This window comes from Lampris incognitus, chromosome 1, assembly GCF_029633865.1.
Source record: "Lampris incognitus isolate fLamInc1 chromosome 1, fLamInc1.hap2, whole genome shotgun sequence".
NCBI classification, from domain to species: Eukaryota; Metazoa; Chordata; class Actinopteri; order Lampriformes; family Lampridae; genus Lampris; species Lampris incognitus.
The window spans coordinates 31,596,886-31,657,833 of NC_079211.1; the positions used below are offsets into that span (position 1 = coordinate 31,596,886).

The 60,948-nt window shown below is 43.4% G+C and overlaps 1 protein-coding gene across 1 annotated transcript; it reads left to right on the plus strand.

The window, feature by feature from the left end:
• Nucleotides 1-37,343: 37,343 nt before the first annotated feature.
• apln (apelin) lies at nt 37,344-60,065 on the plus strand. The gene is made up of 3 exons (XM_056287348.1): nt 37,344-37,829; nt 51,542-51,714; nt 55,583-60,065. The coding sequence occupies exons 1-2, from the start codon at nt 37,763-37,765 to the stop codon at nt 51,706-51,708; spliced, it is 234 nt and encodes a 77-aa protein (XP_056143323.1). The 5' UTR covers nt 37,344-37,762; the 3' UTR covers nt 51,709-51,714; nt 55,583-60,065.
• Nucleotides 60,066-60,948: the final 883 nt, after the last annotated feature.

Below are 60,948 nucleotides of genomic sequence, written 5' to 3' on the forward strand. Positions count from 1 at the left end.
TTTCACTGTCTGCTGTCTCAAGTCATTGAACAAATGGTCAAACCAGATGAGCGGTCGAGAGAGGCTCACTGTGGATATGTGACCTCAGTGCTGCCTGTTGATTCATTATCTCAAATTGTAAGTCTCTAAAATTGAAACAAAAATAAGTCAGACGCCATGGCTAAACAAAAGCATTGCGCTCGTAAATCTACAAGGAGCACCTCTGGGACCCTCAAGGTCATCACTGCAGAGCAGCACTGCTGAGGACTTTGTTGGTTTGTGGCCACAAAGGAAAGGGAAAGGCAGGACACAGTGTATCAGTGGGACACCCAAACCCATGCTGGGCTGCTGCAAACATCGCGGCAAATTTCCTGATTGTACATCTAACCTTTCAGCAACTTCAGCAACGCCTGCGGCGTCTGACACGGGTTTTTTTTTTTTCATCCAGGGAGGTCACGTTTTACATGCTACAAAGTCAGACAGTGCTTTGACTGTTAATTCAAGTGGGGGGAACAAAAGAAAAGTGTTCAAATAGAGCACTATTACATTTGGGTGGAGGCCAAATGATTAAGCCTCGGGAGATAATATGGATGACTGATTAGCTTTACTGAGGTTTATTTTCCGGATGACCTGTGACCTAAGAAACCCAACTAACTTCCACTCAAATGCCTGACAAATGGACAGATTTCTGTGCACGGATTAGGATGAGCCTGCTGGAGAGTAACATTCGCAGGCATTAGGGTAGTCCTGATCTTTACAGAACTGTCAGACCTTTATAAGAGGGGCTTATGAGCATGTTCCTACCAATAATTTAAACCTCTCACAGATACACAGAAAACCAGGTGTCTCAGAGGCATCAGAGACACCCGTTAAAAAACTCTATAGCCATATTTTGGATGAATAGACACCGGGGGCAGCAGCTAAACAGCCAATGTGACCACGTGTTGGCGCCATTGAATAACTGTTATGACAGATTTATGGTGATGGTGCCACTCTTTTATTGGCCCAGTATATTTTGCACCGCTACAGTACAGCGTATTCATTTTTTTTAATCTGGTCCACCGGGCCAGAGCAGATCAGAGAAAATGATGATCTGATGTATTAGCTGTAATACATATGATGTGAGATAAAATAGGCTGCAGTAGCAAGGCTGTAGAGCTTAGAGACAGGACCACTGAGCATCAAAGATGCACATGCCTTGCATACATACAGATGCCTGTAGTATGCATCTCAAAGTACCAAAAGGTGATAAGTGATGTAATACCTTGTTGAAGGCAGAGGTAAGGCCCCTGATGAACTCAGTATGTTTGGCTGTTTATCGGAAGCCATTCAAGCTTCCAAGGTCAGGGTGTCTGGGTAGCATAGTGGTCTATTCCATTGCCTAGCAACATGGGGATCGGCGGTTCGAATCCCCGTGTTACCTCCGGCTTGGTCGGGCATCCCTACAGACACAATTGATCATGTCTGTGGGTGGGAAACCGGATGTGGGTATATGTCCTGGTCGCTGCACCAGCGCCTCCTCTGGTCAGTTGGGGCACCTGTTTGGGGGGGAGGGGGAACTGGGGGGAATAGCATGATCCTCCCACATGCTACATCCCCCTGGTGAAACGCCTCACTGTCAGGTGAAAAGAAGTGGGTGGCGACTCCACATGTATCGGAGGAGGCACGTGGTAGTCTGCAGCCCTCCCTGGATGGGCAGACGGGGTGGAGCAGTGACTGGGATGGCTCATAAGAGTGGGGTAATTGGCCGGATACAATTGGAGAGAAAAAAGGGGGAAAAAAGCCACAAAAAAAAGCTTCCAAGGTCAGATACTTGTCCTCTCTATCGCTAACACGTCTGTCCATCTGTCTTGGTTTTTACAGATTGGAACATTCAAATGATGGCGCTTCTGCAAATGGCGACACACTCAGTGACATTATGTACTACAATGCCACTTTTCGCAAAGTCCGCACATCAAAATGTTTCGCAGGGCAAACTTAACCCAGGCATTTCTTTACAGCACTAGGTGGACAAACAACTGCAATGAATCCCACTCATGTTGTGACCTTTGACCCTGAATCCCAGTCTAAAGAAAAGAGGAAACTGATGACAGAGTGGAGCACTGGAGTATATTAAGTCTACAGGTGCTTCATATCAGTGATGGAGAGCTTGTTGTCATTTAACAATGGCTGAATTCTTGGCTGTAGAGGTGGATGCGGCTCAGCGTCCTGGCTGACATTCCTTGCCATTTCCTCGACGCACACTGCGCGCCCACGAAGGTCTTGTACAGCCCGCATATTTTCCAGGCACCACATCCTAAACAGCCATCAAGAAGGGATCCCAACAGCCTATAGGTAGCAGGTGTGAGGCCAAGGCGGACTTTCCAAGGATGTCAAGTGAATGGAAGACCCATGAATGTCCTTCCCCTTGCTTCTCAAACAAAGGGACAGGAATGTAGGAGGATGCCTGTCGACATGCCACAGATGTGGGAGATAGGGTCCGCTGAATAGGATCCTGATCACTGGTCTAAGATAGCGTATACACTTGGGGTTCACTGGGGCTTTTTCAACCACCCAGGCCAGATTGTTTTTTTTAAAAGACAAAACTTCAGCAATAACAGTCCTTTATATGGTCTGAAAGAGAACACTTTATGTCTGCTGAAAGCCCAAAGACATTAAAACCATTCAGATGAAATTATAACGGTGTCGGCTTGATGATGTGGTAAATGAGGTCTTTTAAATCAGTAACAAAGGTCAGGGGAAATGATTTGTTTGTTTATGAGTCGGCTCACACTCAGGAGAACAAAGACTTGTCCGTACAAAAAGGAACATATTGCTTCTTCCTGTGTCTGCCATCTGATTTTAACCACATTTTAAATATTGCCATGGTGATTTCTGGAGATGGGCTTGAGAGCTGAAATTGCACATAATTGCTCTATCTCAGCTTGGGCGAGTTCTCTGAGGGCTCGGAGTACAGGGAGCAAATAATACAGCTCTGCAATGGCGATGACGGCAGCAGAAAAAGCCATTTCTGCAAGCAACAATTTCGATTCCTTCCTGCACAATCATTGAGCTTCTGCTTTCTCAATAACCACGGCCACTATATTTTCCTTTCCTCTTCTACCACACGTTTTTAATCCTATTTTGACTACCTGATGAATTCATAAAGATATTGATGCATGAGCGATATCATTACAGTACAGTATTTTTGTGTTGTGATGTGACGTGATACATATTGACTCACTGTGTTTTAATGTAAAATAGCATCTCGACTACCACAACCAAACAGGTACCACCATGGATACAACAAACTAGCCTTACCATATGTTAAGGTAGAAATATGTCAATGTGCCTTTTTATCAGAGGAAGTGTGATATTTAACCCTTTAATAACCTTCGTTTCAGTGTCAAGAGATAGCAGATCAATTGTTTTCTCCGACTTCCTTCTCTTTACTTTTGTAAAGCTACTTTATTGTACTCAGGACCTCATTCTGCTAGCTAATGTGAATGAACTGATAATGTGAATACTATTATTTTCCCTTTCTGTAAAGTCAAACTTAAATTGGCATTAAGATAACAATAGGCAATGTGAAAAAACAAAGTTCAGCATTATAGTTGTTGTCTTTCCTCTTTCGTTACCATCCATTTTTATATTTGACTCATTCTTGCTGTAATGTTATTAGTATTTATCTCGTTACATATGAATGTGAACTGCATTGCACAGGGTTTGCCAATAATTTTCTGAACATTACCCTTTAGCAGAGCATTTTAACCTTTCATCATACTTAATTTTTCCTTTAAGTTTACTTACGTAAGTAAGTAAATACCATACTTAAGTTTTCCTGTGATTGACTGGTGGCCAGTCCAGGGTGTCTCCCCACCTGACGTCCAGTTACTGCTGGGATAGGCTCCAATGTCCCGTGACCCTAATTAAGATAAGTGGCTTGGCTAATGGATAGATGGATAAAATGTAATATGAATTTATGATCGGTCAAGAGACAAAAATTGCTTTCGAAGTGTTGTGTGAAATAAGATCAGTTTTGAGGCCTGCTCTGCTTGTCATGTCAGGCCTTTTTCTAACCCCCAATGCATCGCTTCTTTTCGTTCCCTAATTCCTATGTTGCAAAAATCAGTTTCCAGGGGCATCTGGGTAGCGTAGCAGTCTATTGCGTTGCCTATCAACATGGGAATCAGTGGGTTGAATCCCCGTGTTACCTCCGGCTTGGTCTGGTGTCCCTATAGACACAATTGGCCATGTCTGCGGGTGGAAAGCCAGATGTGGGTATGTGTCCTGGTCGCTGCACTAGCTCCTCCTCTAGTCAGTTGGGGCCCCTGTTCAGCGGGGAGGGGGAACTGGGGAGAACAGCGTGATCTTCCCATGCGTTATGTCCCCCTAGCAAAACTCCTCACTGTCAGGTGAAAAGAAGCGGCTGGTGACTCCATATGTATTGGAGGAGGCATGTGGTAGTCTGCAGCTCTCCCCGGATCGGCAGAGGGGGTGGAGCAACAACTGGGACGGCTTGGAAGAGTGGGGTAATTGGCCAAGTAAAATTGGGGAGGGCGTCCAGGTGGTGTGGCAGTCTATTCTGTTGCCTACCAACATGAAGCTCGGCAGTCCGAATCTCCATGTTACCTCCGGCTTGGTTGGGCATCCCTACAGACAAAATTAGCCATGTTTGCGGGTGGGAAGCCGGATGTGGGTATGTTTCCTGGCGCTGCACTAGCGCCCCCTCTGGTTAGTCGGGGCACCTGTTTGGGGGGGGGGACTGGGGAGAATAGCGTGATCCTCCCCCGCGCTACGTCCCCCTGGCGAAACCCCTCACTGTCAGGTGAAAAGAAGCAGCTGGCGGCTCCACATGTATCGGAGGAGAAATGTTGTAGTCTGCAGCCCTCCCTGGATTGGTAGAGGGTGTGGAGCAGTGACTGGGACGGCTCAGAAGAGTGGGGTAATTGGCCAAGTACAATTGGGGAGAAAAAGGGTGAAAATTCCACAAAAAAAGCGGGGGGGATCAATTTCCACAATCAATGATTAACGACAAACATGTCATTGAAATGCATTCAGTGTGTGAAATTAAATGGCAGTTTGGGATGTTTGACAGAAGAAAAAAGGGGAGGAAGGCCTTACAGTGGTGCTTGAAAGTTTGTGAACCCTTTAGAATTTTCTATATTTCTGTATAAATATGACCTAAAACATAATCAGATTTTCACACAAGTCTTAAAAGTAAAAAAGTAATAAAGAGAACCCAATTAAACAAATAAGACAAAAATATTATACTTGGTCATTTATTTATTGAGGAACATTTTCCAATATTACATATCTGTGAGTGGCAAAAATATGTAAACCTCTAATTAATTTGAAGGTGAAATTAAAGTAAAGTGTTTTCAATCAATGGGATGACAATCAGGTGTGAGTGGGCGCCCTGTTTTATTTAAAGAACAGGGATCTATCAAAGTCTGATTTTCACAAATCAAATCAAAATCAAATCAATTTTATTTGTATAGCCCAATATCACAAATAACAAATTTGCCTCAGTGGGCTTAACAGCAACACAAAATCAGTGGGCTTAACAGCCTCACAACACATGTTTATGGAAGAGTATCATGGCAAGAACAAAGGAGATTTCTGAGGACCTCAGAAAATGCATTGTTGATGCTCATCAGGGTGGAAAAGGCTACAAAACCATCTCTAAAGAGTTTGGACTCCACCAATCCACAGTCAGACAGATAGTGTGCAAATGCAGGAAATTCAAGACCGTTGTTACCCTCCCTAGGAGTGGTCGACCATCAAAGATCACTCCAAGAGCAAGGCGTGTGATAGTCGGCCAGGTCACAAAGGAATCCAGGTTAACTTCTGAGCAGAGGTGTAAAAACCAGGTCCAAAAAGTAAATGTCCAAACTGTGTATTTGCTCCAACCATGTTACTAAACCAGCTGATTTCATTAACTAGTTTTCCCTACCTAGTTGAGGAGTGGTGTTGACTAGAATCTGCTGGTGTAGTGCATGACTAGAGCAAATACATGGTTTGGACTTTTACTTTCTGGACCTGGTTTTTACACCTATGCTTCTAAGCAACTAAAGGCCTCTCTCACATTGGTTAATGTTAATGTTCATGAGTCCACCATCAGGATAACACTGAACAACAATGATGTGCATGGCAGGATTGCAAGGAGAAAGCCACTGCTCTCCAAAAAGAACATTGCTGCCCATCTGCAGTTTGCTAAAGATCATGTGGACAAGCCAGAAGGCTATTGGAAAAATGTTTTGTGGACGGATGAGACCAAAATAGAACTTTCTGGTTTAGAGAAGTGTTATGTTTGGAGAAAGGAAACACTGCATTTCAGCATAAGAACCTTATCCCATCTGTGAAACATAGTGGTGGTAGTATCATGGTTTGGGCCTGTTTTGCTGCATCTGGGCCAGGACGGCTTGCCATCATTGATGGAACAATGAATTCTGAATTATACCAGTGAATCCTTAAGGAAAATGTCAGGACATCTGTCCATGAACTGAATCTTAAGAGAATGTGGATCATGTAGCAAGACAAAGACCCTAAGCACACAAGTCGTTCTACCAAAGAATGATTAAAGAAGAATAAAGTTAATGTTTTGGAATTGCCAAGTCAAAGTCCTGCTGACCTTAATCCAATCGAAATGTTGTGGAAGGACCTGAAGCGAGCGATTCATGTGAGAAAACCCACCAACATCCCTGAGTGGAAGCTGTACTGTATGGAAGAATGGGCTAAAATTCCTCCAAGCCAATGTGCAGGACTGATAACAGTTACCAGAAACGTTTAGTTGCAGTTATTGCTGCACGGGGGGAGGGGGGGGGGTCACACCAGATACAGAAAGCAAAGGCTCACATACTTTTGCCACTCACAGATATGTAATATTGGATCATTTCCCTCAATAAATAAATGACCAAGTATAATATTTTTGTCTCATTTGTTTAATTGGGTTCTCTTTATCTACTTTTAGGATTTGTGTGAAAATCTGATGATGTTTTTGATCATATTTATGCAGAAATATAGAACATTCTAGAGGGTTGATAAACTTTCAAGCACCACTGTATGTAGTTCTTGAGAGAGAATAAAGGTTAAGGATGTACTATGTACAATCATATGAGGACACTGGAGCCCACTGGATCTAGTAAGCTGTGGTACAGGCGTGCTGCCTCTCACCAACAGAGAAATAATAATAAAAAAAATCATTAAACATCAAGTTAATCTTCAAACTTTTAGAAGTGTATTAAGGTCATACATGGGAAAAAAACTCACACTCTCACCCATAATATTCTGTGTGCGTTCATTGCATTCATTATTGTTTTTTTTTCTTCTTCTTCTGTGTGGGTGATGTTTGCAAGTGCTAGAAGCTGCTGTGTACTGGAACCAAATTCCTCATGTGCATGCACATTTGGCCAATAAAGTTGATTCTGATTCTGATTCTGATTCCTTGATGACATTAGTTGACCATTCAGAGACCAAATCAAAAAAAGATTATTCTCTTATTCATCAAGCTTAATTTTTTCCCGCCTTCATAAATAATGTTTAATGTTTGACTCTGTGTATAGCACAACATTTGTTCGGTGAAGAACTCCACACTCACAGCTAAGAGGGTGGATAAAAATACCAAACTTGCAGGTAATTTCTTGGAAAATTGATCATTTGCCTGTGTTTGCAATCAATGATGCTCAAAATAACATTTGAGCTGGCTGTTCAAGTGGAGGACCGAAAATTCCCCCCACAGATTGACATCTGCACTGAGAGGCCAATCATTCAAAGCTGTGGCACGAGAGCCCCCATAAACTAGTGAATTGGACTACAGTGGTACAGCACTGCACAGTTGTAGAATGAAACATCAACCTTGAGAGCGGTCACCATGGCCACTGGACTGGCCTCAGCTGGCTTGTCAAGGTGTTTTAATGGGGCTTGTTGATTGATGACTCCATTACTGTACCACAGCATGCTGTGTCACCTCCAGCTGCATGGAGCCAGCAACATCCCCACCCCACCCCACCTGGGGATACTCTCTAATTGTTTGTATTGGAGGAAATAAAAACATTTACACAAGCAAAAAAACAACAACTATCTTCTACATGTGCACTTCCTGATGAGGAAGAGGCGCTCCTGATTAGACGATATGGCCGTGAGATGAGGCAAGCGTCATAGCTGAGCCCCGGTCACGTGGAAGCTTACATCCTGTTAGAGATGATTGCTCCTGCGTGACGCTCTGTCCTAAAGGCGAGAGGCCATGGCACACCATGAAACTGCACCCTGCCCTAAGAGCAGCAACCACACTAAAACGGGGTCAGACAGCTGTTCTTTCGTTTGACGGAGCCACTGAAGCAAAGCACCGAAACAGGGGGGGACTCAGGGGTAGGGTGGAATCGGCGGAGGTAAAGCCGCCACAACAAACAAGGTATGGCCCAGATCAAGGTGCTCCCCCCCCATCATCTTCCTGCACGCTATCTGAGCCACATTAGTCAGGCATGAAAAGACCTCTCCCCCTTTCCCATATCACCACTGAAGATGGATGAGCAGCAGGGGCAGGAATGAAATGCAACCCCCCCTCCTAAAAAGAAAAATAACAAAGATTGTGACTTTTGCCTAATTTGTCCTTTTCTATCTGTGAAGATCAAGACTAAGGCTAGGACTTTTTTTGCTTCCATGCAGCCACGTGTGCACATTGACTAATAAATCCCAGGTGCTCACATGTCTGTGAGGTGTTAAATCAGTAAAGGCCCTGTTCTTTCTGCCCTCGGGGTAGCACGACCTGGGCTGGGTGTGGGACCCAGGGGACGTGACCATACTGTCACACAAGATCACATGTGACGTTCATTCTGTTACATGGAGTTCAAAGTGTAGGGCTAATTTGTTCTACTAGACTGCGGAACCCGTTTTTTTCACTGAGGTGGTCTGCGTCTTGAAAGATCATCCATCCATAAGACGCCTATCTCTGTAACTCTTTGAATCCTTTGAGGGAACGGCGTGGTAGACAAGGACACCCTGGCGGTACAGTGTGTAAGTGTAAGTTTGTGTTTGTGCGTGCATGAGTCTACCTGCGTGTGTGTGTGTGTGTGTGTGTGTGTGTGTGTGTGTGTGTGTGCGCACACATGAAAGTGCAAGGGGACATTCGCTTTCAGATTGATACGGCCCCACAGCATGCCATCAGGGGTCCACTGAAATGGGGTGATAAAAAATTTATCACCCTACAATGAATTTTTCACCGACACAAAAACTTGGAGTGTTCCAGTTAGTAAGGTCTTGCAAAGAATAAGCGGTCTGGTACACTGCAGGATTTATAAAATCTTGAAAAAACATTGCTGTCCAAATTGTTTACCAAAATGATTTATGTAAAAAGGCCACTCAAGTTGTGTATCAATGTGACTGATTAAAGACCTGAAAGGTATTCCTTGTTCGTACGTGTTGCCATTTATTAGTGGAAGAATAAAGTGGAACATGACTGGAGGGTGTAAATATCATTCAAGTGCCTGATTAGAAGTGCAGTAAACTAGAGTAGGAGCGAGAACGAGTGCGGCCAGAAGACTCCTAAATTACCTTTCTGCTCAGCTCACAGTAATTTGCTTCTAATTCATTCCTCGAGGCTAACACAGCAATGCAAATGTGAATTAGGATTGGAAGTGAATTTCCTCTTCCAATTACGCCTTTCATTTAGTTTTATTTCAACATAATATGCTTGACAATAACTTTGCTTAACAATTCAAATAGAAGTTAAACGGAAATAAATCAACATTCTGGCAACTGTGCAACCATAAATGTCAATTTGCTCTGTAGACGTCCTGCCCCAATTAGCAAATTGTTTTAAATATTGAAGTTAAAGAATGAGTCACTTACATTAACTGTTTATTACAAGCTGATGAGTCAAGTCAATTTTATTTGTAGCCCGATATCAAAAATTACAATTTTGCCTCAAGGGGCTTTACAGCAACACAACATCCTGTCCTTAGACCCTCGCATTGGATAAGTAACAACTCCCTAAAAAAAAAACCTTTAACAGGGATGAAAAATAGGAAGAAACCTTGGGGAGAGCAACAGAGGAGGGATCTCTCTCCCAAGACAGACAACGTGCAATGAATGTTGTGTGTACACAATTTACAGAATACAACATTGAAAGAGGATAACTGAATCATAATGGAATTATAAAATATATGAAGACTATGATGAGGAGGATGCCAAGCATTGTCCAGATGCCATCAAAACAGCCCAGGACCCGAGCCACGCAACCAGCATCACCATGTAAATAAAAAAAAATAAAAAAAGAAGAGAAACAAAGAAATGGAAGCACTGTGGTCTTAATTGGGTAAGAGGCATTTGCCACAGGCCAAAACGTGAGAAACCAATCTGTGCTAAACGTGGCTGAACCCCACAGAGCTCCCTGGGCTCCTGTTTTCTGTAAACACCAGCAAGGTTTTGTGCCTCTAAATAACCAGCTTCCTCCACCCTGAATTATGTCCAGTGTCCAATCCACCCCATCCCCGTACCTGGGATCTCATCCTCGGGGGATTCAGACACCGCTTATCACAATTCCACAGATTCCCTCCCCTGGATTATTCCCATCTTGAAAATTGACTGGTGGGTGCCAGCAGGCCACGACTACCGACACAGACGGGAGTCCAGGCCTGTGATGGCTTCCATATGTCACATTGCTCCGGTGAGTCGGCGCTTTTTAATGTTTTCCTTTCCATCTTTCACCTTTCTTTCTGTTTTTCTCTTTAAATGGACTGACCAGGGAGGGAGAGGTGAATGCTCTCAAGGTTGGAGAGTGTCAACTCTGATGCCCATTAATGCATTTCAGCATAAATAGGAATTGTGTCTTAGCTTGAAATCCATCTTTTGACTGGACAAATATAATAAGGTTAAAGACTGTGAGGTTAAAAGTGACACATTTTATTGCCCAAAATGCTGATATGAGATAATTTGTACTTTTGGTTTGCCCCCAGTGTCCATTGGGGTTTTGGAAATGGGCCCATGGTGAGACTTTTCCCACCATAACTCCTTCATCTATTAACTGTCACTGGCCTGATAGGTCTTTAAACCACCCTGGGGGTGCTGTGACATGGGTCTGTGTTGTTATATGGCAAATATGAACCAACCGGAAGCTGAAAAGCTCATTTTAACACTGCAGCACTGGGAGGTTTCCCTGTCTGGACTGACACATGAGAGCACTAATATTCCCCGTCTGATTTTAATCCCTGTAGCCGACCTCATTAACCAGGCATCCAAACTGAACCCTGGCTGAGTAGGTTCCAGGAGCTCAGCTGTCAATCAACACCAGCTCCCTCAAACAAAGGGCATCAGGGGAAATAATCCAGCTCCTTCTCTTAAAAACAGGTTGTTTTGGGATTTATGCAGCATTGTGCTTGCAGCATATACATGCACATACACATTGCTATGAAGGTCTCGCATGTTGCATGTTAAAGGAATAAAAGGATATATCGTTTGAATCTCTGGAGGGCTCCTTATTCAAATCTGTGTGATAATTTTCTTTCTTTTTTCTTTTTTGCTATTACACTCACATTTGAACACGGTGCTGGTTTTGATTAGAATGGTCAATGGCCAAACCTCGGCTACTCTCTAAAGCTCTGCCCTAAGGCCTCACACACAGGCATTCATTGTGTACAGAAGCACACGTTAATGCAAGTTAGAGCTTAAACGTTCAGGTTCACATCCCTGTTGTATGTAAGAAAGCCTCTTCTTTCCATGCTAAAGGAATTAGCTGAATTCCATTAGGTTCAGACTCTGGACAAAGGTCGAATCAAGGTTCCCCGGCGCACTTTTGGCAGTATTTTTGGTGGTTCTTTGAAGATGTCTCTTCATTCACCCCTGCTTTCCTTCACCACTTCAAGGCAAACGTATCAGCATCGACGGAGCATGATTTGAGAGCCTTTCTCTCTGCAACACGGGGCGAAACAACAACCTAGAAAATGACACTGACTATGGGGCACTCTGCTGCTTCAAAACACAGAGCTGCCAAGGTGATTTACGGCACGCTCACTTTTCCTGAGGGTGACAGCAGAGATGGGGAGGGAGAGTGATTCAGGCCTTTGTGAGGTCCTCTCATAAAAAGTCTGGGCGATGAGACCCCATTGCTCTCATAACATTCCTCTGCTGTTTGGGTAACACACTCAAACAGAAAACGATATGCCATTTACGGCATGTGCCATGTCACCAAACACTGACTGCTGACTTACCTTCCTGCTCATCTTGATAAAAGGGAGAGCGGCTGCGAGTGGAGCCTGAAATGGCTTTTCATGGGAAACGCTTGCAGACCAATTGACTACAGCTGGAGGGGCTACAAAAAAATAAACTGTTATACTCACTCTAACTCAATAATATCCCCATTGTGCATTTTCTCCCTGCATTCTGTAATGCTATATTTTAACATGGCAAACTGGTTTAGCCAATTTGCCAAGCCCTTTTCCCCCTCTGTTGAGTTGAGACGACACCACAGACTTCAAAGATCGATGGACAAAGACATAAACAGATGGATGGGAGGCAGTCTAAATCTGAGTTGGAGGGAGTTTTACTACATGTGAGACTATACAGCCTGTGGCAAATCCATTTCACCCATACGATAATGTATGAGAGCAAGGTACACACTGCTACGTCGGCGTGAGACTTATGCCGCAATGCTTATTGTGCAGCGCAGTGGCCCGCTACCTTCACCCTCATGTCTGTGGCTTCAATATAGCTCTGTTGGACCGCCGCCTGAGAAACAGATGGCAAGGAATAACACTGTCACCCACTCTGAGCACTGATATCCTGAACCAGGCCTGAACCATGCACTTTGCTATCTGTCTGTGTTGTCTCTGAAATCCCCCCTTATCCCCACAGAGCCATCATCAGATTAGGCGATATACATGAATGAAACTGACTGGAAAGCTGATTCTCATTAGCCAAACATACGCTTCCATTTTACAAAGACTTGGTGTACGAATTTGGGATAGTCACCATTGTCAGTTAAGGACAACAGGACAGATAGATCCACTGAGCCAGTTCCTGTGTAAACCCTTCTAGGGATGAAATGGGGAGCCCAGAGTCTTGTTATTAACTGACCAGATTTAAACAATGAGACAATTAATCAGCTAAGAGGGATCAATGGATACTGGAATTAAGACCAATCAGAAATGCAGGAATAGCTTAGATTAGAAAAAGATTACAAATTGAGCAAGCATAGTGTGCTAATACAGATTTAAAACACATTAAGACCACTCACACACATTGCCAGGGTTTTGGAAAATTCAGAGTAACTGTGTAGTGCACCCAGAGTACTGCAAAAAAAAAAAATACTAATGAGAAGGCTCTCTTGCCCCGCAACAGCATACATTTATTGATAAATGTGCCAACACAACCATAACTTATTTCCCATTGGTAGTCTCCATCAGCGTCTGTGTCTGCAGAGACCCCGCGTGCACTTCTTGTTTTCTGAATGTGTGGGACATTTCTGGGCATCAACCCTTTGGCAACGGGTCTGTCAGTCAACACCTGCATCCACTAGCAGTGTTTACGAGGGCATGAATCTTTCAAACTGCAGCGTTCAGCGAGTGTGCCAGATCATTACAGCTGAAATGACACACAATGGTGGACCTGGCACAAAAAACAAAAAATACAGCGAGGAGCAATGCCAAGCAGACAGGGCTTGCTCAGAAACCATAGTGCAACAGGGGTTGGCTTTCCACCGAGGATGGGACTGAAAAGCAAAGCGGGCTTGTGTCTCGTTGAACTAGGAAGGAAGGTCCAACTTTTCAAGCTGTATTTATAAGCCACAAGTGGCAGAATGCTACTCAGTATGACCTTAAACCAACAATGAAGGCCTGGCCTGTAGCCTACATCGTAACTAGGAATTACTCAGGAGGTAGTGTACCCCATAGATAGCACATAAAACAAAATTTTAGGCGAAATTGATGTTACCTTAAAATGGAAGCAACATAAGTCATATACTTTAGTTACTGCTAAAGCTGGCTCTTTGCTACATTGTTTGTAATTTACAACTATTTAGACTTATGTAGTTGCAGGTGTAAAATGCCTTAGAGCAACATAATTTGTGCTTCATGCACTAAAAAAAAATTAATATCAAGGGCGTCCTGGTAGCATAGTGGTCTATTCCGTTGCTTACCAACACAGGGATCACTGGTTCGAATTCCTATGTTACCTCCGGCTTGGTTGGGCATCCCTACAGCCACAATTGGCTGTGTCTGTGGGTGGGAAGCCGGATGTAGGTATGTGTCCTGGTTGCTGCACTAGTGCCTCCTCTGGTCGGTCGGGGCTCCTGTTCAGGTGGGAGGAGGAACTGGGGGAAATAGCGTGATCCTCCCACGCGCTACGTCCCCCTGGTGAAACTCCTCACTGTCAGGTGAAAAGAAGTGGATGGCAATGTATTGGAGGAGGCATGTGGTAGTCTGCAGCCCTTCCTGGATCAGCAGAGGGGGTAGAGCAGAGACTGGGATGGTTCGGAAGAGTGGGGCAATTGGTCAAGTACAATTGGGGAGAAAAGGGGGGGGGAATCCAAAAAAACAAAAACAAACTAATGTCAGTCCAAACATTCCAACTCCTCACATTTTTGAATAGATAACACATCATCTCAATAGAGAATCCTGATAGAATAAACTGAAAATGTTTTCATAAAATAAAGCTTAAGCTCATTTTAACATGAATGTGGGTAGGGGGGTTGAACCTTGGAAAGTGCAGGTCCCACTCCTGGTAGCTACTGATAGTGTTATCAAGATGAGCACTTCTTACTGTGTGGAGTTTGTCATCCATCCATCCATCCATTATCCAAGCCGCTTATCCCAATCAGGGTCACAGGGATGCTGGAGCCTTTCCCAGCAGTCATTGGGCAGCAAGCGGGGGGACACCCTGGACATATAAGTCTAAAAAATTTGAAACTAGCCATACAGTGTTATAACATTCAATTGCTTTAGACAGGCTCTGACTGCACACTGTATTGTATGTCAATCAAATGATTAGCATCAAGAACTCAGGTTTTACATTTAAAGGAGCGAGGATGATTTCTGTCATGTTTCTGTTTCAGAGAGGTCTTTGGGAACGGGCACATCTCTTAGGCTCTCTCCCATTCAAAGACTTGTCAGCAGCATGATACCATTTTAATATAAGCCTGCTAGCCCTCTCCACACATCCCCACCAGCACTTCTAATCTGGTTGACAGAAAATGATTTGATCTCAGTGAAAAGCAGGGCATCTCGAAAATCTAATAGATAGGGACATGAAATGAAGCCCTGGGTGTTTGACCCTGTGCCATCATGCTGCGGTTGAGAGGGACAGTTTTGAGAGGTGGGGATACAGTGACAGCAGGTAGCTTGCTCCCTGGCCCTCTTGATGCCCTGTTGCAGCTCTCTCATCTGCCTTCTCTGCATGATGCCATCAGAGGCCACATAACATGAAGGCAACTGGACTCCAAGGAAGAGGCAGAGGAAACACAAAAATGATTGGAAGACGACAAGAAAAAGAAGAAAAGAAAGTAACCATAGCATGCCCTGGGCATTATACTTATGTTTACATTTACATTTTCTCATTTTGCAGGCGCTTTGATGCAAAGTAATTTACAAGTGTCAGCAAATAAGCATATAAATCTGTGTCAGCATACAAGCATCTCACAGCACTAAACAGTAAATCATATCATAGCCAAGAGTGCAAGTCGAGTCGGATGCAATTAGTGTTAGTGCATGATGGGTAGAACACCACTAGTGACAGGAATAAAGGGGGATTCAATATAAAAATCAGCAGGACAGTGCCACAACATTAGCATCCAAGTCAAACTTAGGGCCATCTGTGGATTAAGGTAGGCCTGAAAAAGGAAAACCGTTTGCCCTTCTCGATGAAGTGAGCATTTCTTGCAGACTACAACCAGTACCCAGTGTAAAAATATAAAAGGTGGTTTGAAGCATGCGCATCTTGGCACACTGAAAAACAAATGTGCAGCATTGTCTTGGATTCATTGCAATGGTTGGATTGCACATACTGAGAGAAGAAATATATTGCAATAGTCTAAAGGAACAATGACAAGGGCCTGGACCAGGATCTGTGCAGCATGCTCTGAAAAGTGTGGTCAGAGCATTTAGATTTTTTATTTTTTATTTTTTAATTTTTTCTCCCCAATTGTATCTGGCCAATTACCCCACTCTTCCGAGCCGTCCCGGTCACTGCTCCACCCCCTCTGCCGATCCGGGGAGGGCTGCAGAATACCACATGACTCCTCCAATACATGTGGAGTTGCCAGCTGCTTATTTTCGCCTGACAGTGAGGGGTTTCACCAGGGGGATGTAGCACGTGGGAGGATCATGCTATCCCTCCCAGTCCCCCCCCCCCGGACAGGTGCCCCGACCAACCAGAGGAGGCGCTAGTGCAACGAGCAGGATACATACCCACATCTGGCTTCCCACCCGCAGACACGGCCAATTATGTCTGTAGGGACGCCCAACCAAGCCCGAGGTAACACGGGGATTTGAACTGGCGAGCCCCCTGTTGGTAGGCAATGGAATAGACTGCTACGCTACACGGACGCCCAGAGCGTTTAGATTTTGTGCAGAACAAAGTGGAAGGAACAGGAGGCAGCTGCACTGTGGTCAAAAAATGAGAGCAGGTTATCAATCATCACCATGGGGTTCCTTGCAAATCAGGAGGACATGATTGTTGATGTACTGAGCCTGATCAATAAGTCCTTGGGGATGGAGGATTTGGCAGGGATGACCAGCAACTCTGTTTTGGACCAGCTGAGCTTGAGGCGCTGTTCCCTCTTAAAGGCAGATGTGTCAGCAAGGCAACCAGTCTGTGCAGGCAGCACAGTGTCTTCTGGTGTTGCTGGCATTGCAGTGGTAGGAAAAACCGTGGGGGTGGGCTGAGCATTGAACCTTGTCATGGGCTATTTTAGTTTTGCAGTGTGCAGGCTATTCTGTTTCATTTTCTTATTATTTTAAAATGCAACCAAACATTAGATATTTTCTGGTGTTTATTGCTGGGCTCCGCATCCACATCTTCTGCCTGCTCAAAAAACCTGCTCCTACTAAATTTCCATAATGTGTAGAATACTCAAAGAGGAACATTCTCTTGAAGGAATTCTTTTAATCACATCTCTGAACTATGAAGGGATAAAAAGCACAACTAGTGTGTCATTCTTCCCATGTGGGTGACTAATACGCATACCTGCCTCATTCACTCCTTGGTTAGCTTTTGAACCCTTTCAAGGCTTGCACATACTGCAAGATGTCAAAACACTTCACTGACATCCTCCACGTCTCAATTTTCCTTGGCCTCGACTTAAGGTCCCTGAAGTATTTTATACCCCTCACCTTCCTTATTTCCATGTCAAAAGTCATGCGGCTGACAAAGCCTGCCTTGCCCGAAAACAATCACCGCCAATACCACCAAGGGTGCCCTTGACAGCTATAACCAGCTCTTTGGAGAGGCCATTGGGGAGTTTTGACTCGGATGCTTTTCCTTGGAGGAACTTCACTTCTCTGGCAGGAAACCAGTGCCCCTCTCTTCCACAGGTGGCTCCACATCTGGAAGCTGAGCTACAGCTGAAGCACACCCGTAAGGGCAGATGGATGGAGGCTTTGTAGCCTGTGGAAGTCCTCATTACCCTTTCACATCCTTTTTGAGACTTGGCTATTGGAGACCATTAATCCTTGGCTATCTCAAGGGTCATATGTCACTTCTAGTCCATCATTCCCTTGTCTACCCACCGCCATCACCACACACACACACACACACACACACACACACACACACACACAACACATGCTTGGCAGGTCGATAGAGAGAGTTGTAATGATGGTACTGGGTTGGCCATGCGTGAAAGGCCCATTGGATGTTTTCATAACTGGGAGAGCTGCACTGAAAACAGAGAGAGAGCGGTAACCTCAACAAGTCAGTCAAACTCCCTTACTACACTGCCTGTGTCTCTTCGAATCAGTGTCTTGAGTTTGTCAGATATATGGATGGCTCTGAAAGGGGTAAATATATGCCCATAATTTTTAATGCACGCTGTAAACGTGTATGCTGCAGAAATTCCACTGCTGGAGATAAACAGCACAGATAGTTCAATTTACAATTCCTTTCACCTATAAAAGTAAAAAAAAAATGCCAAAAGGCTGCTCTTCCGAGGTTATCATCTTCATGAAAATACGATAACTGCAGAGCTACCCGCAAAAGGAGAGGGGGGAAAAAATCTGTCTGGACCTTTTAAGGATAGGGTAACATATACAACAAAATGACAAAGGATTAATCAAAATGCCACCAAATCATGTGGGAGTGTAAAATCCCTAGCTCTGGCACTATAGAAAGTGCAGATGTGAACCAAGTAAAGATAAGCTATCAACAGTCCATTCTGAAAAAGAGAGACTTTGTCATGTTTAGTATAGATAGTCCAGACTCACTGTTTTTGTTAAGACAGCATTGGTCTCTCAATGCCGTACCTAAGTTATCTAGTCAGCTTCATGCACATATAACAAAGTGGACACTAAAATTGGAATTTACTGGAGCGTCTGAAACATTTTGCTAGCGGCTTACCACAAACTATGATGTTGTCACAATATTTAATTGTTTTTTTTTCTTTTGCAAAAACCTTGTAACAATACTTGTGCCAGCATTTTCATCATGGTGTTTGCAACATGAAAAGAGTGTTTTCTCAAACAATACGACAATAGGAGCCACATTATTTTGATGTCTTTACCAGTTGTCAGGAAAAATAACCCCAACATTCACTGAACATGATTAATTCCAATTACCAAACTTAATGAGCTCTCACCCTACAAGTGCACAACCGTTAAGTACAATAGGCACTGAGATAGAGCCATGTTAGAATATGCTACTCTGCATTATTTAACCAATAAGTTTGTTCAGTTTTTAGCAGTTTACTGGGAGATTCAATCCGTCCCCAGGGATCTTAAAAGCCCAGGATGCAACAAAGTAGTGATGAGTGAACCAGCTGTCCTTTCTGCTTCTTAAAGCCCCATGTGGAAGTGTACACACATGCACGGCGAGCTCTCCTCTACCCTTCCTGCTTCCCTGATCTCCCACTTGTTTAATGTATGTCTGCTTGGAAAGAACAGTGTAATCTAGCTTCAGTGTCAAATGTGGCCAATCTACAGTTCCTGCCCCCCCCCCCAGCCTTCCTTGGAATACCAGCTCTTGTCTTGGGAAACATGATATCAAGTCAAAACAGAAGAAGAACCGAAATAACTTATGGGTTGAGAGTGCCTGGGATCTCTTGAAAGTGCTGCATGATGCAGAAATAAAAATGATGGCTCCCTCTCCTCCTCTTTTAAAGCGAGCAGCTGCTCTTTGGCCCATGAACCCTGAGATAATTGGTTTTGTTTGCAGGGGCTGAATCATGACTTGATTCCATATTTCATCACAGCTGTTTTTAAATGCTTCATCGCCTCAATGCCTCCTACATTTTGGCACAGGCGCTGAGTGCTTCAAAGATGTGACGGCATATCTTAACAGTTTCTCACTACTGTTGGCTCTGCACCACACCACGCACCGAGCTGCACGTAATGTGCTGCACATAATGTGCGACTACAACATTCTGAAGATCAGCTGTCATTATTATTTCTAGTCTTCTGCAGGTAGCGTTGAACTCTAGACAGACTTCCACAGCCACAGGTGTGGTGCTTTGCAAGGAAATGTAATATGGGCATGTGCCATCCACAAAATGCCATCCATTTTTGTCAGATGTTATTGTTTTCCCCTCTCTGTGTGGTTTAGTTATTGTGAAGGATTCTGTTCAGGAAGTTGAGTCAACACTTTAATGCCAGCCATAAATCAGCTGCTTGGTGGATTATCGAAGAAAATCCTATGGAGCAGGCGGTTGGAGTGTATCCAATTTATGAACAAAGAGGTGCCTCTCTTCCCCCTGTGCTAAAGCGCTGCACTTGTTATACTCTGCTTGAGGTTTGTCTTCTTTGGCTTCCTGTAGGCCTATTGCACTCCAATCCAACTTTCAGCTTGCCATTTTAAAAGGCTTCTCTCTCTCTCTCCCTCTCTCTGTCTCCCTCTCTTTTTCTAATTTGCTGGTCACAGTTAGAAGCCAGTCAAGTGGGACTTGGTCAGTAATTGGAGTCTTTGCAGTGGCTGCCTACAGCACAGCTCCAAATGATGCACAGGGGAGGCTTCCTCGGAAAAAAAAATCCCAATAAGCTTTTCACACTTAAGTATAGTCATCATTACGGTTTTTCCACTGTGGTGAACAGTACACTACTTGCTGGCAATGTGATGAAACCAGCAATGATAAACAACCCGCAAATCGGGAAGAATGAAACAGTTCGGGGGAGGTTCTAGCATGATTAATTTTAACTTTATCCAACCTTTTGCATTTAGTGATCCTCTGGCCTCTTGCCATTGCATAGCTCTGTTCTGCCACGTACTTAATGCTTGTGTATTTCAAAACGTCGTTTCTTTTCAGTAAGTTAGACATTTACATACATGTAAAAAGGAGAGTGATGGTGTCCGGGTGGCGTGGCCGTCTATTCTGTTGCCTACCAACACGGGGATCGGCGGTTCGAATCCCTGCGTTACCTCTGGCTTGGTCGGGTATGTGTCCTGGTAGCAGCAGTAGTGCTTCCTCTGGTTGGTCGATCGAGGTACCTGTTCGGTGGGGAGGGTGAACTGGGGGGAATAGCGTGATCCTCCCATGCGCTACGTCCCCCTGGTGAAACTCCTCACTGCCAGGTGAAAAGAAACGGCTGGAGACTTCACATGTATCGGAGAAGGCATGTGGTAGTCTGCAGCTCTCCCCGGATCAGCAAAGGGGGTGGAGCATAGATCGGGATGGCTTGCAACAGTGGGGTAATCAGCCAGATACAATTGGGGAGGAAAAGGGGGGGATTTAAAAAAGAAAAAAGGAGAGTGAGCTCTAGCTTGCTGAACTGTGCCGAGCTGATAGCTGGCCATGACTTAGGAATTTTTGCTGACTGGGAACAAGGATGTTTATAGTATGAGTTAACATACTTGGCTTGATCCGTTAATGATCTGCTTCCATATAACATTCCATTCTCTTCTGTTTCCATATGAAGGTTTTTTGATGGAAATAAACTCTGAGTTGCCCACCAAAATTGCATAAATTCATAGAAAATAAATCAGCCAAATATCTTGATCATTACAGTGCCAGCAGTGCATTGCTGATACTGAATTAAGTCTAGACTGTATTTTAAGGCCAATTAGGACCCATCAGCATATTTGTCTGGCATCCTCTGTTGTGACAGAGATATTGACTGGGCTGCACTTGAATAATATAGGGCATTAGACAGTGATACCACCTCCCCTTTAAGGATTATGTGCTTAGTTCAGAGCCGACTGGGCACCAAAGTGAGTGCATGAAAAAAGTGTTAATTGCAAAAATGGATTCACTGCCAAGTCAGCAGGATAGTTGTCCTGCCTCTTCTCCACCAAGGTCCAACCCCCTTCAGCCCACGCACAAAACAAGTCTGCAGGTTTCGTGTGAAGAAAAAAAAAGATGAAAAGGAATTCTGCATGAACCACTTTTCAAACATATATATGGTTCTGTCTCTTGAGGTTTGTCAAAACTGTAGAAAGTTAGACCAGGCATCCACTCTGGAAGAAAAACAGATCACATCAGCGCAGGTAGAGCTCTCAGGAGTGGGCCCATGCTGCACAATTCAACCTTAAGATGGTGCTTCTGGAACTGAGCGTGTACATTATGACAACCAGACCACACCATGAATCAGGGTGGGTTGCAATCATTTCCTGATTAAGACCTGAAAATTCAGGCCTCTCTAACACCTGGCAATGCATTCTGGGAGCCCTGACATGCAAGCACTTGGTGACATTGTGATGAATGGCTGAGTGATGAAACACAGAGGCTCTCTGACCCCCCCCCAACACACACACACACACACACACACACACACACACACACACACACACACACACACACACAGTGCTGCCAACCCTCAGGAGAGCAGAATATATTACATTCACAACCTCCAGCCTTGGAGAGATGTCAACATGATGTAGCAAAATTGCAGAGGGAAGTGTTCATAGCTCATTTAAGCCTCATTTGGCTCAGCATGCCTGACAGTTTCCCTCTTATAATTAAGGGAGGTAAAATATGATACCAAACCCCCTTGCAGGCCAATGTAAAACTCCAGTCTCTAAATTCACGATATTTTCAACATCACTGAGTCCCAATGAACTAATAAAGCTCCATTTCTGTAATCATAGTGGGCAAGAAAGCCACTGACATGATTGGCTGCTGAAGGGTTGTGCTTCCTAATTAAAACAGGAAGACTGATGACTTGGCTCATCCTCAGAGTGATATCGCTCCCTGGACCCCTCATTCTGCTGTGACTCAGCTTTCTATGTTTTCCTTTAGACAGCTAAGCCATGGGTTCAGGCTTCGTGACAAGACCAGGCTTGGCCCGTTGGCTTCACCCATACTACACATGCCACCCACCCCACCCCTTATCAAGATATCATAGAGAATGGCTTGTTATGAAACAACCATGATGTAGCATTTAAAACAAAGCCTTTTCCTTTTTTTTCTTTTTTTTAGAGAGAGAATAAACAAAGCACTTGGCAGTAAATGACAGATAGCCAGCCTCGGCTTGACATTTACTGTTCCAATATTTAATCGGAGCATGTGGAGAAAGTGGTGGCTGACGGGATTTTTGAGGTGTAAAAGGAATGTTGCTTTCACAAAATGTCCATAATTCATGGACTATTTAAGGGTTCCCCTTGGCCTACATAATCTTTAATGAGTTAGGGTGTACTTAAACAAGAGGGTCAGCCCCCAGTCACGTTAATGCAGTCCAATGCTGTGGCACTGAACCGCAAAACCTGACATTAATCCTGAGGGTAATGTGGCCCTTCCTGTGGCTAATGAAATCTGAAGCTTTTAAATGGCTGCTCCTAATGACACTCTCTGACAGTTTTTGAATTAAGCAGCCGTGGCTGTTGGGACGGTCTAAATAGCACACAGATGGCCCACACCAAAGTTTTTTTTCCACCCACCCCCTTTTTTTCTTGCCCTTAGGCTGGTGCATGCGATGCAGCACCTATTTGAGCATTAAAGCAGCAGTGGACATTAAATGAGATGACAGAGCGCCTCAATCAACAGCAGTAAATGCGAGTTTGAATTTTCGCAACTTTAATTTACATTTCAGGTAACCTTTTCTGAAAACAGCATAGTTTATTAACCTACAAGCACATGTTTCCTGGAGCCGAACACTAATACTCGTAAAACTCGGAGCCCCAATATAGTATATATTATTTGACAGGTAATAAGGTCAAGAGTTAGGATAATTCATAATATAACAAATGCTTGTGCTCTGTTTGGAGCACTGCTTATAATGCTGTATAATTTTATATTTCCAAAACCTAAATGTTGTTTAGGCCACTGGATCCCTTGAGAAGCATTATTACAGAATGATGCTGTGGTATGGAATTTACCTATCTTTTTTACAAATATATAAACAAACAAACAAACAAATAAATAAATGAAAATATATGTTTTATATAGAATATATATATATATAGAACGTTTTTTTCCAAAACCGTCAATGTCGTTGAGTGCTCAACTAATGAGGAGCGGAATACATATATATATATGTGTGTGTGTGTGTGTGTGTGTATGTATATATGTATATGTATATGTATGTATGTATGTATAATAGAATATTACCAATAAACACATCAGAAAATTATTTTTTTGCAGCCTGACTTGGAATAATGTTCAAAATAGTTCTCATGATCAGCTGAGGCTTATGATGTTTAATAACTTCAGTACATACTACTGATTCCTTGCCTTTTTACCTGCAACAATGAACAAAAAATATGGATATTCTTCATCAATGCCTCCTCAAAGCACTTCCATATGTCCAACGATTTAAGGGATGATAAGCCATGGCGTGCAGTACTTTAAACATACAGTACACACCTTTCAATCTTTCATGTAATCTAATACAAAATAAATGGCATCTCCTGCTATTTTGCTGTCTTGTCCAAATGGCAGGCTTCTATGTTTTCCCCCAAGTGTACGGTCCCTTTCCCACTTGAAGCCATGAAAGGTATAGTATATACTATATATAATACATATTTTTTCCATGCCAGTGCCAAAGATGTAGAGTTACGTTGTGACATCATCATAAATGAACCAATGAAATTTTGAAAAATACACCCAAAGACCCGTGAGTGAATGGGTTTCCTCTGGGTGCTCCGGTTTCCCCCCACAATCCAAAGACATGTAGGTTAGGTGAATCAGCCATACTAAATTGTCCCTGGCGTGAATGTGTGTGTGTGTGTGTGTGTGTGTGTGTGTGTGTGTGTGTGTGTGTGTGTGTGTGTGTGTGTGTGTGTGTGTGTGTGTGTGTGTGTTTGTGTGGGCCCTGTGATGGCCTTGCAGCCTGTCCAGGATGTCTCCCCACTTGCCACCCAGTGACTGCTGGGATAGGCTCCAGCATCCTGCGACCCTGAGTAGTATAAGCGGCTTGGATAATGGATGGCTGGAGACCCAAATACTGCGGTGCTTAATGACTTTGGTTTACATGTTATGTAGTATACAAATTCCTTTAGATACTATATTACTCTCTATGGTCATGGCACTGATAAGTTTCTCTGTGGTGTAAACACATTGATCATTTCTATAGTCTTCAATCACGCTGCCAGGCCTTGAGCCTTCCTCTACAGACGATAAATCCTGCCAAACCTCTCAAGACATTTGCGCTTGTCACAGCTGGACATAAACATGAAATGTGAAGTCACATAATTGCTGATTTGATTGCTCCAAATATGTAACAGTTGCAATCTTCCCAAGATGAATAAATCAATTCATTTGTCAAATGCAAACCACGGGAAAAGGTCTCTCTTGGAAATTGCTGAAGCAGTGCCACGGCGAATCAACATCTGCAGAACATGCTCCAACCGATTCTTTCATGTGCACCAAACAGACCATGTCAGCAAACCACAGAAGTGCATCGAGACTGTAGCCAGGGGAGACAAAGTGTGAAGCTCAAAATAAAACCACCGTCCCAAAACAAGATTATAAAGTTTATTTCATACACTTTGCAGCAATCAAGACTGAAAGGGGCATTTTAAAGATAGCTGCAAAAAAAAATAAAATCAATATTTTTTGCAAAAAAAAAAAAAATATATTTTTTTTGGTAAAGCTTTTCCCTCATAATAATAACAAGACTTTGCTTGATGAAAAAAATAAACAATGTGGGAGCCTAGCAGTCCTCTACAGTATGTAAGTAACAGCACACAGAGCATACCTGTCTTATCGGGGCTCAAAGCCTCCCACACTGTAAAGGAGGTCCAGTGTCCAGATAATGAGGAAGCGCTGAGGGGCCTGGCAGTTCATTTGATCACAGATGCATCCAGCCAAGTAGGGCAAGACACTTCAGCAGCTGGCTCAGTCCACTATTTGGATCAGTGGGAGTGGTGATTAGAGACCGCGGTTCACCAAGCACCTGCCCATATCTTCCCTGGTTGATTCAGCAAGAGTTTAGCGGGGGAAGGAGCGCCGTCATCTCTGGGCTATGCAGGGCTGTCAATGGGCTGATGCGATCCTCCTCAGCAGGGAGGCCTGAAGCCAAGGGAACCGCCTTCATTGGCATTAAAGGAATATTCTGGTATTTCATGACCTAAGCCCAATTTTTGTATTGTCAGGAGTCAAACCGAGTGATGGGTAGATGAATCTTTTCAATCAATTCAGCACGGAGCAAGATAGGATCAGCTAACCGCTGTGCAACTCCAATGCAATGCAATAGCATTCGCCAAATAACGTCTGTTAAAAGAGCTCTTTGCTTTCCTGTTTTTGGCACTAAAAAGGCCGACAATGTTTAGAGAAGTATCTGAAAACACCGTCCATTATGAAGAGACAGGTTTGCATTTGCACTTCTCAAATCTCTCACACTTCCACTGTTGTCTTCCTGTGACATGTCACACATCGCAGGATTACAGAGCGAGACTTCAACTCCAGGTTAGAAATGGATTGATATTTGTGCATTTCCATGATTAATATCGCAAAAAAGGCACAGTGGCGCAGTGGTTAGTGTGGTCACCTCACAGCAAGAAGGTCCTGGTTTCGAACCCCACGGTTGTCTAACCTTTGGGATCATCCCAGGTTGTCCTCTGCGTGGAGTTTGCATATTCTCCCCGTGTCTGCGTGGGTTTCCTCCGGGGGCTCCGGTTTCCCCCAGTGTCCAAAGACATGTAGGTCAGGTGAATCAGCCGTACTAAATTGTCCCTAGGGGTGAATGTGTGTGTGTGTGTGTGTGTGTGTGTGTGTGTGTGTGTGTGTGTGTGTGTGTGTGTGTGTGTGTGTGTGTGTGTGTGTGTGTGTGTGTGTGTGGGCCCTGTGATGGACTGGTGGCCTGTCCAGGGTCTCTCCCCGCCTGCTGCCCAATGACTGCTGGGATAGGCTCCAACATCCCGTGACCTGGATTCGAGTAATTGGCTTAGATAATGGATGGATGGCTGTCGTGAAAAAGTTCTTGAGATTCCTCTCATAACGTTCTGTGTCTGGTTATGCCAAATACGGGAGCTGTTTTAGTGGGCTTTATTTGGTGAGCACTGTGCCCTGAAGGATTACATTGGAGCTTGGTGTGCAGCGGTCTGCTGATGATAACTTGTTCAATTATAAATCTGTTTAAAAGATTCTGCTACCTATCATTTGGTGTGAGTTCTAATTGTAAGAACATAGAATTAAGTTACGAAATACCGGAATTTCCCTTTAAGTGCTGAATCAGGGCCTCACAGGATAATAAGAATGAAGGACCACACTAAATTACTTATTTTTTTTACCCCAAAAAACATTTTGTACACGGGCATTTCTGATTTCTGTCTACATCCCTCCCTCAGATACATCATTTGACGTTTAATCAAACGACACATCTGAGACGATGTTTTAGTGTTTCCACAACATTTATCAATACACCACCTCACCACACCATTGGGTTTGGTGGTGCAGTTGTTCTTTGCAAGAGATGGCCAGATTTAGTGCTCTTGATTCAAGCCCATGTTGCATTTAGTCATGTGGGCAAGGTAGGGTTTCCAAGGTATGTCTCTCCGATTGGTATGTCTGGTGAGCTCTGATGATGTGACCGGAATGTTAAATGACCCCCACGGCTGAAACCTGAGGCGGGAGAAACAGGCGTCAATGCACGGTCAGACACACAACAGTCTTCATTGAACTCTGAATGTCAGCCTGGTGGTCATCCCCGTTACCCTCATGACTCTGAGACGTCCTCGAATGTTAAAGAGATAGGACGGCTCTCTCATAAGTACGGAGGCTAAAGTAAACTGTGTTTTTAATGAGGGTTCACAGATTATGGCGGTTCCCTGCTACCTCACTAATAGCCACATTTGGAGAAAAGTCGTATCGTCGCTTTTTCTTTATTTATTCATTTGTTATGTTTCCTCATTTTTCTCCCCAATTGTACCTGGCCAATTACCCCACTCTTCCGAGCCACCCCTGTTGCTGCTTCACCCCCTTTGCCACAGACTACCCCATGCTTCCTCTGATACATGTGGAGTCGCCAGCCGTTTCTTTTCACCTGACAGTGAAGAGTTTCGCCAGGGGGATGTAGCGCGTGGGAGGATCACGCTATTCCCCCAGTTACCCCTCCCCCCTAAACAGGCTCCCCGATTGACCAGAGGAGGCGCTGGAGTAGCAACCAATATATGCCCACATCCGCAGACAACTGTGTCTGTAGGGACGCCCAATCAAGCCGGAGGTATCATCACTTTTATAAACTGTACTTGGGTCACACGTGTTCAGCCCTGATAATATTAAAATCTAAAAAAAAATTGATCTGTGATTGTTTAGGCTGGAAAGTGAAGTGCAGATAGTTTTTTGGACACTACACAGCAAAATGACGGATGACAGGGAATCACAAGCTGGCAGTCGGCAGCTTGTAGAATCTATGGGGAGGCTGACATGCCGTGTGCAATGACTATAAACACTCTCATTATCACTTTGGAGCGTTGCCTGGAGCCATTGAGTCAAAGTCAATGCTTTGGAAAAAATGCTTGATTCATCTGGAAACATTTATAGTCTTCATAATCTGTTCTTCTTTTCGACCCAAAACATTAACAATTCTTAAATTAGTTGCAGTGAAAATGTGTGACATGTATGCGGCCATGGGATCGTATCACCGTCAAGTCAAGGCTTGGCTTTGGGGTGAAATGCAAAACGCAATCGGTCGACATCAAACTTCCCAGTGTTGATATGGTAGTGTGGCGTGTGCAATAATAAATCAAATTTATATAGTACTCGTCTAGTTACTCAAAGCACTTTACAAAGCATACGAAACCACACTTTAATAAAACATTAAAGCAAATTAGAAATCGTTAAAAACGCATATAAAGATATGTAAGAGAGGGAGAAAAGATTGATTGGGATAACCAATCAAAGAGGTGGGTATGGAGGGCCTTTTTGAATCACTTCAGCATGGGGGCTTGTTTAATAAATTTTGGGAGAATTTTTCCCACAGAGAAAGGGGAGGTGACCAAGAAGGCCACTCAGGTTTGATGCTTGGTACTGGTGTTTTTGTAGGAGGGCGGCTTTGATAGACCTAAGGAGAGAAGTGTGTTCATTTAGGCACCCGTGTGTGTGTGTGTGTGTGTGTGTGTGTGTGTGTGTGTGTGTGTGTGTGTGTGTGTGTGTGTGTGTGTGTGTGTGCGTGCGTGCGTAGGTGTGCATTTGCATGTATGTGTGTGTGCATTTGCATGTATGTGTGCATGTATGTGTGTGTGCATTTGCATATATGTGTGTGTGTGTGTTGATATGTGCATGTATATATGTGTGTATGCATTTTTGTGTATACATATATGTTCAGCATGTGTATGCATGTGTGTGTGTCTGTGTGTCTGTGTGCATTTCCACATGCGCCTGCCTGCAAATGCATGTTAATATGCATGCTCATGTTACTGTGTGCATGTGTGTGTGTGTGTGTGTGTGTGTGTGTGTGTGTGTGTGTGTGTGTGTGTGTGTGTATGTGTGTGTGTGTGTGAGTGTGCACGTCTGTGAATTTTCATGCCTCTGTATGCTTGCTCGTGTGTGTGTGCGAGTGAGGTTTTGTGTCTGCGTGTGTAGGTATGCAGGTGTGTATTAAGGGAAACAGGGCAGGGGTGGGGCGGGGGGTGTTGCTGAAGCGCAGGTCATTTGTCTGGCGATGTCAGATGCAATGCCAAGAAAACAATGTCTGCTGGCACTGAAACCAAATCACAGGAAAGAGTCCAATTGACCCCAAACATCACTCTAGGAAAACGTTATCCTTTTTATTTAATGGAACACACGCAACCCTCAGATTTATGTCTGTGTGCATTCACAGATTAAAAAGAAAAACAACAACAAAATGACATGAAATACTGTTCCCGCCATCAGAAGTGTAGTTGCTACGTAACTGGGAGAGGTCAGCGAAGGGGTTTCTCCTGAGACGCACATTCATCAAGTGCTGCCAACGTGCCAAACATACAAAGGACACCACCTCATTTACTGGCTCCATTTCCCTTATTGTATGTCATTCTCATCTCTTTTCTTCTTTTCACCTCGTTTCACAGTAGTATTTAACCCTTTACAATGGTCACAACAAAAGAAACGACCATATTTCTTTTTTTTTTTCCTGAATGGTAGGTAGACTTTATTAGCATGGAATTAATACTCTTTTTTTTTCTTTTTGGTTTGTACAATTTTTGGTGCTATGCTACAGTTTTGATATTACCACCCTCTCAGAATAAACAAAAAAAAAGACACATAAGGATTCTTCAATGGAAAGCTCATCGAACATATGGAATAAGATCTTGTTGGGCTTTTTTTCTCCATCTGTCTCTCATTGCAGGAAAAATCAAGAACAGTTAAATGGTCCCTAAACTCACGTAGGGATATGACCTCCATCCACCCCACCCAGAGCAGGTGGAGACCAGGGTGGCACATATAAAAAAGAAACAATTTATGCGTAGCGTATTTGAAGTCCACTATGAAACATTATGTGCCGTTAACAAACTTCCCTATTCTTGCCCTTACCCCCCCCCCCCATTCAGCTGATAACAATAGCAGCTGGGAGAAAATAGTGTCACCAGACCTGCTTTAACTTTATAGTGTATGTGACAACGAATAAATTACTTTTATTGCACATATCAGAGAAAATGGCAAATGTTGAAATGCAGGTTGTGAAGTCATTCTTCCGGGAAAGAGCAAAGAGAATGTATAATGAGGAAGGTGACGAGACATCAAAGGCAAATTTCACAGAGAGATAAGAGACAAAAGAACTATGGCTTCAAAACACACTGCCGGCATTTTATCCCTTAAAAAAAAAAAGCAGAAGAAGAAAAAAATGCTTGTTTGTAACTTGCTCAAGTTTTGAGTGGGTTATCCATATCTCAGGTTCTCCACTGGTGATACAATAATGAAATCCTTGCACATCTCCAGCCATGACTCAAAGGTTACTAAGAAAAGAACATCGAAGAAGGTTGAATCAGTTCATCTGGATACGATGTTTATTGACAGATTCGTAAGATGTCACTTAGTTGAGTGATGACATGTATCTGTCAATAAACGTTGTATCCAGATGAACTGATTCAACCTTCTTTGATTTTCTTACCTGGATTATTGAGCATGTGTCAAGACATAAGAAAAGAGCAATTGCATAGTTTATTATTATTATTATTATTATTATTATTATTGACAAATTTCCAAACTGCCATCGTATTGTGCCCTTCCTTTTATGGGACAGCTACGGAGGAACTTGCATCCTTCTTCTCTGCAACAAAGCTTTCTCTGGTTTTATTTTGTCATCTCTGCAGTAACGTCATTTCTCTGAGGGAATAGCTGTTACTGTGCTGTGATAATCTCAAGAATGAGCACTTGTGACATGTGGAACTAAAGCAAGTTAATGACGGACCTTACAACAGGGCCATGCTTCCCGATGAAGACAGGAAAAGGATCATTTATAACATCCCTGCTCAGACTCATGTGCTTGATTATTTATTTCCCTCTGCAGTTAGGGGGTTTAAGATTTCAGGTACCCCCAGGTTCACAGGTAAATCTGTCTGATTATCATTACCACCTGTATGACTATTCTGGATGTTTTCCAACCAACACAAACACTTCTTCTGCCTGGGGTTTCCCAGCGCTTGTGTCAGAGAGGAGGAAAAAAAACGTAAACAGGGGAAAATGTAACGGAAGGTTCGACGAGTTGTATTTCTAAAGACACTTATCTTCAGCTCTTCTATTGAGCGAGAGTGGTTGAGGTTTGGCGGACTTTCGGGTAACCATTCAGAGACACCTCATGTCTGTTTTCATTGTCTGTCCTCTCCTCCAGAAAACAGTCTCTCATCTGTCAAGTCATCTTTGTCAGTCTCACTGTATGTAAGAGCAGCCAAGCCAGTGCATGCATGCACAGTCCACTTCCTCCAGAAAGTCCCAGCCCTTAGAAAAAAAAAATTAAAAAAATACAGCATCTATAAGAAACAAGCAGGCCATTTCCAAACTGCGTGCCACAGAGCAAGCTGATTGAAATTCTGATAAGCTCAACAATATCTGAGGGGAAGAGAGTTGCCATCCGCTTTGGCTACCTCACCTCGACCGTTTAATTTGTTTTGACTTCATTTTGATCTTCTGTTACAATAAAGGAACTCTGGATGATCGACGCGTCCTCTGCATCCATATCCACAAGGTTCAGGGGTGAAAACACTAAAGAATAAGTGCCCTCAGGTACCACAGCATTGATATTTTGAAGTGCATTGGAGCATGTGAAAAACTGGCAGGCCACAACCGTCTCATCACTTCCAAGCAGCACGCACGCACACACACGCACACACGCATGCATGCACGCACGCGCGCGCACACACACACACGCACACACACACACACACACACACACACACACACACACACACACACACACACACACACACACACACACACACACACACACATACACAGCTACAGCAAAGTTAAGGGTGAGGTGTCAAAGCTCTCGATGGTCTCCATGGCACTTACTGCTGAACAGGCATTCAGTGCCTCCAGTGAAACATACAGATGTGTGGGTGATGTCAGAAGCAGGGCGAGTATCACCTGCCACCTGGAGACAACCCCTCAGAAGATCACGCTTCTGATTAGAGGCCCAGGAAGGTTAAAAGAATTCAAAAGCCATCCTTTATTTGTTGTCTCACAATATCTATGGAGAATCTGGGTTTGACAGGCTTATGAGGGTGGGGAGCATGTTTTAAACATTCCCTCTGAGTTTGATCATGCCCCTGCTGCAAACCACAACATCAAATGTACAGTGCGGCAGCCTCTCCCTGCAGTTGCAGACCTGCTTATACAAAACCACTGTGATGTGAACGTATTGAAAAAAGGTAGGTCCTGCAGGTGCAACATCACAGGGAAACTCTCTGGTCTCCTTGCCTGCAAATCAGCTAAGATGAAAGTTACCTGACAGGAATATTACGATTTATAAAACTGCTGAATAAAGCGGTCCCTCAAAATAAAGGGCTCCCTTTTTGATCTTTAGCAGGCAACTGCTAAACTGTCATTTCATATCTCTCTCCTGTCTGAGAGCCTGTTAGTGTCAGCGGACTGAGGGCCCAGATTGGACTGATTAAGAGACAACTGTCTGAGAGTCATGCAAAGGCACAGCATATGGTCCCAGGAGACTAGTATACCCCCCCCCCAAAAAAAGAAAAAGAGCCTGCAAAATATACTTGATGGGATTATTAAGAAATATTTTTTTAAAAGCTTTGTGGTTAAAAAGAACATTTTAAAGTTTATAACAAATCAAGGAAACATAGTGGCAGATGCAAAGCACAACTCTTCTCATAAAATTGTGTGTTCTTTTGCTGCCTGCTGTCTCATATTACACACACACACACACACACACACACACACACACACACACACACACACACACACACACACGAAACAATCCTAAACAGCGGTTGTATGAGGCTTTTGCACCGATTCAACAACAGAGCTAAAGTTAGCTTGCCCGAATCTTGTTTTTAGCTAACCAACAAGCCAGAGAAGCAAGCTGACACTTTTACCAAAAGTTTGAGTTGTTTCGAGCATGTTGAAGGTGATGCAGTAACGTCTTACATATACATCCCCATCGATGGCATTCCTGTGAAATCCCACCTGGAATGAAACCACATGTGCAAAACCAAGTGATGGGATGCAAGGGAAAGGCTACATAAGAGTGGCGGGGGTGCAGAAAAATACATTCTGTAGAATGTCTTAACAATAGGGATTATAACGTTAATTTGAAAAATATAAAAAAAACGTTAACATTGTACAACACAATATATTTTACATGCTCTCACTCAGAAACATTTTTTGGAGGGGTCAGGACATCCTACCCCTCCACCTTGCCCCCCCCACCTCACCCCCCCCCCCAATCTGCTAAACATGAGACCACACCACTACCATGAATGCATGAGAGGTTACAGCGAGAGGAGGGTGAGAGGCAGCAATATAGCAAAAAGTACATCTCTGTTGCTGTTATAGTTCTGTTTACATTATATATGGAACAGTTTCAATACTGGCTGAATCAATTGTAGATTAAGTGCACGATGTGTGTTTCAGCTCAGCCAGTCTGTTTATAACCAAGTGCAGAATGTGCCCAACATTTTAGCAGGTAAAACCCAAACAGACCGCTGGCCATGATATTCTATCGCAAAACTAGACTATACCAGAATGACCATTCACTCCCAAATAGACAACAAAAAGTGAGGTGTTAATTAGATGGTTGCCAACTGCTGCATTTCATGCACTTACCTCCTTTTATAGGCTTTATGAGTTCTGGGAACTCCTTTCATGCAGGCTGACTGTATGCAAGGCTGACATTATGGAAAATATGTGAACGTGATTGCTGGGAGGCGATGCAACAGAATGAGATTCAAATACTGGCAGAAAATTGCTGCCCTATCTTCCGGCGGCTTCGGGGAGCCCAGAACGTTTCGCAGTTGAACCGCAGCACTGCTGATAATGTCACGATTAAAGGCAGATAAGTTAATCCACCAGTCGTCTGATTCTTGACATTTTATGATGTGAAGCACAAGCCGCCCGAGGGGAAGATTGCATTGGTTTTTAAGTAGGTGTTGGAAAGGAGACGGCAGAGAGCTGTGCTCAGAACCTCACATCCCCATAAGAAGACAGAGACTTTAACGAGTCCTAATGAAGATGTCACAGCTCCTTATCCCATCGCCGACCTCTCTAGAGGAGCTTATCTAATTAGCAACTACAACCCAAACTCACATAGACATTCTGTTTAGTATTCAGCCTCGCTGTTGACTGAGTCCCTCAAGATCATGAAGCGGTCTTGGTTTGTTTTCCGTTTTATTGGAGTTAAATTGTATTTGACAGATGTTTCGGATGAAGTGAGGAAATACACTTTTGCACAACAATAACAGCAACGCAAGCTGCCTGCCTCTGTTCGATCAATCATCAAAACAACAATACAAACAAACATCCGCATAGTTCATTAGCATTTCAGAAATCAGGCCCTTTAAATAGAAGCGGATGATAAACAGGAAAATACAGTAATCACAAACAGATAATAATAATGCTGCAAATCTTTCAGATCACGGGACTAATTTGACCTCTATAAGGCCACCTGTTGACCATTCCTGCAGTATGAGGTGATTGATACGAAAACAAAAAAAACCCATGCATCACAGGATATGCACGGATGCCTTTTTCCGACATTCTTAGGACATTTGTCTGTGGAATGCCAAGTCAGTTGTTATTAAAAACATAGGAACCAGGAAGACTTAATACTTCATGGCCCACAAGGGTATCGTCGGCATCGTCATCAATGACTATATCCAGACATGCAAAGAATTCCTTTATCAGACAGTTCCTGTAAACAGCCAAGTGCTTCCTGTGCCGGGGCAGATGTTGTGGTGTCGTGCCCTCTGACTGGTGCTCGTGTCTACCATGAGTCATATCCCACATCCCAGGAGGCAGCTAAAAGATAGACCTTCTGCGGTTTGCACCCGCATCATGGCACACAGTCCACCAAGCCCTCCGATGCACTCTGAAGAAACAACATCTGTTGCATTCTCGTTATGGTTTTGCTTCAAGCTAAGATAATTAAATGTAATAGACTGCAAATGTCTGAGCCGTTATTGCAATTTTTTTTTGATGTCTCGCACGTTCTTATCCATACCTAGTTTGCTCTAATGAATAGTAAAGCCAAAGCCATAAATTTCCCCTTCACACGGTTGTATTCAGCAAGAAGGGATTTTAGTTCGGACTTCCAGCTCGTGTGAATTATCGTAATAGCTCAGCCAGTTACCCCGAAAGCCTTGAAAATGATTCCTGAATCATAACACAAGTCAGCTAAGACCACTAAACTAAACACCCCACTTCTAGGTGGGCGGCTAGCAGGAGTGTACTCCTCCTCATTATCTTCCATTTTAAACATCAAGACAGGATTGTTGCGGCTTTCTGTCAATGTAATCAGCGAGCACCTCTGAGAGGATACTGTGAACAGATTCTTTTAAAAAAGTACTTGGACAAATTATCCGTAAGCTAAAAAAAGGACGGGCTTGGATAAGCATCTTTAGCCCCCCGGGGCTTGGCCACCCATGAGGTGAGAGGATTACTTCACATGAAGTGAAGGTTTCAAGTGCCGCATGTAAAAATGGAAGGTGCTCCTGTTGTGGCTTCTCAAGTGGGTGGTGCAGACACGCTGCCCCCTGGGACCTGGGGCCTTTAGGAGACAATGGCCGGGCTGTGTGGAGCAGGATCCCATGCAGAGGGTCATGAAGCCCCTCTTCTCGGGTCTCTACGCGTAAAGTGACTGTTTAGTGACAACACATAGAGAAGAGGTTGTGTAGGACCCTTTACCCTGGGGACAGGGGGGGTGGGGGTGAAGGCGGTGTGAGTTTAGGGGTGGTGACCAAAGGTCGTCCGTCCATCATCTGTCACTGTGCCTCTTTGGGAAACTCAGCTCTATAGAGACTCTTTGAACCAACACCATCACTGCATCACTAAAACAACACAGTTTGTGTGCATTTTTGATTTGATCTTTGAGTTGAAGAAATTAATAACAATTTTTAAAAAAGCAACAGAGCACTCTTAGTAATGTGTAAAATAACTAAAAGATGGATGGGTTTATTTGTTGTTGTTGTTGTGTACATATTTCAGCTTTATTATGGAGATGAATGCCATGAGATCTCTGGTCAAGGGGGAAAAAAAGGATGTATGAGGTCCATGCAGCAAGGCGGGGTAAAAAATGGCATATTAGCTCACAGTCTATTTATCGATGAAATATTTTTTGTATTCATGTGTTTAAAACAAATGCAAAATTTATGGTGCGCCACAACGATTTTCATATGAAGAGGGGCTGCTGAGACTTGACGCCACGATGCTGGGCTATGGGTAAACGTGATAAGAAAACCTGTCATAGTGTGGGTGCTTGTCTATAGTTCTCACAATTGAGGGCAAGAAATGCATGTTTTCCTGTTTATTGTCTGATAAACAGATGAAAAAAAATAAGCTGATTTATTTTGTGGCTGTACAGGGTGGTGGTTTTCTTGGAGCTTTGTTCACTGAAAGAATAAAATCCCCATAACAAAATAAAACAAATGACTCGGGGCCCAGTGAAACAAACACAAGTGGTGAGGTCAGGCTAAAGTCTGATAAGTTTTTTCCTCCGCTTATTCCCACTGTCACGGACACCAACTTCAAACGCTGCCCATGATTTACACCATACCTTTGCTCAGACAGGGCTTCCAAGGGCCGTTTTGGGTGGAGAATCGTGCAAGGAAAAAAAGGACTATACATCTGACCAGTGCACAAAAGCAGGAAGACACAAAGCTTTTTTTTTTGTTTTTTTTGTTTTGTTCTCTCTCATCTCACACCTTCCCTTCTTTCGTCTGCTTCCCTCAATAAACTGGTATTTGGATTCCTGGATTCCTGGCAAGCCGCCCTGTTTGCAATTCAAAGACTTTTCAACAAGAGCATCTGTTTGGGTATTATCATAAACCTGGACACCCACAACCCTCCTCCTCCTCCTCCACCCTCTTCCTCCCTCCCTCGGTCCAACCCACCTAGAACCCCCCCTCTTTCCTCAACTAGTGTGTGTGTGTGTGCGTGTGTGTGTGTGTGTGTGTGTGTGTGTCTTTGCCTGTGTTTCAGTGTGAGTGCATAGTAGAGGGGGGGGAGGCTTTTCCGTGACCCACAGAGTCAATGATACATAAGCCACATGACCAACTGGACTCCTTATCCAAGGCAAACAGGACTCGTACACAGACAGACAGACAGACAGACAGACAGACAGACCTGCAAGTGGACTCCCGACACATTCACAGCTCAGCTGAACTTGGCTCAGGCTGCCGTTTCTCTGACAGAGAAGGGGGGGGGAGAAAAAACCTGCACACCTCCGTGGGAGAGCTCAGATAGAGACGTGCCTTCAGTCTTGGAGTGGCGCTGTCACACGCTGATATACAAATACGCGTTTTAGACTCAAACGCACTAAAAAAAAAAAGAAAAAAAGGACAAACACACACAGCAAGGCTGCTGCGTATACACATTGTATTTTAGTGGGACACGCATAGACACACAAACGCACTTCTCCCGCACTCACACAGACACGCGCGCACACAAACACGCGCACACACACACACAGGGGGACTAAACAGTTTCTCTCTCTATCTCTTTCTATTGCTTGCTCGCTCAGCTGCTCTCTCGCGCTCCCTCTCTCTCTCTCTCTCTCCCCCTCTCCCTCCCATCTACACACACACACACACCACTACAGTATATCAGCGAGTGACTCGCGGAGAGCCAGAGGGGAGTGCAGAAATGAATGTGAAGATCCTGACGCTGGTGATTGTGCTCTTGGTTTCTCTGCTGTGTTCTGCCAGTGCTGGTGAGTACAGGAGCAGCCAGCCTTGTAGCTGGTAGCCTCCCTATGCTTTCTATCGCTCTGCTGTTAGCCTCGGGTTCGTGCAGGCAGATGTAGTTGATCAGTTACCCAGCATGGTTAGCCTTGTGCAGGCTCTAAAAGGCAGGAATATCAGCACCTGGCTGTGTACAGTACTGCACTGCAGTGGTTATATACTGTCTGCTATTGTATTGCTAAGGGTTTTGTATTAAACTTGAAAGGAGCGTACTGCTTATGTCTTTTCTTGCTCCCAGTTTTAGCTAGATGCAAGCGGAGGCTTTGACTTTGAGATAAAATATTTAGAGGCTTTTTTATTGATGGACATTTTGATGTGTGTGGAGTGGAGTACTATTCCTGAGTGATATTGAAGCTGGATCTATGGGTGACTCTTGTGGCTGTTACAAAATGTATATATGCATGGCACATGTTCTGTAAGGTGGAGTGGCAAATGGAATGATACTGATTGATTCATGGTTCGACGCATACCATCTGGATGAATTGATATATCATCATTACATCAATCTGAATATACAGAGGGGCTATACAGCATATATGATTGCTATGGCGGCAGTAATGAGGATTCTGTGCCGTGTACATCAGTCAGGGGAGCAGAGATCCCAGTTGTATGCATGGTCTCTTGAGGGTCTCAATCTTGATGCCTTGTCACAGTAAATTTCCATAAAGTGCTATTGCATCTCTGGAGCCATTGTGCTGTACTAGCTATCAATTCCGGTGTGGATCTAATGTCTCAGTTTGAGAAGAAATAAGAAATAATAGCTGGGAATTATTACACAGGATGTAAGGCACATGCTTGTTGATGGCTCATAAGAGTAAATCGGTCTTTGAAATGTGGCTGTGGGGGTCAGTTTGAAGACCAGTGGTCAGTCTGCAGATGTGATGCAGGTAGCATTGTGGTGCGAAAAAACAACAGTCAGGCCTGTGTAAATGTATAGACCGCTCATGGGAACATCACCTACCTATGAACTACAGTTGCTTGGCAGACACACACAAAAACTGTGTTTATGTTTGGCCATATGTACGTACATATGACATGTGTCTGCTATATGACTGTAAGGTACTGTGAAGACTATCAGATCGTACAGTGTGTTGCTGTGTAGACTATTGTAAGGGAATATAATAGACTATATGGCTGAGAGGCTATGTAGAGTAGGCTATATAGCCATGAGATGCTGCTGTCCACTCAACATATCGATCAATGGGCACAGCACTCACAGTTCCCTAGCTTCCCAGCACATTCGTTACAGTGACATGCTATTTTTGTCTCAGGCTCTGGGCACATGAGTAAATGGGAAGCAATTATCTTGCATTATGGCCGGTGTCGGTTTTCACACCCTGCGGTTGGCAAAGCGTGTTCCACGCCTGAGAGTCCACTGTGCTTCACCAGTGACGGTGAAAACAAGGCTGCCATGCCTCTGGCTCATGACAGCTTATCCTTCTCAACATTGTTTGAGTCATGCTGCTTATGTGGTCCTCTGCTCCCTAGCTGCTACTGTAGTATCTGAGGTCCACTGACAAGGAGACAAAGAGAGAAAGCGAGAGAGCGACAGGGGTGGATAGAAGGAATAAAAGAAAGGAAGAGATGCAAGTGTGTTGCGGCGTTGATGGGTGTGGGGTTGGATGCTACGGTTCTTGCTGGAGTGTGTCTGTGCAGCACAAGCCTCTGCTACAGTATGCGCTGTCGCGGTAAGGTGTCGGGAGAGGCTCTGCATGTAGGCAGTGGGTGTGAAGCCTTTTATCTTGAGACAAACGCTTTTCCTAGTTCAGTGGGCTTTCTCCCAAGTGTGTGTGTGTGTATTTGTGTGTGTGTGAGAGTGTGTGTGTATATATGTATATACATATCTGTCTATCTATCTCACTCACACACTCATATACAAATAAAATTGACTTGACTCATATAGATAGAGAGAGAGAGAGAGAGAGAGAGAGAGAGAGAGAGAGATAGATAGATAGATAGATAGATAGATAGATAGATAGATAGATAGATAGATAGATAGATAGATAGATAGATAGATAGATAGATAGATAGATAGATAGATAGATAGATAGATAGATAGATAGATAGATAGATAGATAGATAGGTATAGTATGAGTGTGTGAGTGAGATAGATAGCTAGAGAGAGAGCGAGTGAGTGAGAGAGAGAGAGAGAGAGAGAGAGAGAGAGAGAGAGAGAGAGAGAGAGAGAGAGAGAGAGAGAGAGAGAGAGAGAGAGAGAGAGAGAGAGAGAGAATGTATATATGTGCTTTGCTGATGGAAGCTGTTCTGAAGTGATGAATATAGACTGAATTATTTGGACTACTATGGGGTGGGGATGTGAGTATGTGTGCATCATCATTAAAACTCGGTGCAACAGGCAACAAGACAAACATATATTGCTTCCAACATTCATTCAATGTCAGCAACCTGAAAAAATAATGGTCTTGTCTGTGAAATATTCAAATCCTAGAACCACATATAACCGCATTACCCATCCCAAGATAAGGCTCTGCTTTAAAATCAGATTACAGCTTTAGACATGTGGCATTTATAATTCATTCTGAGACCAATCACTCTCCCATGTACTATAACTTGTGTGGCTGGTATGTAAACAATCCTTTGGCTGGAAAAGTGAAGACGTCTCATGTCTGTCACTGCCTCAGAAATATCAAAGCTCCATTTTTCACAGCCATAAAAACATCCTGCCAATCCCCACCTAGAGACGTGCAGGACAAAAACAACTGAGGATAGCTCAGATAATTACACATGCACAAGTTAACACACATACACACACACGCACACACACACGCACACGTGCACACGTGCCTGCATTACTGCTACCTAGTTGGCTGCTTGGTTAAGCAGGTGAGGTGAGTGTGTGAGGAGGCAGGAGGCCCAGACCACAGCCTTTATCTGCGAGAGGAATCGCTGCCTTAAAAGGGGCATAATCTTATGAGAGCTGTCAGCAATGCTATTATTCCATATTAATCTTTGATGTATTGTTGGGGCTGTTGAGACCAATGCACCAGCATACATGTCCAACCTCATGCAGATGCTCTGTTAAGTGTTATGGTGCCTGAGAGAAAGGCAGGCTTTAATGTGCCGACAGAGTAAGGCACGTTCAGGTACACAATACTGCCTTAAAAAACAGTCCCGAGAAAAGTCTGCATATCTCATTGGACAACATCAGTAGACCTTAACTACATGATCAGGAAGCTTTAAATCCCGACCCTTGTTTCTCCGTCCTACTGCTCCCAATATAAAGAGAGGATTTGTATCCATGGATGTGATTGTAGCAGCCCCAAAAAGAACAAAAGCAGCCAGACTTTTCCAGATGTCAAGGAATAACAAAATGGCTGTAGGCAAACAGTGGTGTCAAAGAGGGTGCAATGGAAAGGTTATAACAGGATTATTGAGAATCATCAAGCCCTGTTTTTCTAAGGCACAGGGGCATGAGAGTGCCAGCTTGGCATTGGTCATTGTCATTCTCTGAGACTCAAACACCCTCACACACACACACACACACAAACACACACACAAACACACACACACACACACACACACACAAACACACACACACAAATAATGGTTCACATTCTGCAGGAAATATTGAGGCTAGATGGCCTTTTAAGAGGGCATAAAGGGTGATTTCTTAGCTACTTGTTGCTTCGACTCACGTTTACCATTTGTATGTTTGGCACTCGAATCATGTTTCATGGTCCACAGAATGCATCCACGGTAGTTAAAATTTACAATGAGAGACACATTGTTGCTGGAGGCTAACCGGGATTTTTTTGGGATAAGCCACTTCACATCTGTACTGTATAACATCCCCCAACAGCAGGCTTCAGAAACGCGGTGGACAATTCCTTTGGAGAGGATGGAAGTTGGGAAAGAGATTTAGAGAAAATCATAACTCATTGGGTAGGGCTATAAGGCTAACCTTTAGGCTTATGCTCCCTGGGGAGTTCAGCTGTTGAATACTTTGGCATATGTGACTGCTGGGCTGGTGTAATGTAATTCAGAACCCTTTGAATGGATAAATCTACTCACTTAGACCATCTCCTGAGAGTGTAAATAGTGAAGAGAAAGAAAAGAAAAGAGCAGTGGGAGTAAAAGACAGGCCAAAGGACAGTGCGAAGAGAGTGAGAGGACAGGAAGTGAGGCCATCTGAGAGCTTAGCGGCTGTGTAAGCTTTCTATGGTGAAGGAGCATCAAGACATCTCTAAATCTCCCAGCTGGTGGCCAAGTCCATCTTGCAGGATTTTACGTATGGAGAAATGGAGCGAGTAACAGTTGTTGGGGAAGTGTGTGTGTGTGTGTGTGTGTGTGTGTGTGTGTGTGTGTGTGTGTGTGTGTGTGTGTGTGTGTGTGTGTGTGTGTGTGTGTGTGTGTGTGTGTGTGTGGTGGGTTAATTCAGTTAACTTTGATTTTTCTCCCATTCTGGGTGACCTTGCATGTTAGTCTGGATCTGTTCAGGTCCCGCACAGAGATGTCAGGGCACAATCTGGAGTCAGGGCACAAGGAGATGAGATAGCCAGGGCACTTGTTAGACCCAGGCCCTGTGCTTAGGCCCAGGGGTAGTCCAGTCAAACTCCTGACAAGTTAATTAGAGTCAGATATTTTCTAAAGCTTTGCTATTATCCAGCCGGGTCCAATATTACAATGATTTATGACTCTCTATTTGAACATTAAGCATTACATTTACGGTGCAGGCCAGACAGATGAGATGCCTGATCAAGATCTGAGAAGACATTTTTATTAACAACACACCAAGCCTCTGAATAAATATCTTACTTTTGGAGTGAAAGTGTTTTGATTTCTTTCATGCTGAATTTGCGGAAACTTGAAATGGCAAATTATTACTTTTGAGAAATCATTTGAACCCCTGCTTTTTGGAGAAAGTATATTTCTGACTTGCTGTAATATTCCTTCATAGAAGAGCCGAACTCAGCATCTTTAAATATATCCTCAGAAGCAGCACACCACTTTTAGGAATTGAATAAATATGAACGAATGGCTTTGCCATACCTCTACAGGCACCATCGTAGATTGGTGAGATTTCATATCTGGTCGGAAATGCTTCACAGCTGGCCCTTGTTAGACTTTTTCAGGTAGGAGTAGGGATTTCATTGTGGGTAGTGAAGATGGGATCATAGATTGGGGTTATGGTTCATGCAGAGGGACTTAGTAGAGTTTGGGAATGCTTACTGACACCCCCACTGGGATCTGCCTAAACGCCAAGCCCGAGGCCACAGGATATCCATGTCTCTCCTGTGCCTTTTATTCTTTAAGACTTCTAAGCCAGGGTGCACCTTATGTTCTTTCAAGCCGGTCCGCACCTTATGTTCCTGCCCTAAATGAAGTTAAACAAACGAAAATGAAAATTGCTACGTCTCTTTCATCTCGTGTCCCTTTTTTTAACGACACAGAAATCACTCATTTGTAAAATCAGGCATCACTCACGACACGAGAAATGTGCAGTCTTTTTCTCTTTGATCCCCAATGACATATTCCCCAGCAGACAATTTCATGTATGCAAGTAAGTGTATGGTCAGGGATTGACCAATCAAGTTTTATGCCACTAACTGATAGGGGAGATTTAGACAAAGCCTATTTCCTGCTGCTTATATTGGGATCAGGAACAGGACCTCTTGCTGTGTCCCTCCAGTTCATTTACTGTTGAGGACAAAGCCCCCTTCAAGAGTCCCTGACCATAAACAGATCTTTATGAGCGGAAGCGAAAAACAGAATATGGAATTCATAAATATGTATCCGCATCAGGCAAACAGCTTATTCAAGCAGCTGATGCAAACCTTATAGAGCCCAGAGGATTAACAAACTCCGAGATTTCGCTTACCTGCTAGACTGTGCAGCTGAGCCTGTCAATAAAAAGCTACATGAATTTTATAGCTTCACTTTATACAAGTGAGCAGGTTGCCTTTGAGATTCATGGTATTATGACTATTTACCCAAAGGCGATTCTATTTTTGCACTACATATGCAGACATATCAAATCCCTGCATGCAAGATGATAATTTACCATTATGTAGTTTGGTAATAAAGACAGCTGTACATCAAATGTTCTTATGTACTGAATATACGTCGTGACTGATGTTACCTTGCTGACCTTATCTAGCTAGTTGTTCTTGCAGTGGAGCAAAATTATTGTTTGCATCCTCTAGTTTGGTCTCAGAAGTAATCTCATCCTGATGCAATGTTGATGCTATTTTCCTCCAAGCTTATAAGCTTTGGGGAGAGGCAATGGTCCCCTCAGGCATAGAAAACTGCAGTGAACCCTGCGCGGTGACGTCTCTGTCTCTCTTTCTCTCTCTTTCTCCGTTTTTTTTTCTCTCTCACACATTTCATATGGGAGAAGGCCTGCAGGTTCACAGCATGGGGGGAGTGATGAAACAAGTGAGGGAGGGGCTGTGTTTCCCATCTGATTAGCGTGCCCATGGAAACGAAGGTTGGAGGATCCCTTTGCCCTTGACATGCTATCTCTAGAGATTAGGGCAATGGCTGGTCGCCTCACCTTCATACCTCCCACACGCATGGTTTTAGCCCACTGTTGTGATAGCCAGGTGTCCATAGCCAGAACTTACCCAGGTACTTCCATCAATAATCTGTGACACAGCGTGATGGAAGCAAATTGAGAAAGAAATCTCCCCTAACACTCTTTTCATGGTTGGTTCTCTAATTTGCCTGTGTGTAATAGGCTCCAACCTATAATAACCTCCTTGCCACAGATTCACCCCTTCCATCAGAGTTGGTTTGTGAATAAACCAAGAGGCAGTCAAGTGGTAAGGCGAGTCAATGTGTTTCATTAGCTTGCTCAATGCTGCTGCTGGCCCTTTGAACTAACAGCGCTCTGATCATAGCAGAGCAGGTCGCCTCACACTTCATCATTACACACACTTACTAATTCAGGAGCATGTATAGTTCAGCACTTCACAGTCTTCACCGACCGCCAAGCAACTCATGGGGACATCTGCAGGAACCTAGAAAAGTGGGCTGCACAGTTTGCCTTTAATTTTTTTATCTGCAAGGTTGAGGTGTGGTTTCTGGGCAAGGTTGCAAAGGGGTTGCGTTTAAAAGCTGGCGCAGCAAGGGCAACTTTTCATGCACTTTGGTTTCCTCTGTGGAGTTGTCACAAACAAAGCCTGCCTTCAGTTCCGGCACAAGCCTTGCATTATCAGTTGTGCAACAATGCTGCATATCAAATAGGGCCCAAAAGCAATGACACAAAGTACTCACAACCAAAACAAACCCCTTGAGTAGAACACACAGCCAACGCGTAATTGCCCAAGGAAGGGGTTAAAAAAGATAAAAGAAAAAGAAAAACAGCCAGCAGGCTAATCCTGAATTCAGAGCTTGTGTGTTGATATATTTAAACTGGGAACTTGATTTGTTCCTCCTGACAATGTCATTCTTTTTGTTCCCAAATGAGCTCTTTTCATGGTGGCTGCCATGGTAACGTGGTCTGAAAGTCGACAAGCAATCGGTACCAGTTTCTGCCAAGGCCTGGAGTTACTGGTAGGCATGTAATAAGCATCTCTTTGGACTCAAGAATCAAAAAGAAGTTGGGTCCTGAATGCTGAATTTTGAGTGCTGAACAGAGACAGGGTGCCTCATCACATATGCGAAGTAGGCTAGCAGCGTGGCATAAACGACCGCTAGCAGACAGCTAGCAAATCCCAAGTACTATGCTGCAAGGCTGCAGAGGCTTATTCAAGGCAAAGAAAATGTGTTGGCTTGTACTGACATGATTAACACATCTCATTTATGCCTAAATGATCCTGATCCCCTTATGTGTTTATGTAGTAGGAAGCATCTCTAGCTGTGACATGCGTTTTGTCTGGCTGTGTGGGTTAGTGTGTCTGTGGTAATAGCATGCTATACAGGGATTTACTGACTAAAGCTACTCCTTTCCTTTTAGTGAATGAAGGAGAAAGGCACATGATAGCTGGACGACTGGCTGCTCCAGCGTCACAGTAATATCCATGGCTACTCACTCCAGGGTATTTAGTCTCCCTCTCTCCCACACAGATGTTGTTGTGTCACCCATGAGAACTGCAGAGGCACATGATGTACTTAACCCCAGAGAAACTGTATACATATTGTATATGCATGAGTAGAATGGACTGTGCTGTTATATTGCTGTTGCATATCATGGTGGTAATAGGAGTTGATAAGACATTCAATTGTGAAAGGAGGGCACATTGTACTGTTAGCAGTAATTAGGTCTCTGGCTCAGTTCGAGTTTAACAGGTAACAAATCTCAACGTGACTAGATGGTGTGCATCCCCATCACCTGTGGCAAGAGGTATTTAGCCATCACCAGAATCACTTCGGAGTGTTGTGATGCCTCTGAAAGAGGTGGCGTCACATTGGGCACACAGAAACCAACTCTCCTCATCTCATCATCCTGTCCTATCCTATCCTATCATCTCTAGTCCCCTCCCATCATCTCCTCTCCTCTCCTCTCCTGTCCTCTCTTCTCCTCTCCTCCCCTCTCCTCTCCTCTCCGCACTAAGCTGTCCTCTTGTTCCAGGCCAGTGCTCCCATCTCCATTCTGTGACAGCAGCTTGTTTACACCTCTGTATAAACTATGGAGAGTTGGACTTTGGAAGTGGAGGAGCCACAGGAGGCAGAACATAATGACAGAGAAGACAAAAAAAAGGATATGGATATCAGATGTCTTGCAAATCTTCAGCTAGTCACGAAAGTGAATCAATGAGATAGAGCGGAATTAATATATAATCAGTGCAGCTGAAAGTGATGAGAAAGACCCATAAACAAACAGAAAGGACTCAACAGGATGTCAAATCAATTCGATATGACACAATGCAAATTGAACACAGCAAGAATTCAATTCTGGCAGACATGCTTGGCTGTACGTATTCATATCGTATTACTTCTTAAACCACACACACACCCATGCACACACACACACACACACACACACACACACACACACACACACACACACACACACACACACACACACACACACACACACACACACAACACCTCTTACACATTGCTATTGTTGGACTTGGTATAGTTTATTTTATAATTTCTCTGTAATGGGAAAATTTACATTTAAGCGTACAGACACCAGGTGAATAAACCTCCATAAACAACTCTATGCCATTTACTATGCTCCCGGTGTTTCTGTATTGACACACCACAACTCCGCCGGCGTGCTGATATATCGTTTGTTCATGCCAGCCATGAGAGTAGTGTTGATGAAGTTGGCGGCTGACCAGAGGACATCCATTTCTCTTCTTTGACTTGACAGACAAGTGGCTGGGAGATGTATAACTCTCCAGGCCTGGGCGTTAGGCTGCCGGAGAACAGACAGCGATAAGCTGTCAGTAGTACTTTTCTGGCTGGGCTAGGATAAGATAGACAGCCGGGCCAATGAAAAAGGAAACATTATGGATAGCACCTTTGGAGAGTGATGAAGCCAGAGAAGGGGAATTAGACAGCAGCCTACCAGCTATTCATCAATAGCCTGGAGACTGGTCAGTTTCTGACACAGTCAACTAGACACTCCCCCACAACACCATCACTCTCCTTCCACCCTCACCCAACTCCATTCTGAGCAGGCGGTAGGCAGGCAGGAAGCTGTAGAAGCAATGACCAGGCATTCCTGAAATTCCCCCTTTATTAAAGTTTAATTAAGGAATTACAGGCCAGGAGATGAAACGCTGTGATTCGTTAGAATGGGGGTAAAGTCAGGGCTCTAAGGTCATCGAGAAAATAGATAAGATGGCCGATATGCTGGGATACATCTCATCCGAACATTTCACTAGCTGAACATAAACATGGGAATCCCACAAGGGAAAAGGTCTAATGGGATGTTACAGTGAATGGATCCAATTTCATAGCAATAAGATCACAGAGATATCTTTGTTTATGGAGATGAAATGCATGTTAGCCAATGTTAACCCAGCCAAGGTACCAATCACAAGGTCTTACCCAACTTTAATGGCTGTGACAGCATATCTCTATAGACACAATCACAGATGGCTATAGAAGCAAAACGATGTATTGTTGAAGCATATTTTGTCTGTCACATTGTGATGCAGTCCCCACTGCTGTTAAGCGTTAACCTATAACAGCAGGATTGGGGCCAAGCTTGTTTTTGTTACACCTTTCTATCCTGTAGCCAAACACATGGGTTGAGATTTGTCAGGAGAATCTGAAGATGTTCTCCCTCCAACCCCTGGGCTCAGAGGTGTTTCTAAGCATAGGCAGCCTGGGTGATTGCCTAGGGCGCCATCTGTAGGGAAGGTGCTGGTTGGGCACCCCCCACCCACCCCTTAAAAATATATATATAATTTGGGGGCAATTCAATCTATGTGTATTTTTAATGATTATAAAACGAAAACGAATTACACATGCAGTAAGACTTATTTATGCGTTATGAGTAAGATGATGGCCCTGTGATGGCCTGGCGGCCTGTCCATGTTGTTTCCCCGCCTGCTGCCCAATGACTGCTGGGATAGGCTCCAGCATCCCTGTGACCCTGAGAGCAGGATAAGCAGTTAGGATTATGGATGGATGGAGTAAGATGATGAGAGAGATGCACGTGTTGTTAAAGATTTGATTGCACATTTTTATTTATTTTATATTTTTCATATATTATATATATATTATTTGTACATTTTTAATTATTTATTTTATAACTGCACACAATTTGTTGAGTGTCCTTTTTTGTTTACCTTTTTTGCACACCTGCTGTTGCACTTTTATGTTTTCATGTTTATAAGAGTTAAGATAGAACAAAAGACTCCTACACACTGTCCTCTGTACTTGCAGTCAGTGATAGTTAATAACTAATAAAAATGTATCGATACACAGACCTTCATCAAGTTATTTATTTTCGTATTTCAGTGTGTATAATAGTAAAATAAAAAAGTGTTATTTCCCCTGAAGATGGTGCTTTTTGGGGGATGGGGTGGGGGGTGGGGTGTTTGAGATCTTGCCTAGGGCACCAGAACAGCCAGAAATGCCCCTGCCTGGGCTGAGCAGCAGCTTTCCATGGCAGGGGATATCTAAATTGTCTCATTACAGACCTGAGTTATGACAGCCTGAGCCAACAAGAGAGAGGAAGAGAAGACGAGTTTTGTTCAGCACAGTCTGTTCAGATGCAATTATGGTATTTTCTAGGCTTGCTGTGTGTGTGTGTGTGTGTGTGTGTGTGTGTGTGTGTGTGTGTGTGTGTGTGTGTGTGTGTGTGTGTGTGTGTGTGTGTGTGTGTGTGTGTGTGTGTGTGTGTGTGTGTGTGACCTGTAAAAATAGTATGTCACTCAAATGTTAACTATGGTGGTGATAAAGACTGAGACACACTTACAGGTAATGACCCTATAGTTTGACTTGAAAGGACAAATGTCTTGTGCCCTTTGTCTACTTGCACAGCTTTTCAGGGCCCAAACTGGTGGGGCCCTGGTGAAATAGAGCTTCTTTCAGGCCTCGAAAGTTTCATACACCAATTATTTTTTAGTAAAGAAAAGAAGTGAATGCTTTTAGAACGCGTAAACTTCCTTCATTCATTCTACAATATATCTAGTACTACAACAAAGCAATAATGTGCAGATTTGTACACCCAGAGGCAAAGATGGGCTTTAGATGCCGAAATATGCAACAGAGACCTGCCTGCTGCAAATGAATAAGCCCACTGTTCTCTGGTAAATTTGGCATGTAATGTGCTTGTGCAAAAAGATTAGTGTGGAAGTGGAACATGAGATGTCTGGCATTTTAGGGATATACACTAAAAACATCCAATATGTCTAGCTTAGGCGTGCAATTCACTATTGTTTCAATCCTAGTACTAGAAATTCAATGGTCATCCCAAAATTTCAGTTTTTTAATTTGCCAATATTTGCACCAAAAATATTCTGAAGTGTTGTTAATTGTATTGGGCATGTCTGTAGAGAAGTTGGATCTCAGCTCAGGAGGAATGATAGGCTTTATTCAAATTAACTGATATTCCCTGTCACTGGTGGCAAAGTCTTTGAAACAAAATGTGTGACAGATGATAGATTCTATTTTGAAGGTTTCTGTCAGGTGAGATTTTACTGAAATTCATTGTCTTTCTTTGTTCATGGAAAAAAAACATGTAAATATCCCCACTCTAGTGGGTTTTCATATAAACTGGGAATAGTCTTAAGTGGCTAACAAGGCTGGATGTCTCCAGACATCTTCCATAAAGATGGTCAATTAAACGAACCACTCTGGAGCCTAGCATCATCATGGCCTTGACAAATATTCAGTTGCTGTCCAGAGTTTCCTTGCTCCTTTTTGCCACCTTTTTGGTAGTCTGGGCGAGTTATCTTTACAAAGGTTCTTGCCTGGGAGCTCATAAACGTGAAGGTCATTCTCCAGACAACTTTAAAAATGGTGCCGGTGTCCCTCAGGGGACGAGCCTGGGATGTCATGACCTTGTGTGCGTGATGCCATTCAGCAGTTTGACAGGAAATGTCAACAGGGAATTGTTATTTACTTTTGTGAAATTGTGTTCATTTGGTTTTGAGGTGCTCCCATTTTCTCAGGAAAGCAAAGGGGATCTTTGGCATAGAACAGTGTTAATTCAGAAATGGGAGGAAGATAACCAGTCAGTAATCGCATAATCAGTTAAACTTGGCCAGCTGAAAATAACCCCTTGGTGGACACTTGGAATGATTGCTGGCCAAAAAAGTTTGATAAAATCTGTATTCTGATTTAGCTTAATTGTGTTAGAACACTGAAAATGAATTGCAGGTCACAGCTAAAACTACTTTTTGAGCTAAACTGATTTAGCTATTGGTTTCTAGAATTTTACACAATAAAATGAAATCAGTCTCTGTCATGGCCATATGAAGCCTTCTAACTTCTACTAAATATTTAATGGGACCAAAGAAATGGACATTGTGTGAACAATCACTCACAATAAATATCCAGTTACATGTAAAGATATACTAAAAACCCTCCAAAAAAATGTTTGATCTCCCAGAGGAGTTCTTTTCAGTTTGCACGAGGTTGAAAGGTTACCAAGACACTGAAGTGGATCAAACCATTTTAGAGAGGGGGGCTTTAACGGATCAGGCCACACTTATTGAGAGATGACTTGGAACATCTGGGATCAGTCTTTAACACATGCACACATGTGTGCACGCATATCCCCCCCCCCACACACACACACAAACACACAAGAATCTAACACATTGGCAGCGCCTCACATGAGATGAGATATGAGAGGTACATTGTTAAGCTCATTTCCAATTTTGGGTCAAATATAGAGTCCCTTAAAATACACCTACATGGCTCCTGACAGAGTGTGCAACCTCTAATCTTGAGGGAGCGAGTGATCGAGACATGAGACACAAGGGAAGGGCGTTTCTTGCTTGGCTATGACTGAGCTGTAACTTTGCTCCCACATCCCTAACTTGATGAACTATGATGCTGGGTGGGCTAAAAGAGCCCCCCCCCGACACACACACACACACACACATACTTATCTATACATGTCTCTTATTTCCTCATTCATTACCCCTGTGATCCCTCTTGCTACACATTTTCCTCTGGATGATGATGGAGTTGGCTCACAACCAAAACACGATTCTCTGAGTGAGATTAGCCTGTGAAATGCTATTTACTGGAGAGGTCAGCCCGGGGTTCTAAACACACTGTCCTCTGTGTGTGTGTCGTTCAGGTCCCATGGCCTCCACGGAGCATGGTAGGGAGCTGGAAGAGGTGGCTATGGTGAGAAAGCCGGTCCAGCAGAACCCGGGCAGGGGTGGTCAGACCCATAGACCAGCTGGCTGGAAGAGGAGACGCCCACGGCCCCGTCTTTCCCACAAGGGGCCCATGCCTTTCTAGAACAAGGTGAGTTTCACACAATAGTTTGAAAACAAGCTTGCAAGGAGTTGCCGGGTTTTACTTCCAAAACAATTCAGGTTGGTAAATGGAGCAGCTCCCAACATCACATAGTAACTTACTTTAAGTAAGAACACAACGGGAGCATCTGGGTAGTGTAGCGGTCTATTCCGTTGCCTACCAGCACGGGGATCACCAGTTCGAATCCTCGTGTTACCTCCGGCTCGGTTAGGCGTACCTACAGACACAATTGGCTGTGTCTACGGTTGGGAAGCCAGATGTGGGTATGTGTCCTGGTCACTGGACTAGCGCCTCCTCCTCTGGGCGCCTGTTCGGTTGGGAAGGGGAACTAGGGGGGAATAGCGTGATCCTCCCATGCACTACATCCCCCTGGCGAAACTCCTCACTGTCAGATGAAAAGAAGCGCCTGGCGACTCCACATGTATGGGAGGAGGCATGTGGTAGTCTGCAGCCCTGTCTGTACCAACAGAGGGGGTGGAGCAGTGACCGGGATGGCTCAGAAGAGTGGGGTAACTGGACAGGTACAATTGGGGAGAAAAAGAGGGGAAAAGCCAAAAAAAAAAAGAAAGTAGAAACACAACATAAACATGACATTGATTTTAATGACCTGTAATTTGCAATATTCATCATTCGTGATGGTACTGCTGTAATGGAGCTGACAGAGTAATTATAGAAAAGATGTCAATGTCCAAGCAACAGGATATTGTATTCAAAGTGTCTATCTAAGAGGGTTGATTTTGAATTCAGCAATCCTCCATGCTACACCCTGTGGAATCTCTTAGGTGGTTTAGACAGCAAGTAAAAAGATTAAACTACTAAACGAACAACAGAAAATCTGGTAGTGATCATCATAGCCACTATTTCAACATAACCCTAACATTGGGATTTTATTATAGGTACAGAAATAACAGCATGACTTAACAGATTATTGGACTTTATCCTACTGGGCCACACGCATCAGTAGTAATCCAGCAGCTTTTTTAATGCCTATGAAATTTAATTTATTACATTTTACAGGAGGATGTTTATACTTAGAAGCTTTACCTTTGAGTCAACCCCTCTGAAATAAACCTTTTCTTTCAATCTCAAGAAGTCAATTAAAGTCCTTCACCAAAGATAATACTTAGAAGGGTTAAATTTCTCAGCTGTATTACTGAAGTATATCTTTCCAGTGAAAAATATTTAACTTGCCGTCAAGAAAAACATGGCTTTGTATAAAAATTATTTCATCCCTTAATCATGCGAAAATATTTTTCCTAGCACCTTTCCCTGTCTACTATCAGCTAAAAACCTTTTGAGTGTAAAGAAAATTTGGAAAAGTTTTCTTGAAAACATACATTATTCATTCGATGTAATAACTGCTGGGAAAGGGAAAGCATTGGCTTAGATAAACTCCTGGCACATCACTGCTTTTCTCAATGCATTAGTTCGGCTAGCTTATCTTAGCATGTTAAGTCTAATGCCTTTTTGAATGGCCTGCAGTTTAGTCCATGAACCACGAAGTGCAGGATCCATTCAAATGTCTCTCCCAGACACAGTATGAGATAGGAGAACTTGACAGGGCACAAAAACCCTACAGGAGGTGCCAACCATACAACAACCATACAAAGCAACGCAATAAATTAACCCCATAGTGAGAAGTGACTGTGCAGAGACAGATGTGTCATTCCTTTAAGGCATGGTTAATCAGTTTTTAAGGGAAAGGGGATGAAAGCCGTACAAGTTCAGAAGCCCTATTCACTAAAGGTAAAGTCGGATAGGTTTTACAATCTATGGCAAATTATGGATCATTATCATTGCTTTTTATATTTTTTGAAAGGGGGGAGACTACTTTTGAACTCACTCCCACATCCCATAACTTAATAGGCAGGGGCACAAAGGTGAAAATAAAGAACAAAGCTTAAGCAGGGGGTAATCTTCACTTGAAGGGCAACATGGGACATGCAACCTTCCACAGTCTGCCGGTAAAATGTGAGCATTCCCTCTGCATGTTGAGTGGTCAGTGCTTGATTTCAGTGCCAGAACGTTAGCCGCACAATGAGGGGACCCTTCAGGAAGTTGTCGAGCTCTGTTAAAGAGAATGGCTCTTCGACCAACAATGGCATCTCTGCAAACACCTCTTCAAACACTACAGGGAGATTTCCCTTTCTTTTTTCGTCCCCCCTTCAGCCCCTCTCATGCCTTGCTCAGTTCATAGTTCACTTCATTAAAAGGCTTTGCTCCATCTGACTATCATGCCAATTAAAGCATCCATTTGCACTGGTTAAGAACGTATGGTACAGTTCTTAACTGAGATAATGAGACAAAATATTACATTTTTTTAAATCTTAAAATTGAGACATTTTATGCAAAATGCTCAAAGATATTTTCTTGAAAATTACATGAGGTCTTGCTTGTAGCCATCTTATTTGTACACTGTGAGAACCATCCTCTTCTAGTTTGTCTTGCCCCAGCAGAATGCAATCTGACTGGAAGTATTAACTCTTCACAAGACCCAACGGCAACCCAACTGACAAGCCACTCTGAGAACAGACTATTGACTTGAAAGGCTCTATCCTTTGTCATTTCTCCTGATTTCTTCCTTAGTTTCCTCCAATGATGAGAAAAATGCCTTTGGAAACAACAGGAGTAGCACGCTCAAAAGCAAAGACCTGAGATCAAAGCTAGAGCTCAATAAGAGCTGATAACTGGTGAGATTTCTAAGAGACCGACTGTATATGGATAGGCCATCAGTGGCTTTGAGTTAGTTGCTGTTTTGTATAAATAGAGATTAGGAACACTGATAGACTTGACAGTGTCCACCCCCTCTCTATCCTTTCCCTTGTATCCGGCACCATCACCCCATTTCAGTGTCCGGGGCAGCTCATCTATTATTTCCTGTCACCTAAGGCAAATGGGAGAATGAGTTTGACATTTCGTTGTTACACAATCCAGATGTGAGGGGAATCCTAAAAGAAAGATGGTAACCCAGGTCGCCTTCTTCAAAATCTTAGTTGACTCTTGAGTTGAACGTGCCATTGCAACCTATTGATCTAAACCATGCCATAAGACAGCAGGATATTACAGACTTCAAACCACAGGCAATTTTTGAAAAAAAAAAGAAAAAAAAACCTTTTGACCCCCAGTGTGAGAAAGCTTGGTATACGAGTCTTCAAAACAACTTTCCATCAGCACAAGCTCTGCATTTTCTCCCATATACTCATTCTGTGATGTAGGTACAAGCCTTTCATGAGATAGGAGATAAGTCTTTTGTGAGATCAAATTGTGGAGATAAACACCTAACAGATGAACAACAATAACAAACTCACTGGAGGTCAGATTTACGTCACTTCTTGGGGATTACATGGCCACAGAAATATGCCGCCTTGAAACAAGAGCAGTCTCATTGCAATGAATGAACCTTCTTGTGCCAAAAAAGCTTGCTGAGTGCACTACCCACCTGAAATCTCTGTAAATTATCACAAGACAGGAAAAGATAAAATGGCGGGGAAGATAAAAGATTGTCCCATAGATGAGAACTGATTCAGTGCCCCGGGGGAAGTATAATGTTGGACCTCTGTTCTAGAGCAAGATATGGGGTTGTTTTTCTTACTCCCTGCAGCGTAAAACTATCAAAGACCATACAATCTGCTGGTTATATGACTGAGATTACTGTTACTTCATTGTTTTTCAGTCTTATATTGCATTTCTCAATTGAAGGATAACAGAACACTCTGAAAGCACCAGCTGAAGCTTCCTTAGGCCACCTTATTGGAATGGGAAACTGAAATGTCTGCATGACTCGTAACATTGTTGTGGCGGGTTAAAAAAATAAAGGCCTCATTGCAATTTATTGTGTTTTTGTTCTGTTTTGCAGGCATTGCTTTGAGCCTCCTCCCCTAGGTTCTGATTTCTATGCTCTTCCTTTGCCTTGGGGGGTCTTGCAATGAAGGGCCTACGCTTGCCCAGCCTGAAGAGTGATGTCCATAGCACCTGCTGGTTCTTCAAGCAACTCTGTCCACAAAAAAAATCAGGACAAGCCGCTCACCCTCAGCTCTAAGATGAATTGGGGACAGGGCAGGGGGGTGGGGGGTATTGAGCCCGTATTGAGCCCGAGCTACAAGATTCTATTTCTCTGTCTCTCTCTCGTTCTCTCATTCCCTCACTTCTCTATTTATCTGTCCTTTCCCAAGTGTTTTTTCCCGCAATCATTTGCTTTCTAGAGCCCTGTCATAGCCAACTCCCTGAGTGTGTCTCACACTTTGCATGACATCTGGTGGAGAGGGAGCCCGGTCCAAGCAGTCTTTGTCTGAAAAAGCATCTGTCCATGGTGTGCTATTCCCATCTCTCAGATCCAAGGTGATCACAGCTACTAGTTCCATTGCTGTGTAGCTATTTCTGGCTTTTACTATTAGAAGAGGGTGCTGATCGTGTGGAGGGGCAGTGGCAGTTTCAAAAGTTGACCACATCAACTAAAATTCAGTTCACTCATGATATTCTGATACTCCTGTCTGCTGCAAAAAAAACAAAAAAAAAAGAATCCAAGAGTTTCCTTTCCAAATGAAGTTGTGAAAAAGCATTAACTTTTTGACATGATCACCATTGCTAAATTACCATTGTTATTGGTGCTTTCTACTTCCTGTCTACAGTGCATTCTCATATGAAGTAAAGTGATATTGGACTTGAGGGAGGATTCCGTTTAGCCAACAACGGACCATTTGGTCAAAATAATCGGCTTTAAAGCAACCGAATATGTTACTTCATTTAGCAGAATCTTTAATCCAAAGCTATTTGGTGTTACTGAACTTGTTAACACCTTGGGGTTTAACAATGTGCTCAAAGTTACAGCCACAGTGTCCCACCTGGGACGACTCCTTTGACCCTAAATCCCAGTCCCAATCCTGTCCCCAATCCCTGGCCTCCTCACCACACTGCTGCTCCATGCAGCTGCTCTACACGACTGTTAACTGGCAGGAGGGAGGGTTCTGCTCCACCAACAGATCACCTTGCCTTTTAATGAAGTGCCAAATAATAACCTACTCCACAATGCTGCCAGGAATGAAGGATCAAAAGGATGGGAGACGTGAGAAACACATTACCTCTTGTTTGAAGTCTTGATACACTGACACATTATGCATTTTAAACTTCTGCAAAGAGAAACAAATCCCATTTAAGACCGTGGTAGCAAGGAGGACAGTTGAATTAGACCAAAAACAGTTTTAAAGCAGACATCTGTCAGCTCAGTAAATAGACCACCATGTTCAGCCTACCACTAGTGCTCTGATTGTCTTGCCATTCAGCATAAGGCTGGTTTGACCCTTTGACTGAGATCTTAGATGGAATGCTATGCCTTTCCATCATACTGGAATATATTACTGTTTATGTTTTGTTTTTTGTTATATTTCGTTCTCTAGTTTTTCTAGTTTTATTTCTTTTTTTCTCAGGGTGCTGTGATAGAAGCTTGTACCAGAGCAGTCTATTTTGTGCATTTATTTAACGATAAACACAAACATACAGTACATTTATAGCTTATATGAACATATTTTCGTATACTGTATCTTAACTCTCCGTCTATGTATACACCAGTATAGCTATGTATCCAGATTCAGTCCTTGCTAGTCATGATTCTATCCCCACGTAGGGTAAAGTTGCCTTGCTAGCTTGCCCTTCCACGGCACAGGTGGTCGTGGCTCTTATCATTACGCTCATTAAATCCCATGGTTAAGCTTTCTCAGATGGATCTCCCAAAGGCTGGCTGGGGCCACTTACAGTCTGAGCTCATTGTCAGATTGTCTTAGATCGAAACTTCCCCCTTCCCCCTTTCCAATCCCCAAACCCCTGCTGATTTCTCTACAGTGCATAACTATGTGACAATGCAGCCACCACCCATCCTCTGGTGTCCCATCAGGTATGTGGGGAAATCTCCAAAATTTGATTCCAGTTGACCCTTTAATCCAAAAGCTATTTCTAACTTTTAGCAGGATTTACATCTAACCAATAGGCAAACACCCTTACTAAAAACGGTTCTGACCGGAGAATAAAACTGGCAAGTTAACCTAGATTTCCAATATCTTTTCCCTCTGTTGCCAGTCTCATGCAAATATTATAATAAAATACAGTCTTCTCATTCCCAGCATGAGAGGCTTTTATTAAGAGAGCATCTAAAATCACAGTGGTAATCCACCCATCCAAGCTCACCTTGATTAAAAATGTATTAAATCCTAGGGCACTGTGAAGAGCAATAATTTCAGTTCCACCATTATTATTTCATACCCTCTCAGACAGAGATGTAGATTTCATTAATGCTCCTTGGGAATGAGACAGCGTTGATCAGGGTGTCTCATGTATAATTGGAGAAGGTAGTAGGAGGATATGAGCTAGGGCTGGAAGTTCCAAGCCGCAGGAGTTGGGATGCTGGAGTACACTGGGTTCGCGACAGGGGGTTCAAATCAATATTTCCCCATCTCAGAAGTTATTGTTAGGGAGCCGAGCAACGTCTGTATCCGCACTGTTCTCCATGAATGTATCCTCACCATCTGCACCAGCCATGCTTCCCTCTCAGAGACCAGAGCAAACCATTGTTGAGACAGAGCACCATTTAAATCTTGGTCTGGTTATCAGTTATATCCACACACAAAAAACAAAAAAAAAAACAAAGCCAAATATCCCTTGATCCAAAGCCTACTATATCAATTAGTCTCATGATCAATAGACATGGCTTTGCTCCAAGACTTCTCTGTATGGGTTTGCAAGGCTGCACTTTTGCAATTCCATTATGCTGCTGGAAAAATAAACCCTGAAAACAAGAGTCTCTTGGTATGGAATAGTTTTCCAGTGTTTTGTGACAATTTTTTATGTCTGATTCTTGTCTAGCTGGTTGTCCAAAGCTTACTTTCTGAATACAGTGTGAAAAACCTGTATCTTTTGTGGATGTAACAAAATAGAAAAGTAGTCTGCAGCACAATATGTCGTGGACACGTGAAAGCTTTCAGGCATTCTTTTCTTGTAGATGCTAGCCCACAGCCCTCCCTTGCGCATCAGGTTAATGGGCCTTGTGGTGTGGAAGGACAAGCACATCCAGGCTCAAACTGAAATGGTAAACCAATACATTATGCTCAGAGAGCAGAACCATTTTCCTTAATGGTCTTTTCCAGCAAGGCTTACACAAGAGAAACGATTCCTATCCTCTCAGTGTTTCCTCTTCAATTCCTCTTGTCTGACTGTCAAAAGGCCTGAGTAATGTTCCTATGCACTTGTTAGCATGTACCCCTGGTAAGCTATGTTTGTTTGAGAAGTTACCTCTTTTTCTTTAGCTCTTTTTATCCATGACGCATTTGGCTGGGAGTGTGAAAGGAGTAGGGGTGAACAGAGAGACAGATTTGTGTTACAGATTCAGACAAGAATAAACTAGCAGTTGTAAACTTGCAGCTAGCAGGTTATGAAACATTAGCTTTAGCTGTTGGTTGCTGTTTTCAGCTAGTTGTAGAGAGAGCCCCCACAGAGAATCATTCAAACCCACAAGGTTATTCATTTTTGATATTGCTGTCACACAAATTTGCTCAGTTCTCTACCAGACAAAATCCATGTCTACATAATCACAAACCGCATATTTGTACTCATTGAGGAAAAGGAAAATGCAACCGTTAGTAACACATTCCACAATTTATCTTGTGCATCTCTAAGCTCATCACAAGTGTAACATGTTGGCCTCTCAGAGTGGGTGTTTGCAGGATCAAGTGGCTGATATTCAATCCAATGTATTCACACATTTCCACTGGCCGGGCAATCCAAAGGATAACCAGATTTTATCTCCCATGGGAAATGAGTAGGATCTGTCATCATCTTGAATCCTCAAAAATGAGACTTCCCATACCCAGAATAGAACAGGCCCTTCCTCCCTCGATTGTGACACGTTCTTTATCTATATAACCGCTGTGTCCAATGTTGATTCCGCTCACCAACAGTTTGAGGGGAACTGCAGGGTCTGTAGGCTTACATGCCATTGCAACAGTGTTACTAGGTTTAAAGCAGATACCGTTTTTAAGACAATGTATTACTCCTGAACCTCATTAATTCTGTTTATGGTGTGTGCTCATATTACTCACCAGGCCAAATGTACAGTCCCTGTCTCTGTTTTGATGTTGAACTGGGCAAAAATAAAACGAAATAAATGAATAAATAAATAAATAAAACAAGTGTATCAGAAATGGTTGAAATACTGTGTACATATTTGAACTTTTGGTTTCTAATTTATAAAAGATAAGCTTTAGCTCTTGGAGTACTTATTTTATTTTATTTTTTCCTTTCATGCGTAGCTTTGTGTTTTTATTTTCTATTTCTGTAAAGTGTGTAAATATATCTTTATGATAATAAGTAATATTAAAAATCTTATTTTAAGAAAAATTACGTGTTGTGTCTTGTTCTTTGCGAAATATCAGTGATTGATCAACACAATGAATCTACTCCCCCCCCCCCTTTTTTTCTCCCTAATTGTATCCGGTGAATTACCCCACTCTTCCGAGCCGTCCTGCTCACTGCTCCACCCCTTCTGCCGAGCTGGCAGGGCTGCAGACTACCACATGTATCCTCCGATATATGTGGAGTCGTGGAGTCGCCAGCCGCTTCTTTTCACCTGACAGTGAGGAGTTTCGCCTGGGGGACGTAGCACGTGGGCGGATCACGCTATTCTCCCCAGTTCCCCCTCCCCCCTGAACAGGCACCCCGATCAACCACAGGAGGCGCTAGTGCAGCCACCAGGACCAGGACACATACCCACATCTGGCTTCCCACCCGCAGACACAGCCAATTGTGTCTGTAGGACGCCTGACCAAGCCAGAGGTAACACAGGGATTCGATCCCGTGTTGGTAGGCAACAGATTAGACCGCCACCCTACCCGGACGCCCATAATCAATCTACTTTATAATTGTAACAGTGTATGATCACAGATGTGTAGACGCGCTAGCCCGTTGGCTAACGGGTCAGACCCTTTAGTTGACTGGTTAGTGTAGTCACCTGTGGCGTGGGGGGAACCCAGGTTCAATTCCCGCCTGCCCCTTGAATTCGTGCTACATAACCATGGCACACAGCACAATGTATAACAACACCATCACATATTAGTGAACAGGAGATACGCTTCTGGGTAAATATATAACTTTTTTTATACTTTATTTTTATATAACTTTTGTAATGGAATGAAATTTGTATTTGACATTCAATGATACTTCCCATTGGCATTTACCATC

What these genes read in the sequence shown, in the direction of transcription:
- apln (XM_056287348.1), top strand. Translation starts at nt 37,763, where the DNA reads ATGAATGTGAAGATCCTGACGCTGGTGATTGTGCTCTTGGTTTCTCTG. An exon ending in GCTGTGTTCTGCCAGTGCTG is followed by an intron (nt 37,830 to 51,541) that starts GTGAGTACAGGA and finishes TGTGTCGTTCAG; the next exon opens with GTCCCATGGCCTCCACGGAG.